Source organism: Uloborus diversus, chromosome 5 (genome assembly GCF_026930045.1).
Source record: "Uloborus diversus isolate 005 chromosome 5, Udiv.v.3.1, whole genome shotgun sequence".
Lineage (NCBI taxonomy): Eukaryota > Metazoa > Arthropoda > Arachnida > Araneae > Uloboridae > Uloborus > Uloborus diversus.
Window position 1 is genome coordinate 167,372,701 of NC_072735.1, and position 72,089 is coordinate 167,444,789.

The 72,089-nt window shown below is 35.1% G+C and overlaps 2 protein-coding genes across 2 annotated transcripts in view; both read left to right on the forward strand.

The window, feature by feature from the left end:
- Positions 1-16,869: 16,869 nt before the first annotated feature.
- Positions 16,870-47,063, forward strand: LOC129223264 (homeobox protein caupolican-like). Its single transcript, XM_054857830.1, has 5 exons — positions 16,870-16,914; positions 21,299-21,466; positions 34,042-34,136; positions 44,401-44,560; positions 46,782-47,063. The coding sequence occupies exons 1-5, from the start codon at positions 16,870-16,872 to the stop codon at positions 47,061-47,063; spliced, it is 750 nt and encodes a 249-aa protein (XP_054713805.1).
- Positions 47,064-66,396: 19,333 nt separating this feature from the next.
- The window catches only part of LOC129223265 (uncharacterized), an 11,193-nt gene continuing 5,500 nt past the window's right edge, over positions 66,397-72,089 (forward strand). Inside the window, exons 1-2 of the mRNA XM_054857831.1 lie at positions 66,397-66,816; positions 69,726-69,975. Of these exons, the coding sequence (XP_054713806.1) occupies positions 66,397-66,816; positions 69,726-69,975 (670 nt within the window). The remainder of the gene's footprint in view (positions 66,817-69,725; positions 69,976-72,089) is intronic.

Below are 72,089 nucleotides of genomic sequence, written 5' to 3' on the forward strand. Positions count from 1 at the left end.
GTGCACGTGAGTAAAGATGTGAATTAAATACTGCGCTCTGCGAATGGCATCACTAGATGACAGTTCATCGATTGTGTTGTCATCGGTAGAAGCGTAAACAATAAAAGCGCACCGATTAAAATAGTAAAAATATTAAACTTAGTCAAATTATTTAAAAAATGGTCAGATCCTACGCTTTTAAGCATGCTCTTTCAGAAAAAAGAAAAAAAAAACAACTTTTAAAATTTCGGAAAAGACCCAATTTTTCTAAGGGTGTCGCGATCCTGCTTTATAATATAGAAACCTGAAAAGAGAAAAAATAACGTTACAAGTTAAAAAAAAAAAAATAAATAAGCTGCAGTCTTTGATTGTAAAAAGTTTTATTTTCCAGAAACGGATTTATTTTTTGATATTTTTAAACTTTTATCGATGAAGGTGCTCCATTATATCGACTTTTCCATGAGCAATCCTGTAAATTCATTTTCTTTGCACTGTTATTCTTACTGCAGTGAAGAGAACTTGAAAACACGTAGGAAACCTAAGTCTAACTAAAGTCAACTAATGAAATATGTTGTTTGAACCTTTAAATATCAACAACCGAGTAAAATATTGCTTCAGTACAATCTAAGTAACGGAAAATGATGTTTACGCGTTAAATTTAGAATTAATAACAGCTAATTAAGCAAAAATATTTTAATTTTTAGTACTTTTTCCGCGTAATCATATTTAGACGCTTACTTCATAGAACAATCCGCTTGTCATTTGTTTAGCGTTTGGGTAGTACGGTCATGATTTTTAACCGACTTCAACAATAAGTTCTGTCTAGAACTAGACGAGCCTACTTTCCCGTATACCCATACTACTTTCTAGTACCTGATCAATATTCTCAAAAATAGCTAAAGTCGCAAATTTTTTCAAACATATTTTCAAAATACTTTAAGCTGATTTCTAGGAATAAAATATTCCTCACTCATCTAAAAAAAATTAGATGCATAAAAAAAAAGAAAAAAAAGAAAAAAAAAACGAACAAATAAAATAGCAGCAACTTTTAAACAAAGTAGCTAATACACTTTTTTCCATTAAAAAAAATCTTTAACAGCTTTCAAAACGAAAAAATAGTAATTAAAATTAATAAGCTCATTAAAATAAATACATCATATCAAAAAAAAAAAAAAAAAAACCGTCTTTTTCCCCTGTTGCCAAAAACATTTTTTTAAATGAATTAATGCATTTACCAAAACAAAACAAAACAAAAAAAAAAAAAAAAAAAAAAAAAAAAAAAAAACGATAAAATGTCAACTTAAAGAAATAATTTTCATTGTCAAAAAAAAAAAAAAAAATCGTCTGCGCATATCTTTATGTAGAAACATAAATGACTTCCAGTTTATTCGCCAAAAACTGAGTACCTAAATTGAAACTTTAGCGTAAAAATAAAAACAAGTCATATCAACAATAATTATTTCACAGTTAAAACCATAGCTGCGGAGTCGGAGTCGAAGTCAATCTCATTTTTAGATAAATGCGTCGGAGTCGAATATTTAAGGATCGGAGTCAGTCATTTGTCCTCCGGGTATAATTTTTTACCAAAGCTACGAAGTCAGAGTCGAAGTCGGGGAGTCGGAGTCCGATTAATTGTCGGGCACAGGAGTCGGAGTAGTCAAGTGCGCCTAAATTCTCGGAGTCAATCTCTGGAGTTTGGCGTCAAGAGTTATTTCCAACAAAATTTGTTTGAAGTAAATCCGCCTTCAAGTACAGAATCTACATTGACTTTCAGTTTCCCCGTAGGCGCTATTGTTAAGGGATTTGAACTGTTCAAAACTGAACGGAAAATTGTTCAAATCAAAAAGATATTTTACATACAAGTTTTTCATCAAAAGCTTTTTCCTACAAAGTTTGTTTGAAGCAAATTCGCCTCACAGTTCGGAATTGCCTTGAATTTCCCCGTAGAAGATAATGTTAAGTTTTTTTGAACTGTTCAAAACTGAACAAAAAATAGTTCAAATCAAAAAGTAAAATATGGGAATGAGGTGTCCTCGCCGAGATCTTTCGAACAAAAAAAAGTTTTTTCGAATCGGACTATTCATTCGAAAGTTATTAGGGGGGGGGGGGCAGACCGACAGAGAGGCCGACAGACATTTTCCCCCATCTCAATACCCTACTTTCCAATTTTTAATTTTTCGATATTTATTTAATTATTTTTGACATTTTTTTGTTTTTCGCGATATTTTTAAGATGCATTGAGCCTTCTCTCATGCTTTTTTCTTCTTTTTCTGACTTTTACTGGGAAAGTAGGCTAAAAAGGAGGCAGTTATCAATTCATACCATAATGTATGTTTTTTCTTTCTTTTTTTTTTTTTTTTTTTTTTTGTCCACTCACAGCGTCTCACCTCTAGTGGAGCGATTGTGATGATTCTTTTTTTAATGGATAGGGGATAGCTCAACTTAGGTCCCATTACTTTGCTTGACCGTATTTATTCTTTAGAAAAAAAGTTATGATCAAAAAACATTAAATTTTATGAATTTCCCCATTAAATGATTAAATATAAAACCATTTATTACAAAAGTTTGGTGCCAAACAACAGTAACATTAATGGTAATTGTAATGATAATTTTGAATGAAGGCTTCTCTGAAGCAAGCATCAAGTTTCTTCAGTGTCATTGCTCTGGGGGTAAACCTAACCTGGAAGCGAGGTAATGGAGTGATTAGGATCTGCTTAGCCTTCACAATGCTACCAGGTTAGGTTTATATCAACTATAGTAGTATTTTTATCGTTATCATCTATGCCAATAACAGATGTTCGAGGCCAAGTAAGGAGATACATCACAAGCAGCTTGGATGCTGCGAAATGTAAATTAGTTAGGGAAAACGCAATATTTAAATGGTTATAATTAAATTAACGTACAAATGAATTCCAAAGAGGAACAAAGATAAATTTTTAGTGCCAATCGCTTAATGTTTAAGGCGTATTCATAGTTTTTTTTTAGTATCGATCATTTTTATGAAAAAAATAAGGTGAAGTTTCGTGATAGTAACTTCTTACTATTTCTGAAATACGTACATTTACACTAAAAAGAATGAAATAAAAAAGTTTGAAAATAAAAATAGAACCGACTTCAAAATTGCTCTAAAAAGTGAAAAATAATTTTATTCTTTAAACACCATCGATACTACTTTTAAACATAATTATTGAAGTTGGCGCAAAAACGATAGATAAGATCATTCACAGCCATGACTCAACTACAACTATAAATTTAAATAGGCCCAGTTTATTCACTATCACATACATTATGCATTGAAAACAGCATATTTGAGTAACAGTGTAAAGGTTTCATTCCTATCTTTTGGATGATTTTGTGAAAAAAATATGAACGAAGCATCGTTACACTGGATTTTACTTTTTGTTTTTGCGCCAACTTCAAAAATTATGTTTAAAAGTATTATCGATGGTGGTTAAAGAATACAACTATTTTTCACTTTTAGAGCAATTTTGAAGTCGGTTCTTTTTTTTTTCAAAACTTTTTTTAGAAGTAATTTAATTCCAAACTTTGCATAACGTAATTGCTAATTTTTTTTTTGTTTTTCTCCCCCAAATAATATCAGCAGTTATTGCTTACATTTGTGTTGGTTGTAATGGATTTTTGCACCGTGGTTGCCTGATCACTAAAACGTTGACCTCGTATCTGGACGGTTCCGGGCTCGATTCCAGCCAACTCGAAGCTCCTCCAAGTTCGCTAATGGTGATAAAGCATGTTAAATATGTCGTGGTCACAAAGTCCACCAATTTCCCTATCCATATCAATACCTCTGAGGGTGCTGGATCAGGGGTTATTTGGGTCCTGGTCCGTATATATACATATATATAAAGTCTTCATGGCCCCATTCAACCGGTTAAACAACGTGTAGTGGTAGGTATCGAGGACCCTGGAGTATAGTTGTAATGTTATGGATCTTTTAAATCATCAGAGCACGTGGTCCCCTAAATGTGAAAATTTCTCATAGTCCTATTCAAGCATGTTTTACGTTCCAACAACGGGACTATAGCCGAAAACAGTTGTGTCAGAGTACTTATTGTCATGTAGAACATACCGTTGTTGAGTGCAGAAATAAGCGCCTGAAAAGAGGGATGAGTGAGCTAAAACATAGAACTGATTTATGGCCATAACCAGACTTGTGTTTTGGGGAGGGTTTTGCCGAACACATTTTTTTTTTTTTTTGACAATTTTTTTTGTTAGTTTAACGCAAGTGTAAAAGACGACATATCTATTTAATGAAGATAAAAATATTTAATGTGCACTATACATAACTTTCTGTACTCCTATTAATCGATGTTTTTCCGATAACTCAAAAGATTAGATGCTTGTAGCCGCATTCCAAGTAATACTAATTAAATTAATATTTTTTCAACAGTAATGAAAACATGTAAAATATAGAATTTAGCCCTTTAAAGTTAAAAGTATTTTGATGTTTTTGAGTCTGAAGAAAAACGCTGTAATATTTTGCAAGAAATGATGTTAGCAATAGCTACGAATAAATGAATAAATAAATGCTTCAGGAAAAACACTGAGTTTGTACAATTTTTCAATAGTAAAAATTTCATTTTTCAATGAAATTGAAAAAAATAAATTGCAAAAAGTATGGCGAAAAGTACTTTTTGGAATGGTTTTGGAACGTTTCGGAGGGGGTTAGAACCATAAAACCCACCCCTTGAATACAGCCCTGAAATGCTTGTGGCTACTAACTTTCAAATACATACAGCATTTCCTATCCTAAATTTTGAGAAGATACAACAAAACAAACTGTAACAAAAAAAAAAAAAAAAGTAAGCAGTGATTTTCATTTTTTTTAAAAAAACTTTTCACTGCTATTGTTTAATGAAAACGTTTGTGGGCCTTCTGCGGTAAATTTGTTTAATTCTCTACATTTCTTTTGATTAAAAAAAAAGTTTGCTATTATAGTTACTATTACCCAAATATTAATATTTTGTTGTAATTTCATTTTTCGTCATACATAATTCAGACTTCATAATTACGAAACATATATTATGACATATTTTGTGTCTGATAATTCTATCTCAAAAAATCTTTACTTGTTGTTTAAAATATTACTTTTAAGTTTATATTTTCTTATACAGATATGATAAAATGAAAAACGATACATGATTACACCATTAATTATTTTTATTTGTATTTATTTTTCGTACTTTAGATTTCGTATTTTTTAAGCTTTGATATTATTTTTGATTTTTTTTTTCAACTGCAATTTATGTTGTTATCTAAGTACAAGTACATTGTTATGTATTGCTGATTTTAAGTGATATCGTGATCCTTTAGTTTTCTTGTAAATTTTAAGCACACAGATTTACCAAAAAGTAACTACCTTTTTGACACTTTTTTAAAAAACTTAGTTGAAATAAATATATGTTCCCGTTATAGATACTATTTTTTGGAAATTTTGAAGCCATGAAAAAAAAAAAAGTTATTTATCTTTTTTTTCCAGGAAAATAGGAAAAAAATGCTTTTTGCGAATTAAAATTAAGTTTAATAGTTACACTTTCTTACAAAATGTACTGCATATTTAAAAAAATATGCCATCTATCTTTCCTTCTTAGAAAATATATATAAAACTTTTATTATTAAGAAAATCTTCATGTTATCTAACTGATAGTACATTTCAAACACCAAAAAAGCATCGAAAATGGTCAAATCAACATTCGGCAATTAACTTTGATAGCGCGTGATTTTTCATAAAGTGTTTAAACTATTTTTTTGGCAGTATTTTTTTTTTAATTTTAATAAAATGTTTGTTATTTGTACATGTTTACTCATATTACACATACATTAAATGAAAAAAAAAAATTTTTTTTCATTTTTGAATTGTGAAATTGTAAACAGGAAGTTGTTTTTCTTTTTGTTTTAAAAGTTCGTTACATGTACATGTTTACGCATAATACACATAAATTAAATGAAAATATATGAAAATTTTAACTTAGGCGTTTACACTACGCGAGAATATTGGTGTAATTCTGTTCCATGTTTACAGTTTTAGCGAGGTAAGAAACACATAATACTTTGTTATCCAGGGAAATTAAATTGTATTACAGCTTGCATAATCAAAGTGTTTTCATGTGGGATATTAAATATTTAAAAAGTATTTAAACCAAAAAAAAAAAAATTGAATGTTAGTATTATAATCTTCAGAACATATTATTTTGTGCAAAAAAAACTTCAAAATTTCAATTCCCGAGAGAAAATAAACTTTTCCGAAAAAAATGTAAAATAATTGTTTTTCCACAAAATTTACGGTTTTCCCCCGACCGTTCCCATCTCCAGTTCCAGTTAAGTGGGAGTAACTTGAGCATCTTTTCATTCTTTTTCCGATATCAGTTCCAAAACGACTCTGAAAGTACCTTTTTTTGTTCCCATGTCTCACAAAATCATTAAGAAATCTGGTCAGAGAAACTTTATATAATATTACTATGAATATTTTTAGAGCGTTGTTGATGACAACGTATAAAACCATATCTGCACCTTGTTACAAGAAAACTGTTTTTGTTCAATGAAATGAGTTATTTTTAAGAATAATTACCATTAAAGAAGTAGGTCTGTCGTATTATATGTTTCCTCATAATCTATGCGTACAAGATATAATAGTAAAATGCAGAGCTATAACTAGAACACAAAATTTCACAAAAGTGAAAACACTTTCAAAATTTGTTCGCCAACAAATAGAAAGTAAAATATTTGAGAACTTCTTTTACCTGACAATATTATCAATATGTTGATCTTCTTTTTTTACCCAGGAAACGAAAGTTTAAAGGCGCAAAACCGTCACTGTTTCAAGATACATAAGAACCCGCTGTGGAAAAAAAAAAAGAAAAAAAGAAAGCGATTTTCACTCAACGTAGACCGTAGATTTAATTCTTCTCACAAACTTAATAAAAACTTCATTTAGGTAATAATGGTAGTCAAATATTTCATTTAATTACAGAAGAAGTGACGCGAAAAACAGCTGTTCGAATGACTTGTTGAATTAACTTTTACCACAGCAGTGGCAGACAAAATGCCTTGATTCCTTTACGAACTTATTTAATGATTTAACTTTATATAGCATTATCTGTCAAAACAGTCCCAAAAGTTTCAACCTACGCTTAAATCAAGGTACTGCAGTACTTCTACTGCATATTATCTTAAAAACAAATGTATGGGTTCCCAGAAGAAGGGCATATGCCACAAATAAAAAATTTTACTTTTAATTTGTAACATATGCCCTTCTTCTAGGACAGGAAGGACGAAACATATATTAATGAAGATCAAGTGTAACATATGAGGCAGTGAGAAGCGAAGGGATGTAATTCGCAAAATTAAAAATTTGTAGATAACCAGTACACATGGTAGGTGAACATCTCCTCCGTCTTGGGGCAAGAGATGTTACTAGTAGCCCTGGTAGATGTTATCTTTAAATGCATTTTACTCAAAACGAAAATTTCCGATTACATCCCTTTGCTTTTCACTGCCTCACATGCCCTTTTTCTAGAGACCCATTCAAATGTTTTTCGTAGATCAAATTTTATTATTATTTTTAGTTAATTATATTTATTTATTATTACTATTGGCTTGGTTAAATTGAATTTCTGTTTACCGAAATCAATCAATGTTCTAATTAATCTCGATAAATCATTTGTGGCTAGCCTCAGCACACTTCCCTTAGAAAGTACCTGATTTGAATCGCAATAACATTTGTAGTTAAGAGAAAAGAAATGATGAACTAGTTGCTGTACTATCTTGTTCATCAACTCATCAAGTTGCTCCTCTTGTAATAACCATCATCAAGTTATCTGAAGAATTTTCCTTGTTTCTTCTTAGTTATTGTTGAACTATCTATGGGGAAGAACTTATATTTTTAGCATCAACTAGCATGCTATGCATAGAAGGTATCTAGTTTGAATAACAATGTAGCCATTCGTAGTTAAAATCAAAAGGGAAGATGAAGTAGATGCTGTACTATCTTGTTCGTCAACTCATCCAGTCGCTCCTCAAGTAATAGCCATCATCAAGTTTCCTGACGAGTTTTCCTTGAATCTTCCTAATTATTGTTAAACTAGCTATGCCGAAGAAGGTATACTTTTAGCACCTATTAACATAAGAAGCAAAAAAAAAAAAAAAAGAGGAAACTCATTTTGTTTTAGTGGAAACACAAATTATAAAATGAAGAATTTGAAATCATGAATATTTTATTCTGTCACACATATCAAACCAACTAATTTGCCTTAAATAGAAAAAAAGCATTATATGCAACTAATTGTACATCATGTAACAAAGTGTGAGTTATTGCGACATTTTTTTTATTTAATGGCGAGGAGAGCTTTAGTTCAAAGAGGTGAAAGCAGTTAAAGAATAAACCAGTCACACGTTACAAGTAAATTTCAGCTGTCATAACACCTAGAGCGGATAAATCGTCGCGTTGTTTTGGAACTCATAAAACAAATTAACCTGTTTTGTGAGCATTAAGATCTGCGCGATTAGTCGCGTACGTGCCACTTGTACTAATTAGTGCACTTTCTACTGACACACTCGCGTATGCAAGGCATGCTTTAAAAGCCTACGCAAATTTGTCTCGAAAGGAAAAGTGAGTAGATTTTGAAAGAAACTGCTGTCAAATCAAACAAAAATTGTGCTCATTTAGGTTTATCATGCATTAAATATCATTTGATTTCTTTTTCTTCTTAAAGCAAAGATTTTTTTTTTTTTTTTTTTGCGTAATTTTTGAATAAAAATGGTAAGTATTCAAAGAAAAAAAAAGTTTCTCCAAGCTGTTTCAATAAATTAGAATAATAAGTATTTAAATTTCTAACGCCGGTTACTCATAGCAATTATAAACTCGGAGCACACGTCTCATTCATTCAACTGTTCTGCCGTGGGCAGGTAAAGAGCAGTAACTGCACATTTTTCTTTCTTTTTTTTTTTTTTTGCATTTTTGCTATCTGTTGTGCGTTAACTTTGCTGTACAAATTTTCTTATTTGGTTTCCGCTGAAAAATAGGCGCGGAAAAAATGTCTAATTCCAACATTTCCCTATTGTTAGAATTGAATCCAACACACATTTCTTCAAATATCTCGGAAACTCATTTCTTTAGATACTGCCATTTACCTGCCCACGGCAGTACTGATGTCGTACATTATCAAGTTTATAGTAATCAATGCAAGACTTCCTTGATTAGGGTCTCAAAAACACATTAGTCGGACGTAATAATCTAATCATGCTTAGCCCTGAAAAATGCTTAAGTTATCTTCAAAATTCATTTTGATATATTGTTATCTTTTAATCTAAAATTACTAAAAAATACAGATATTGATGACTCAAGCTTTGTATTTAGTCAAAATTTTTGTAACTTCGATTGAACAGTAACTTCGTTTCTCGCCAATGACTGCGATTATAAACCACTACTTTATTATATCACTCGATTAACACTTATGCTTCTTTCCTCGTCTCATCAGTCTTTAATACGTGGTTAATAATTGCAGAGTTGAACCTCGTTTATCCGACCCCCGTTTAACCGGATCGCCAGTTTATCCGTATCAAATTTGTGACGTTCAAAAAAAATATTCACTTAAATAAATAACCAAGTGATAGCAAGAACGGCAACCTAAATTTCTACAAATTTTCGCTTTTTATTTTTATTAAACGTAAAACTCCCGTACAGGTCGTACAATAAATTATAGTTATCTAACAAGCAACACGGTGTACTTACAGCATCAGCCCGACACCCCTGCAGCTGAACTATAAATGAAAGTAAAGTCAGACCAAACAACGTAAGTAGAAGCACAAATTTGTAAATTACAGCAGACACGTGTTTCGGCGTTACAGGGAACGCCTTTTTCAATGCAAAAATAATGAGCTTATGGATGAAAAGACATCCGACAAAAGCCAAGAGCAGATAAGCAAGCAGCTTAAAAGATAAAAACAGCGGATTAGCCAAACACCAATGACAAAGTTATAAACCGATCAGGAACCAATAGGAATGCAAGCAAAGGTCAGGAGCTTTCGCTTAGGTACGAACCCAGAAAGAAAGAATTCAATTGGACAAGGATTAAGCCGAAGCTTAAACAAAAAGAAAAGAAATTGTCAGTAACCGTGAACCGCAAGAAAGGAAAAGCAGAATGGAAAACCATGAAATAAGATAAACAGAAACAAAAAATATTCGAAAAAAGGAAAAATAAAGATAAATAGAAGAAAATTGGGGGGGGGGGGGTGTCAATCAAGACAAAAAGGCAAAAATAAACAAAGGAAGATAGATAAAAATGAGTGGGGGAAAAAAAGGGAGGGGGGGGGGAATGGGGAAAGGACAGTATTAAAGATATGGGAGCCAAATGTTAGAAAAATATGGAACTGCACTAAGATCGTTAACTAAGTTAGAACTGTTCCTCAAAATATGAAAGGATTCCCAAAAGTCAAGATCTGATGAATTGGGGCATTTTTGGATAATCTGAAAAGAGTTAAAATCAAAAGAGTGATTCGAATCCCAACAATGTTGAGCAATACTAGACTTATTTAATTGTTGTTTTTTCACATAATTTTGATGCTCTTTCAAGCGAATTTTTAAAGCACGCCGAGTCTGTCCAATATAGGCAAGTTTACAACTACAATTAATTCTATAAATTCCACAACAATTAAGAGGGTGAATAGGATCTTTAAGAGAAGAGAATGAAAGTTTATTAATAGGAGAGAACACCACCTGGAATTGGAAACGTTTTAGAATCTTAGCAACCTGATAGCTTACAGATGGAAAGAATGGCAAAACAACCAAATTCTTTCTGATGAAGGTTCGGTTAAGAACATTAGTTTGGGATTTATTTGAAAGTTTTTTATAAATGGAATCAATCAAAGTTGGCGGATAGTCTCTATCAATTGCCACAGCTTTAAGATAATTAAGTTCCACTTTAAGAAGTTCCGACGAAGAACAAATATCAATTGCGCGATAAACAAAAGAATTGAAAGCAGAATATTTTTGATTTGGAGGATGAGACGATAGTCTATGAGGAGGTAAAGAGACAGCAAAAGGTTTGCGATAAACAGTAGTTTCAAAACCAATTTCTGTACGAGAAACAAGTACATCAAGAAATGAAATGCAATTATTCCGTTCTTTCTCACAAGAAAACTGAATATGAGGATCAATGGAGTTTAAAATAGATAAAACCTCATCACTCTCAAACTGATTCTGGTTCATTAGAACAAAACAATCATCAACATACCGAACATAAAATTGGAACTGCAGTTTTTGGAACAGCTTAACCTCAAAATAATGCATGTAAATATCACTAAGAATGGGGCTAAGTGGGTTACCCATAGCCAGACCATCTAACATAATATAAAAATTCCCATTAAAAACAAAAGAACATTGTTTAAGACAAGTACGGGTAAGGAAAATTAAATCCTCAATTTCCGTATTGGTGAAATGAAATTCAGAAAGTCTTCTACGAAGGCATAACAATGAACCCTCGACGGGAACGTTCGTAAATAAAGAGTTAACATCAAAAGAAGCCATAAAAGAATTATTTGGAACGAAACTATGAATTTTTTTAACAAACTCAACAGAATTTTTAATGGTAAATAAATTGTGACTCCTAAGGGGAGAAAACACAGAGACTAAATATTTTGCAAGTTTGTACGAAGCCGTACCAATATTGGAAACAATCGGCCTGAAAGGAATACCAGCTTTATGCACCTTAGGTAAAGCATAAAATCTAGCACAATTAGCAATAGATGGAACAACAGAGCGTTTAACATTTGAAGGAATAGACTGAACAGACTTAACAGCAGATGCAATAGTTTTTAACTCTTTATCACTAGGATCTTTAGAAATTTCAGCATATGGCCCAGAAGAAATCAAATCATTAGTTTTATCAACATAAGATGATTTGTCAAGAACAACAATTTGGCCACCCTTGTCAGCTTTGGTATCAACCAGATCAGAATTCGAAACTAAGTCTTTAACAGAACGGCTAACAGTATTAGCAAATACAGGTTTAGAAATTTTCGAGTTAAAGTCAATATTAGAAGCTATAAGATGCCAACAAATCATCTTATGTTGATAAAACTAATGATTTGATTTCTTCTGGGCCATATGCTGAAATTTCTAAAGATCCTAGTGATAAAGAGTTAAAAACTATTGCATCTGCTGTTAAGTCTGTTCAGTCTATTCCTTCAAATGTTAAACGCTCTGTTGTTCCATCTATTGCTAATTGTGCTAGATTTTATGCTTTACCTAAGGTGCATAAAGCTGGTATTCCTTTCAGGCCGATTGTTTCCAATATTGGTACGGCTTCGTACAAACTTGCAAAATATTTAGTCTCTGTGTTTTCTCCCCTTAGGAGTCACAATTTATTTACCATTAAAAATTCTGTTGAGTTTGTTAAAAAAATTCATAGTTTCGTTCCAAATAATTCTTTTATGGCTTCTTTTGATGTTAACTCTTTATTTACGAACGTTCCCGTCGAGGGTTCATTGTTATGCCTTCGTAGAAGACTTTCTGAATTTCATTTCACCAATACGGAAATTGAGGATTTAATTTTCCTTACCCGTACTTGTCTTAAACAATGTTCTTTTGTTTTTAATGGGAATTTTTATATTATGTTAGATGGTCTGGCTATGGGTAACCCACTTAGCCCCATTCTTAGTGATATTTACATGCATTATTTTGAGGTTAAGCTGTTCCAAAAACTGCAGTTCCAATTTTATGTTCGGTATGTTGATGATTGTTTTGTTCTAATGAACCAGAATCAGTTTGAGAGTGATGAGGTTTTATCTATTTTAAACTCCATTGATCCTCATATTCAGTTTTCTTGTGAGAAAGAACGGAATAATTGCATTTCATTTCTTGATGTACTTGTTTCTCGTACAGAAATTGGTTTTGAAACTACTGTTTATCGCAAACCTTTTGCTGTCTCTTTACCTCCTCATAGACTATCGTCTCATCCTCCAAATCAAAAATATTCTGCTTTCAATTCTTTTGTTTATCGCGCAATTGATATTTGTTCTTCGTCGGAACTTCTTAAAGTGGAACTTAATTATCTTAAAGCTGTGGCAATTGATAGAGACTATCCGCCAACTTTGATTGATTCCATTTATAAAAAACTTTCAAATAAATCCCAAACTAATGTTCTTAACCGAACCTTCATCAGAAAGAATTTGGTTGTTTTGCCATTCTTTCCATCTGTAAGCTATCAGGTTGCTAAGATTCTAAAACGTTTCCAATTCCAGGTGGTGTTCTCTCCTATTAATAAACTTTCATTCTCTTCTCTTAAAGATCCTATTCACCCTCTTAATTGTTGTGGAATTTATAGAATTAATTGTAGTTGTAAACTTGCCTATATTGGACAGACTCGGCGTGCTTTAAAAATTCGCTTGAAAGAGCATCAAAATTATGTGAAAAAACAACAATTAAATAAGTCTAGTATTGCTCAACATTGTTGGGATTCGAATCACTCTTTTGATTTTAACTCTTTTCAGATTATCCAAAAATGCCCCAATTCATCAGATCTTGACTTTTGGGAATCCTTTCATATTTTGAGGAACAGTTCTAACTTAGTTAACGATCTTAGTGCAGTTCCATATTTTTCTAACATTTGGCTCCCATATCTTTAATACTGTCCTTTCCCCATTCCCCCCCCTCCCTTTTTTTCCCCCACTCATTTTTATCTATCTTCCTTTGTTTATTTTTGCCTTTTTGTCTTGATTGACACCCCCCCCCCCCCCCAATTTTCTTCTATTTATCTTTATTTTTCCTTTTTTCGAATATTTTTTGTTTCTGTTTATCTTATTTCATGGTTTTCCATTCTGCTTTTCCTTTCTTGCGGTTCACGGTTTACTGACAATTTCTTTTCTTTTTGTTTAAGCTTCGGCTTAATCCTTGTCCAATTGAATTCTTTCTTTCTGGGTTCGTACCTAAGCGAAAGCTCCTGACCTTTGCTTGCATTCCTATTGGTTCCTGATCGGTTTATAACTTTGTCATTGGTGTTTGGCTAATCCGCTGTTTTTATCTTTTAAGCTGCTTGCTTATCTGCTCTTGGCTTTTGTCGGATGTCTTTTCATCCATAAGCTCATTATTTTTGCATTGAAAAAGGCGTTCCCTGTAACGCCGAAACACGTGTCTGCTGTAATTTACAAATTTGTGCTTCTACTTACGTTGTTTGGTCTGACTTTACTATTCAGCACAAAGGTATTTATTTATCTTATAAATGAAAGTGTTTGTGAAAAACAATAACATGTAATTCCACCAGGAAGCATCGTTTTTTGCTGTAATAAAAGAGAAGATCATTTATTTAAGAATTTATTTTGCTTATTATCCATATTATCCAGATTTTAATTCATCCGGATTATTTTTGCTCTTAGTTAATCCGGATAAACGAGGTTGTACTGTAGTTTGTTTTACTTTGATCGTTTTTATTTTATTTTATTTTTAAGCTAAAAATGCTTTGTCCATTAGTTTAAAGGTTCGTTTTCCAAGATGTTACGTCGGGTATTGTGGAATACTTATACTTGGGGCAAATCTAGTCTGTGAGAACAGTAATGCTGTGATAAGTATCTGTATAACCAGTTGCTGCCAAGGTAAATTTGCTACGAGTATAGTTATTCCTCAATATCTGACGTAATCCTGTTCTTCCAACAGTCCTGGTGCGGTTGTCCTTCATACGTTTAAGTTAAGTCTACAAATTTTGTTCTACCCATAGACCATCTCTTCATAAAGCAGAGAAGTCAAATCGAAGCAGGAAAGCCGAATTCTCTTTTGTAATAACTTGAGAGTTAGGGTTCAGCTGGAAGAAAGAACTTAAAGAAGGACATCTTATACGAATGATGTCACGCTTTGAGGGAAAGACCTCAATTGAAAGAGAGGACATAAAGAAGGACACCGTATACGAATGATGTCAGGCTTTGAGAGAAAGCGCTCAACAGAAAGGACATCGTATACGAATGATGTCACGCTTTGAAGGAAAGGGCTCAACTGAAAGAGAGGACATAAAGAAGGACATTGTACATACGAATAACATCACGCTTTGAGGGGAAGGGGAATAAATGAAATTATGACAGTTTTGACACAACGGAGGGAGGTTTAACAAAAGGTCTGCCATCAGACATTTTTATTGAAATAAAAACATTTTTATAGCAATATGTTTATGTAATATAGCGTGATATGTGAAAAGGAGAGGGGGTAAAGTGAAATGTGACCCTTTGTGACAGAAGGGGGGGGGGAGGAGTGTCAAACATATTGGAAAAAGTGTTTCATTATTGGCCCGAACCAGAAGTTTGAAACAATAAAAGAAACTGTAGGATCAAAGTGTTTTAATCGTTAAAACCAGCTATTCAATACCTGTGGAGCGCTTGCAATTTTCATGTGGTTCGAGAACAGCAATTGGAAATTAATCTATATCACATTTAGAAGTTTAATTAAATGTATTAAAGAAACCTTTTGGATTCATCATATTTCATTTTATATGATTGTTCTGAAAATATTATTTCTATCGTATGTGGTCCGTTTGGATTCCAAGGATCCCAAGGTGGATCCCAAGTGGTTCTCAGTAGTGACAAAGATGAAACCATCGGTTTAAATCACCTATTCCATTTTACCCTACTATTTCATAATGGTTTCAATTTGTAACGTCTTTTTAAGTATTTTTTACGACAATAACATTAATAATTTTTTTAAATAAATGAGAGTTCATTAGAATTATAGTATGTACTTACTCTTGATGATTTGGAGAATTTTATTCAAAAATCAGTGTAGTTATTTTTAGAAACATAAATGATATATATACCATTTATACCTGTAATACCTTGCTCTCATCTACCATACCTCTCATTTCAAAAAAAAAAATAGCATCAGATATTTTTCTCATACTATTAGATAATGTTAAAACTTATAAAATGGAAGGCTGGTTGTATCTGAAACTATCAAATCTCAAAACTCGTTTTGAATGTTAAAAGTATATTGGTAAAGAGTCTTCGGTGAAACCTCGTTGAATTTCATACTCACTAAAACGATCTAGGATTGCTTTTATTCGTTAGAAATATTAGACTCTTGAAACTTTGTTTATTGCTGCAGTTCTTCGTGTTCATAAGCTGGCTAATTTAGGGAAATTGCTGTTTTGATTCATGCGTTCTACTTCATTATATGTACTAAATAGAGAAAAAGCAGAGCAATATTTAGGGCCATCAACTGATTTCAAACCGCATTTTCGGTCTTTTCAGCTATCATAGATGATGTTAAAGGGATAAAAAATGATTGACGTGCTCTAGTTTCGACAGAGTAACAGAGGATTCCCGTAAGCCATATCATATTTAGTTCAGTCATTTGATCCAACATTTTTCCTTGCAAAAGATTAAGTATAGTTGAACTTCTAATTGTAAGAGCTATGCTCTATTGATTTACTGTGGTAAAACTCGTGCTCTACTTTGAAATTGACGCCTTGTTTTGTTTTACATAGTTTTCACTGCTAACAGGGGCTTGAATGGTTTTTAGAAATTAATACTCCTCATTAAAGCAGACTCCATGTCAGGAATATAAAAACTTGACTAGGAATGTTTCTTTGTTTCTGTTCCAATACTATGTTTCTTTGTTTCTAATGCTGGGAGTTGTAAAATATTTGAGAAGAATAATAGAGAAGATTACGTCTTATTGAAGCAGTCCCGATGCCATAGGGTTTTCTTTTTTTTTTTTTTTTAATATAGAAACAGAATCCTTGGTACCTACGCCTACGTGAAGTTACTAGGTCTTTCTCGGTAAGATGTGGTGACGTAGTTTGCTATCAAGCTGCGACACCGGGTTGTGTGATAGATACAGATCCAGGCAGCTTCCTTAATACACTTACTGCCACTAACAGTAATGTTTTCCCAAAGATGACTGCAGCAGCTCTCTCTTTAGAGATTTCATTGGACATGGCTGTTTGCGAGACCATATCTATAGAATCAGAGAGGCACTAATGGCGTAAAACAAACATTAATGACACCCAATCAGAGTGAGCGATTGGCAATATGAGAGTGCCAATTAACTTATGCAAGCCCTATGACGAGCTACAAATCTTCGATGAATATTTCCTCACTTGAAATTGGCGCGTGTTACGCTACGCTAATACCACTACGGGGTGCGTTAAAAATGACTGACTATGCGAAGGAGAGAAAAGAACCTGGATAAAAATTTTAAAACTGGTTTTCTCATGTTCATTTTCATACTCCTTATTCAAGGAGACTAAAAAAAAAAAAAAAAATTTCCCTCTCCTTCAACCCGGTTGAAAATTGAGGAAGTGGACATGACTGATGACGCTATCTCCCGAATGCCAAACCAGTTAACATCGGTCTATTTTAGACGAATGCCGAAATGATAAAATGAATTCATATTTCAAAAATAACATTAATAATAATCTAAAGTAGTTTTATTTCTCACATATCATCTTTAGCCATTAGCTCTTTAATTATTTTCGAATATGCCTTTGATAAAATTTATGACAATGCTTGCTTCTCAGACAGCTACGAAAAGATAAACGCTTTCCTCCCAACTTTCGGCAGCGCTATTGGAACACACGAACGCAGTCGATCTTTATTCATAACTTTTCCCGAAAGCCAAAAAATATTACCGTTGTACCCCTGTTTCACAGCCAACCTGATAGAGCTATCAAATCTGCAAGCTGAGTTTGCTCCTGAGCTTAAGTGTTGCCATAAATCTCGGGAAGGACTTTAAAAAATATATGTCTTGCCGTCCTGCTAAGTCAATAAATACCCTGGAAAGAATTACGGCGTTACGCCTACTTTCCGCGAAGTTGGCATGAAAAAGCAGGGAGGCAGGGCAAGAATTTACTCCCGGGGGCACACACACAACTTTAGTGGGTTTATAGAGCTTATAAATCTTGCAACCTTGAATTATCGATAAATGCTGCTGAATATTGCCGGTTAATTTCTCATTGGATTTGACCTCTGGCTCACATTAATTTTAGGAGACGGAAAGGGAGAACTCGATGAGCTATTTCTTTAAAAAATATCTATTTCTTTACCTATCTATTCATAAAATCTATGACTTTGTTGATGTCTTGCATTTTGTGCTGTATTTTTTACAACGTTACTTGAGTTTTATGTAATCTTCATACACTAGGGCAGCTAGAAATACCTTCTGGAGGGTTTTTTTAAATCAAAAATACCTTCTGGAGGGTTTTTTTCAAATCAAAAATTCCTTCTGGAGGGTTTTTTTTAAATGAAAAATACCTTCTGGAGGGGTTTTTTGATCAAAAACACCTTCTGGAGAGTTTTTTTAAAGTCAAAAATGCCTTTTGGAGTTTTTTTTAATTATCAAAAATACCTTCTGAAGGGGATTTTTGGATCGAAAGTACCTTTTGAAGGAGGTTTTTTGATCAAAACAGCCCTTTCACACGCATAAACTACTGTAAAACCAATGACTCTGGGGGTGTTTTCACCCCCAAAACCCCCCTTTGCGAGCCCACTGACTTTGTAGTAATGACACTGAATCAAGAGCCTGCTGTCGTTGTCTGTACGCTACGATGCTTTACAAAGTTTGAGGAGCGTTGACATTACATCCCTTGATTAACCTGGACCTGTCACATAATGTTTTTCGAACAGTTTTATCTCTGACCCTTGCCTTCCAAACACAAATTTTCATTATTTTTAAATACATTGAAAGATACTTCAAGAAAAATGCATGGGTAATTTAATTAAAAATATTTTAAATCGCTTCATTTCATGAATAAATTTTCTGCTTCAGCCTTTTATTTATTTCTTTTCTTTCTTTTTTTTTTTTTTTTTTTTTGGTGCATGGTATGTGGGATACGTTTCTCCTTCACACAGAGAAAGAAATAGTTCTGAATACTAAACCATTCCTATGATGCATGTTCTTTATAGTTGGGGCAAACCTAACCTGACAGCGTCGTGATGCCGTGATTACTATCTGTGTATCCTCCACAATGCTGCCAAGTTAGATTTGTCATAATTATAATATTAAAGTTATCTATTCCTGATTTCGCCAAACCTTCCGTTATTTTTCCTTCTTGACCTAAACTTTGGACTTATAATTTAAAAACTTTCATAGCAACATACTTCTTTTAAAAAGTTCTCTATTTAAGACATGTAATGCCATTATTTTATAAAATTGATACTTCTTATCACGATATGTAGATTTATTTTAACCCTGTCTCTTAAAAAATGGTTCTTAAATAACATTTGCCAACATATGAACCGGTGTTGATGAGTATGGCTGGCAAAAAAATGCGGCAGCAATCCGACAAAATTGCCTGCTTTTAAACTGGGTTTTATAAAGCAAAAAACATATTTTACCTGCTTAAGTTTTACATATTTAGACGTTATATATTATTCATACGAGCCTCAATTTATTCCTGTTCATTTGTTTTCGTTGACAGTAGTGTCCAAACACATAGATGGATTGCTTGTCAAGCACTCTATTTCAGAAAAACGTGGTTTATAAATAACAGCAAGTCATGACAGTTTGTAATAAACAAAAACATTCCTAGTTCTTTGGCTGGTTTTCATTTATCATTTCATGAAATTTTTTGATCAATGATGAAAGTTTATATTCAATTAAAAATAATAATGCGCTTTAAGCGTTTAAAAATGTTTGCAAAGATCATTTTCCAAAAATTAAAAGTTGAACCTGGGAACCTTCCAAACCTATCCCCCCCCCCCCCCATCAAAAAGTTTTTAAATTTGATTATTTCTTTATTTAGTTAGTTTTTCTGTGTTTAATGGCGTAAGATTCTGAATAACCCAAACTGTGTCAAAGGGTGATTCTCGAAAAAATGTCCGTGCGAAAAGCTAAGTTTTTTATTTTATTCAAGTAACTATTTATTAAATATGGGATAAGCTGTTATGCTTTGATAGTATATTAAAGCATGTATTACTCTCCCCAACAGCATTATTTTTTGAAGACTTTGGCTAGCTGGAAAAAAAAATAGCCTTACGCACGGGACATTTTTTCGAGAATCGCCTTAAAAATTATTTACTAACTGTTGCTAATATTTGTGACTTTCTTAATAATTAATTTTTATTCTATAAGGGATTCTATTCTGATTCCTAAACTACATATATTTTCAAAATTTTTAATCACTCTCATTAGCACATTGAAACCTTCTTGTATCCAGGGTTTAAAACTAGGACTTGTCGTTGACATCTCTTTTTTTTTTTTTTTTGAGAAATCGCGATTGCTTATTGTTCTCATTTGACTGTTTTGTATTCCTATGATTTTATTTTCCCACCAGCACCCTCTGCCAGCACCACCGTCGATCGGCCTCACGATGCTGCTCCTCTTGCGAAAACCGTCTCCAGGTTGCGTCAATATCCTACACACACACACGGTTACACACTCATACCTGCGCACAGACACAAACACACACTCCTACACACACACACACACTCATGCCTGCGTACAGACACAAACACACACTCCTACACACACAGCACTGCATACACAGCACGCACACACATGCATGCATACACACACACACACGCTCGTGATTGCGAAAAACATAATTTGAATTCAAGATGCCAAAAATTCAAATATATATATATATATATATATATATATATATATATAGTTGTTGAAATGTCCGTTCGGCGTAGTTTTAAAAGAATTCAAATATCTTAAGTAGAGCAGAGTTTGCTACTTCATATTTTTACGAAAATCATGCTATTGTGGAAACGTTTCTTTTTGCAAAGGAAGCAAATATTTACGTGGGTGTGTGATCGAAGCGAGTGGGGACCGGAGCCTCTTAGTTACACTTATTAAAATTCTTTTAAATGTCATGATGTGAATACTACAGTTTTTAACGATATTATGCAGCGAGAAAATCGCCTGTCAAGGTATGACGGGTGAAAATTGCTTCTACATTTGAACGAGGCCATTGCCTGTTTGGTGATATTTTGATACTTGATATTGTAATCCTCACTCCAGTGCGTTAACCCTAAACTTCAGTAGGTAGCGTTCATTGTTGACCATTTTTAGGTTTCCTCATTCCCCTGAAATGACACAATCTTACTAGTAAAACAGCTGAGTTACCGGATCGAGTTCAGTCTTGTCACAGCCTTGTTTCCCTGCATATTAAACATTACCGAAACATATTACCAAATTATCATGCCGTGGAGCCAGTTTCATTGTTGAAACTAGCGGTTACCCGATCATTGGTTATTATATATACGAGGATAATGATATTTCAAAAAAAATAAATTGTGCATTATTTGTGAGAGATTTCGAGACATAGAGTTTGAAATTACGTGGTGAGATTAATCTTCGTTTCCTTATGTCTGTTTGTAGTTGGTGATTGGTGGTTCGTCCGGCCAGAACACCTGTTACGAGCGGACGGGGGTCAGTCCGGAGAGCCAGTACGACGCCAGGTTGTATCCGCGACTACCGTCCTACACCACCTCCTACCAGGCTGACCCCAACCTCGACCCAACGACGACCTTCTACGCCCCCGCTCTAGTAAGTAAACTCTTGTCCTTTATAGTGTGTGGCTGTTATAAGTTGAGCTCCAACATTTAGAATGTTTACCTCTCTTTTGGGCATAAGGGAAGGGTAAAGGGGTCGTTTCCAAAATTTTAAAAGTATTTTTTTCTGAAAGAGCATGCTTAAAAACATAGGACCTGACCATTTTTTATGTAATTTGTTTAAGTTTAATATTTTTAAAAAATTACTTTACTCGGTGCGCTTTCATTGTTTTCGCTTTTGCCGATGTCATCACGAATGATGAAATGATATTCACTGTTGCCATTCGCAGAACATAATATTTAATTTCCTTCTTTACTCACGTGTACTGGCAACGATATGGTTGATAGCAAGCGTAAAGCGCAATATTTAATTCGCTTCTTGATTATCACAACGTGGAAACGCGGTAGAAAGATGTGTAAAAGTGCATCATTTGTGACGCCATAAAGACCACGCCTTGTTTGAAAAATCGGACATTTTAAAAAAATAATTAAAAAATAACTGTAGGAAAAATGAAAGTATTTTCTGGGTCCATGTTTTTTTTTTTTTTTTTTGCTTATTCTATCAATTTCAATGACTAAAAGTAGTACTTTTGACTGACGGAAACAACACCATTGGCACTGAGTTGAGTTGAGTTACTTCCGCAGTAGTTTTGCAAAAATATCCCAACTTAAAACCGAGCTAATAACACGTTTCTTTTTCACTGAACTCTCTAAAACCAGGTAAACATTGTCAAGATCGTTTTCAACTAAGCAGAATCGCACGTACTTTACTAACACTTTTGTTTCGTTTAGATTAAACTCTTTGAGCACTATACGCTTTGGCATAAATTTTTTCTACACAAACTATTAAATCAAGACTTTATATACTAATAGAACCAAGTTTTGTGAAAATTGGCTCAGTAGATTTTGTGTAAAGGTAAGGAAATATGTGTCTATATCACGGTCCATAAGACATCCAGAGGTACAAATATTTTCCAAAATTGTTTTTGTAATCGAGAATCGTATGTGTTCTGTAAAACGTTTCAGAAAAACGTTTTTACTTAACGGAAATGTTTTTGAAAATTTCACTCTTTCTGTTGATGAGAGGTTTCCGATCAGTGACGAATGCGTCGTCTATTTTCAAAGTTAAGGGTTTGAAAATGGGGGCTGTATTTTGTATTTGGCAATTAACAAATTTAGTTTGACTGCTGCCATTTCACATCCAGTCGTAATTTTTCACGGCTATCTGTTTACATAAAAATTAATTCGACGATCGTAATTTTACAACCAGTCGTCATTTTTGCCAACATTATATATAGTACAGACTACTGAGTATTATAGCCCACGCATAAAAAAAATACAGCATAACAATCAAAAACTTCTAAGAGACCTCTATTCGGCTATAAGGCTCGTGTTCATAAGAAAGACAATACCAATGATCTTTTTCGTAGTGCGGAGTGACTCGATTAAATTGATTAAAATTAATTTAACATTTTGGCAACCGAGAAAAGAAATTATGCGGCATTGACGCCAAACTTTTCCATCTTTCTTTGTTTAATAACTCTATAGTAGTTCTTCACAGTACTGTAAATATTTTTCATTTCTCTTGTATGTTCAGTAAACAATGATAATTGAGTATTGCAATTTATTTTTAAACATCTAATTGCATAATGGAACGTTGTGTACTGTATTGTAAATGATACATACATACTGTACAAACACTTCATGTGATTAGATGTCATACTATTTTCCTAAACGTTATTTTATTGGTTATTTTTAAAAATTCAAACAATTTGAAAATCCGAACTACACTTATAATCTCAATTAATTCCGATTTTGACGTTCTACTGTACCAAGAAATTTGCTGCATTTTGAGCTGAGGTAGAAGATGCTTTCTCAAAACTCGCTATTTTGGTCAATTTCTGGTCAAAATGATACTCTGTGCGCCGTACTGCAGTCAGTTAAAGCGCGGGAAGATGCGAGAGAGAAGTCCGTGCTGAACACCTGCCGCGAGAAAAGATGGAGTTCCTAATCATCCGCGAAGATACATCGCCGATAGCCAGGGCAGGAAAAACGAGACGGCCGGGAACAAGTTGGGCGTCCGGTGGTGATGCAGGTGGATCGGTGCATCTCGTCTGCGAAAAACAAAAACGGGGAATACGATTACGACGACAAGGAGGAGGCGGACTGCCCATCAATAACCCACGTTATTGATATCTGCCCGATTGTGTCATTCGAGAAACCACTGAGCTTTCCGATTGCTAAAAGCACCCGCGGGCGACGGGGGACACATTTCGTTTTGATGGACGATGCCTATTAATATTAATCGATCAATTATTGTGGTGGTTATTAATCCGGAATGTCGTCTTCAGAGATTCTATTTATTGTCTGTGGTAAAGGATTTCGTGTAATGACTGGTCGTTCATATTTTAATGGCGTGGAGGTGAAGTCATTCATTCTCGAATCTTTGTCTTCCGACTTGGATGTCTAACAAATGCAGAAACAAATGCAGAAGGTCTTCTCCAGCTACCATCGGCAACGCTTGATCCTCCCTATACTATCATAAATATATTTTCTACTTAGTAGCTAACGTAAAAAAGTTCGCTACCTACCTGCTCCAACTTATACCCTCCACCCCCAACTGATTAGCTTACAACTTCAGGTTTGCCTCCCGGTTCAAGCGTGGAGGCAAAACATTTAGTTTTCTTTATGCTGTGCTAAGGAAACGTTTCGCTGAATGGATCATGAATTACTGATTGTATTGTTGCTATTCACCGGGTCGACTTACCGAATGTTACTTTTTTTTGCCATGTAAAACCGAATTCATCGATGTCTTTTAATAATTTCTGACATAATTAAAATATATGCATGGAAGTTTAGACATTGTGTATATATGTCACTAAAATATACAAATATATATCAAAACGCAGTGCCTCTTGTATCATAAAAAATATATTGATGAACTTATAACAACAGAAGTTCTTATGGATCATAACCTGAACTTTCCTTTGCACAAAACTACCATTCAACATAAACAACGCACGATGGATTTGCACACATTTGAGCCATCTTTGAGCCCAAGCATTAAAACCGTTTTGGAAAGAATCAGCAAATATTCTTTGGGCAGAGGAGTCATACACAGCATCAACAATCTGAACTGTAACGTGTCTGTCTCCTTGGAACTATTTATCAGGTCGTTATCGATTTGAAAATGTGACGGCAGTTGCTATGAATTATAAATTTGAGGCAGATTACTTTCGTAATTTATGCTTTTATTTCATTAATGCCCAATGCGGCGGAGGAAGGATTATTCTAAAAAGCTAAAATTTCTTTTGGCTTTTAATCTGTTGAAAACATTCACATTGAAATAAAAAGTACTTTTTTATCTTCTATACGGATATATATTCAAATGTCGAATCATATATACGTACGTATTAATATGTTACTATTGATTAAAATTTTGAAAGTTTATGAAACGATTTTATTTTCCCATGATTGCAATATAATTGAAAATTTATGATTGTTCCTGTAAATTATTTACAAATACCCCTACGCTCTTCATTTTCGGTACGATTATGTTGCAGTAAATGTCAATAACGTATTAAAATTACTGAGCAATCCAAGTGGAAGTACGAAAATTAGTACACGAACAGACAAATTAAAGTCATGAACACTTCTAAACTATGTTCGAAAGTTGAAATGTGATCAAAAGCCTTCGTATATAAAAATCAAAATAAATAAAATACAATTGTATTCAAAAACGCACAAAACACAGGGGGGGGGGGGGGTGGCAGCAACAGAAAACAGAAAGGGTGCCAGTGTTCTGCCATAGGGTTCCATTTTTCACCTCGGTGCACTCTGGGTTCAGGGTGCCAGTTTTCACCCATGTTAAGGGTGCAATTCGGCACCGTATGGGTTGCCGCTAGTGAACAAGCTTTTTACCCTTGAAAGGTGCCAAATGCACCTGTAGTTTTAACAGTGTATATCTCTTGTCGCAGAAAGTTTAATCTACAGACTGATTTGCAAACTAGCACCTAATTTCAAAATCGTTCTCTTTAGCAAACAAGTCTCTCAGAACTTCCTGATCTTTGAAGACATAATAGCTTGAAAAAACACTTGACGCATCAACTAATATTATGATTTTTACCGTTGAAAAGAGGAAAGTCGTGTTTATAAAACCCAAAGAGAGTATGTCCTTCTAGCCAAGCTGCTTAAAAGCACTGTACTGTCAAACAATAGCATAAAAATATTCAAGGATACATAACTGGTGTGCAGGGGCGCCTCGTTGGGAAGTCACGAGAGGTCTCTGTGACCTCCCAAAAATTTACTTATTGGGCAAATTTTGTCTGACGATTTGGTAAAATTATCATCATTCGGAAAAATTTTTAGTTCCATTTGACAAATTGAGAATTTCTGCCCTCTCAAAAATTCGAGTTCGAGGCGCCTCTGCTGATGTGCACTTTGCATAAGACAATTTATCAAGTGAGCTTCATATTGTACAGAGTTCATGCTGCTGACGATCGCGGTATTAGTTTCAAGCAAATAAAATATTTTTTGTTATTTATAATGGTCCTGGTGGTTTAAGTTCTGATCAAAATTAGGACTTAAAATTAACTCTAAAGGTAAATTGTTAACTCATTAAAAAGAAAAAGAAGTAAAAACAGTTCAAGAAAGCAAATCTCTTAACTCATTTCAACTCAGTGAAAGCAAAAACTCATTTTACAGTTTATAATGTAACATTTAGTGCAACACAGATGAGCATGGTAATGAGCATGGTATTTTGTAATGGTCCAAAAAATCCTTCATTGCTACTCTACATTTTTTTTTTTTTGAAGTTGTATCAATAAAAATATTACTTTGACTTCATTTTCACTTTACGATTTTTTTTTTTTTCATTTTGATAAATATTACAGCATATCAAATTTCATCAGAATGGAACCTTAGGTGTCAAGGTCCAAGAAATGTATGATTCGAAATTTTATAGCTATTTCTTACATATTATTTTCTCATTCTACTCCACACGATCAACTGAAAATGATTCATCACGAAGTCATTCGCTTTTAAGAAGACGCTGTGACAAATGGGCATAGATTCTTCAAAGAAACAAAAAGAAACTTTGAATGAATCATCCCCCTGTATTTTTTTTCACAGAAACATCAATCAATCGAACGATTATTTTTCCTTTAGTTTTATTACTTATGATTCTCTCAGAGTTTTTGCTGGTTTCTCAAACATATTTTTTGGTTTAAAAATTATCTGTGGAATTTTTACTGCAGCTCATAGCGAAATTCTCTTCCCAAGAATTTTTTGTGTTTGTATAAGAAAAAGAGATTTAGTTAGAATTTAAAGAAATATTAAAAAATATCACGTACGTAAAAGAGAAGACTGCATTTTTGTTGCTTTTAAATAATTGTTTTTTTTTTCTTCTGTTTTTTTTTTATCCACTATTAACGACACAGTTAACTTTCGACTTTATAAAGTTGGATTGGATGATGAAAAGAAAATGTTAATGGAAGGTCATGGCTCAAAGAAAACAGCGTGTTTAAGCGTTAAAAGGCATAAAATGGATGCGCTTTATTAAATTTAGAAAATGATTTCTAACTCCTAAAAACTTTATCATGGAAACAATGTTTTAGAAGCATATTTGTTTGTTTATTCAGACGATTTATTTACAAAAGATTCGGCATGATTTAGAGAAATAAAATTTTTACATTTTAGAATTTATTTATTAAAAACATTTTGACGTAATTTTTGAAACACCGTCGAATTTAAACAAGATGAAAGGTCCTGTCTTACCGAACAGTAATTAGTTGACAAATTTTAAAGCAAATACGATTTGTTAATTTTAAGTTGACAGGGTATGGTTTCGATTACTGCATAGGCACAAGGCATTTGTTAGCATGGGATTTGGATTTTAAGCGCAGGAAAAAAAAAGCTGAGCTTAGCAGGTTTTTGAGATACTTACATTCGACTGTATATGTCTTCGAATAAAAAATTTAACGAATGAAAAGTAATACTAATTATAATAAGGAATTTTAAAAATAAATAGAATTGCGCATACGTATTTGTTACTATTATTGATATGATTTGGCTGTGAGGAGCGGACTACCATACACTTCGGGCTAAGGTTGATCCAGCAGTAGGGGGAGACTAGGGAGGTTTGACCCACTTTTTATAAAAATATTCCCCTCCCCTTTTTTTTTTGACTGTTGAAAAATTTCCTAATTAATATTTTTCGTTATCTTGTAATGTCTGGGACATTTTTACATTACCTTTTTGTATTTAAAAAACTTTTATCAATAACTTAGTGATTTTTCAAGAGTGTCTAAACTGAATCAAACCTCTCCATTTGAGGAAGGTTTGACCCATCATAAGAAGGTTTGGTCTGCAGGGATTAAAAGTTATCAAAATTACTTGTCTAATGGGGATACTAACAACAAAAATGACACAATCTCAGAAATACAGAACCGAATAACGTTGGCAAACAAGGCCTTTTTTGGACTACGCCCCATCTTCAGATCGTCTTTGATTTCAAGAAAAACAAAGATCTTGGTTTATAAGACTCTTATTAGGCCAGTTCTAAGTTATGCTTCTGAAACATGGCCTTTGACTAAAACCGGAGAGCATAAGATATCAATTTTTGAGAGAAAGGTTTTAAGAAGCATTTTTGGAGGCATCAATGAGAACGGTGTCTGGAGACGACGATTCAATGTTGAAATTTACAGATTGTTTAGAGAACCTGACATAATAAAAAGCATAAAAATTAGGAGAATGAACTGGGCGGCCCATGTCTCTCGAATGAACGAAGAAAACCCAGTAAAAAAAGTTTTTGATGCAAAACCTGTGACAATTCGAGGAAGGGGACGACCAAAAATGAGATGGTTGGATTCTGTTGAATCTGACTTCGATATTCTCAAAGTTAAAAATTGGAAAACCCAGGCAAAAAGTAGGACGTTTTGGAAGATTCTCCAAAGGAAGGCCTTGGCCCACCTTGGGCTGTCGAGCCAACTATGATGATGATGATGAATGGGGATACTATTATAAAGAACCAGCAATTATTAAAAACTTCATAAAAGAAACTAAAGAAATTTCATAAATTTATTAAATGAACTGAATTTGAACCAATAACGAATATGACAGCAGTGGCACAGTTAAATTTCCTTTCAAAGCAACTTTTTGCATGCCTTTTCTGATCATTATCATAAGAGCTTAATGATATCTGTTCCGAACTCTGTTGCTGAATCTTTTTCAGGAAAAATAAAACTGAAGTTACATGCATCAGATGTTCAACGAGCATTTGAAGGGCTTGAGACAAGAATGGGATATCCCACACGAGTTTTTTTCCGGTAGGCCAATTTCCGACTTTAGAAAAATTCTACAAATATTTTTATTGACAATATACATTCTATATTCTGCAATACTGAAACCAGATGCGTTTTTCTGACCAGTGACATAATCCATTGCCATGTTTATTTCAATCTCCTCAAAAACAACCCTGTTGTAAAAATTTCCCCGCCAAGAAAACCTTTAACTTTTCTGCACAAAAACGAAAACCTGCATCCTAAACCCAAAAACCCTCAGCCATAAAGAGTTATGATATCTAGTTTGCTCGCCAAGTATCTGCCAAACTATCATCCTCCCTCTTCTCCTTTTTCATCACAGCTACTTCCATTAGAACCTCCTCCCACCTTCAACTCCTCAGAAATATGGATAGATCTTTTAAATTGTTTATCTTGTTTGGCGGGAAGCTTTTTGCTCACCAAGCAACCACTTCACTTTGAAAACCTGGGAGTTGAATTTTTGTATATGTACTCAATGGCTCCCCAAGAATATGTATACAAAAAATCATTACCGTAGTCCCCCGGGGGGCTGTGATAGAACCCCAGGAAGGTACAATTTGGGGGGTAAAAACGAGGGGGGAAAGGGAGGGGGTCAAATGGCACAAAAGGCATATCAGTAGGGCACAAGGAATGTGTGTGCGAAACTTCAGCTTGATTCCTTTTTTCGTCTGGGCTGTAGCCCTGTCAAAGAAAGCAAAAACTTTTTTGAACAGCGATTTTATAACTTTAATACCTCCTCCCCCTGATGGTACTGGGGATTGTATTTTGGTTTACGGCGTCAGGGGCCACTAGAGATTGAGTGTACCAAAAATCAACTCCGGGGGTCTTCATGGGACTGAGATACAGAGGGGTGAAAAACCCAAAAAACCCCAATTCGTTCTGTCGTGTAATCTTGTTCTTGGTCGTTTTTATTATCTTTCTTCTTTGGCGGTGAATTTGCTTCTGTTGGCTGCTGACGTTTGGTTTCCTTGGCGGGGCGGGACGCTCCGGCGTCCCGTAATTATCAAAGCAGCATTTAGAACAAAAAAACTCATTTTTTTTTAAAGTGTGGCTGATCACGTTCTTACCCTGAGCCCTTCATTTATAGAAATTTCATGTCCATATTACTTTCATGGAACAACCAATTTATTGTAAGAATTTAATGTATTTGGTTGAAAATTTCGCTTAAAATTTCCAACTTCAATGGCCCGATAGCTGATGGAAAGTCATTAAAAGTATCACCTATATTGCTTGAGACTTCATTCTTTTTTTCTTTCGATTTTGATTCACTATCTGAAGGCCATTCTTCTTTCTTTTGTTTGTTTATTGGTCCTTTTCTAAGTATTTTGAGAGTTTACTTTCATCTTTTCTACAGTGTGTATTTCCTTATTTATTTGAGTAGCGGATGCTATAGTTGAGGCTTAGGCCCCTATATATACGAGCCGACGCATCAATTTAAGTTCAGTCATTTTGGATCGGAGCGCGAGTTGAGTGGTTGTCTTTTCTGGCAAGGTATCGCGTTTGATGATTTTTCCCTGCGAGCAGTTATTAGCGGTACAGTGAAACCTGTGTAAGTTGACCACTCGCGGTGCAGTACTTTGGCGGTCAACTTAGACAGGTGGTCAACTTATAAAGGGCGGTAATACTTTTTTTTTTATTTTTTGTCATTTCTTGCACTGTGTATTCATTTTTTGGGGAATTCACCCTTACTCTTTCTGTTCAACTCATTTTCATTGTTTAATATTATTGAAAGAAACAATAATTAAAAATACTATTCAAATAATTTTGTTAGTTTTTCCTTGTTTTTAACTATATTAGACACTTTAGTTTTAGAAATTCCTTATATGCCAGCTAATATTCTCTGGCTTTTTCCATTTTCAGTTTATTTTAATATTTCATACTTTTTATTAATCTCAAGTTCAGCTAATTTTCTTTTTGAAGCCTTTTTATGTAAAACTTACAGCACAAAGAGCAACAAGCTCGACTATCTCAGTTCATAAAGGCAAAATCAAAATGTCGTATCTCGTAATCCCTTGCACCAGAAACATGTAACTTTACTCATTAGCAAGCCCAGATCTGCGTACCCGCAGTGCGAGAGGCCCGCGTCCTTAAAGGGGCTAACGGCCCTAGAAATTGAAGAAAAAATAGAAAAAAAAAAAAAACTAGTGCTAAGACTTTTTCACTTTACTAAGAGACACTGCTGGCCTGTAAGTATGGGCCCTACATATTTCGTTGCAGGGGAATCAAAATGTATAGATCCAGGCCTTCTCTTTTTAGCACAGTTTCTGTGTTGTCACAACAATTGCAACTGAAAGAAAAGACTTTGAACTTTACTACTGACACCTATTTTCATTGAACAGAGTGCAAAAAGCTATCTCAAATAGAACAACAAATGAAAAACAAGTTTGGAGAATAAAGAGCAGCGTTAAGCTTTATGCTGCTGGTTTAGTTAGTAAAATGCTGTTCCGTCATCAAAGCATCAAAAACATTCTTAGAAAGCTATGAAAAATAATAATAATAATAAAAATAAATAAATAAATAATAAAATAAAATTATTTGCTGAAGAAAGTTAAAAAAAAATAAAAATAAACCAAGTGGTCAACTTACAAAGGGTTTTTTACAATACTCCTAACCAAATTTGGCGAACATTAGTGGCCAAGATAGACAGGTGGTCAAGATAGAGAGGTGGTCAAGTTACAGAGGTTTTCCTTCATTACATAAGATAAGACTAATTCCGTTCCTGACAAAAGCGGTCAACATAGACAGGTGGTCAACTTACAAGGGTGGTCAACTTTACAGGTTTTACTGTACGTGACTTGTTAAGTACATTTTTGGCTAATTTTTCAAAACCTGAAACCTTGCCTTGGTAACCTTAGCTCCACAACAATGTAAAATCTGATCCAAAATGGCTAAACTTAAGCGGATCGAGGCAAACCTAACCGAGCAGCGTCGCAATGCTGTGATTAGGATCAGCGTAGCCTTCACAATGCTGCCAGGTTAGGTTCGCCCCAACTATAGAAAGTTTTCTTTTTTGACGGGATGGAAGGGAGGGGGGGGGGGGGGAGAGAAAAAGGGAATTGTCGCGATGCCAAGAGCGAATATTAGGTTCCGGCATTCGATTCAAGGGAATTTAGTTACTGAAAGTAAAAATCAATAACATAAGAGCAGCTTTAAAAAAGATAATAATTTATGATTTCAATTTGACTCGTGCCAAGTAGAACAAAGTTTTGATTCAAGTTTGATTAGATCTAACGGATACGACGGCGTAATCATTAAAATCTAGCTAAGTTCTATTTAAGAGTTTGGTATCAAATTAGGCACTTCGACAATCTGACTTTCGTAGTAATCAGCGACTTTCATTTGTTACGTGACAGATTTTGAGATTTGTACCGCCACTTCGAGAATTCCAGAGCAATTTGTCAAAAATCCTCTCCTTAAGAACACCAGTTTAATGAGAAAATATTTTTAGATGATGTCTTTTTTTAATGGGTTCGTGCTTGCATGTGTCGGAAAGCAATTACGTAACATCAAGTACTTTTTTAAAGTTTTGAGAAAATGAGACTTTATGCAAAACTTTGACTACCCATTTTCTCATAAGTTAGCTTTAAACAATCTGCTAAATTGTGTTTGGAAATTCGAAGAAAATTTATCACGACATAAGTCACGCCCTATCAGTGCTCGAGAGTCAAGTCAAAACCTCATCATTTGCATGGAACGTGCTCATATGTGCCATAAAGATTGCTAGTTTTCTACATTTGTTGTAAAATAAAAATGGCATAAATCAACTCTAAATTCAAAGATATATTTCATATAATTCGAAGAAATGTATTTAACATATTCATATTAATAAAAACATCTTTAGACATGTTTGATTAAAAATTCCGTAGGAAATTTCCTATGAATTCAATTCTTACTCCTTGAAAAACTAAATAACGTCTAAATAATTCGCATTCGAAATTCAACTTTGACAGTAAATATAAGTTATAATGTCACAAATATAACTTTTAATAAAGAAATTTAACAAAAAATGGGGGGGGGGGGGGAAGAAACACTCAAATGGAGTTAGTTAGGATCATTATCGTAAATATTTTTATTAAATTCTTAAAACTTTCCGGCAAACTTCGACAAGATTTCATACATATCCTATCAACATAGTTGCCCCAAAATTTCCATCGACATTTTACTACTGTTATTAGATGAAAAATAAATCTGAAATATATCAAGCACGACAGCTCATATCGCAAATGCAAATTTAACTGTAAATATTCAATTCCATCATTTGTAATATTTTCTATATCATGAGTAGAGTTTTTCGTAGAAAGTTAAATTTTTGCTACAATGTTGAAGCGTTAGAGTGATGTACTGATTACACGTTGGTCTCTTTCGCCCAAAGGCGCAGGTTCAAACCTGGCTCCAGACGGTGGATTTTCAAGATACAAAAAATTGGCTGCTTCTATATCGCATGACTATACGTCTCGTAAAAGATAAAAAAAGTATTCGTTTGATTTTGAATTATCTTGGCAGTATCATCGAAGAGAGCTCAGTTGCCTGCTCCTGATGTGGAAACTGGGAGTCAAAATTCTCGTGGTGATAGCACCCCCCCCCCCCCTCTCGCCCTCAGATGAAAGAATGAATGCTATATCAAGGGATTGCACTAGATCTGCAAAAGGTAGCCCCATCATAAGTAAGACTACACGATATTGAAAATCTCTAATGATTTTTAGATGCGTTTTAAAAATAACTTTTTTTCGTGAAAAAATGCCCGAAAGTTCGTGTCAGAACTTCAAAAACTACAGAATTCACTCACACTGAAGTTCAATAGGTTATATAAGCGAGGTATAAATTCAAGATTCTCTCGAGAAAATTTTAACTCTTTAAAATATTGGATATAGCACAAACTTTAAAATTAAAATTAATTGCTAAATGCCGTTTAGAATAAGAATAACTGTCATAGAGAAAAATCAAATCTGAATCCAACGATACAAAAACAATCTGGCAAATCTTTCATTCTCCCTTTGCACTGTTCGTTCGTTCTAGAACTGACGATGTCCCCCCTCCCCCCCCCCCCCAGTTTTGCCGACACAAAAGTTCCTTCTCCCTGTTTTTCAGTTTCAATATTACCTTTTGATATATTTAAGGGAGGAACGAAATTTTAAATGTCGACGAAATGAAGATAAACTTAACCGACTATCCGCAACCAGCCATCGTTGATTTTATTGTAATTACGTTGTTTTCAACCATCCGTATCTCTGAAAGTGTGTTTCTGTTTCAGAATTCAAGTTATGGTATGAAAGAGAGTCCCGATCCTTGGAGGAGCATCTCATCTTCAGCATCCTATTACTACGACCCCACACTAGCTGCTTACGGGTGAGTACCTTCCCTCATTTCATATTCGCCATCAGCAGAACAGGCGCTATTACAGATGTCCTGCATTTTCCACATTAACTGCTTTTACACAACGGTAATGACTATATTGAGATATACTGTAAAATTTGGTGGCATATATATATATATATATATATATATATATATATATATATATATATATATATCACTTTTGTATTGCCATTATTAAAGTTCCATCCCTCGTATTTTCTTCTCGGAAAAGAAAATACTGGTACTGAAAAGCTTAAAACCAAATATTTTCTCATAATTACGAGCAACATTTTGTGGATCAGTGGTTCCCAACCTTTTATGACAGGGAACCGCTTTATTACCAAAACAGTGGGTAATACATTAGCTCCTCCCCCCCGGCCCTCCAAAAAAGAAAGTTCAAACTAAAAACAAATTAGCTTTTGCAGTACTTTTTCTGCAAACAACAAAAAATATCTTCAAAACATTTTAACTAATTTTAATCATTCAGACAAAGAAAATACTTGTTTTCCTGTAATTTTTTATTAAATCAAAAAGTAGGCAATGAGATTTTTGATACTGTTAAGTTATCAAAAAGTGTTTATTAATTGTTGTTTCGGTCAATGTACATCGTAAGTTGGAATCGAAGTTTATAGCGTTTTTTCTTTTTAGTATTATAAATCACTAATTTTTACCGATTAGATTGTTAGATTTGATGCACATGCTTTTTGATAATTTTGTTTTCTGACCAAACACTGACTCAATCCTTGCATTTATATTTACCCCTCGGAACTTCCCATTTTACCCCTTTGGGGGTAATTATATCCAGGTTGGGAACCAGTGTTCTATATATATATATACACTGGTGTGCAAAAATTAAGGACGAAGTCGAAAAATTAGCATATCAGCTGAACGAAGAGGCAGAGCGGACAGAAAGACCAATCAGGAGATTAAGTAAGGTGATGTACGGTAGCACATGCGCGGATATGCAGGCAGACGTAATGGGGGAGTGTCTGAGTAGTATAAAGCATGTTGTCGGTGTAAGATCAGTATTTCTGGCAAAGAGATTGCACGCCGTATAGCAGTAAAAATCACACCGAGTTGCTGCCTCAGCGAGAAATGGCGAATAATCAATCCGTTAGACGACATCTGGATGCTTTTACCCAGGTCGAATCATTGGGAAGTTGGAGGAAGGCCGCAGTGTGACAAGTGTGGCTGCAGAGTTCGGAATTGCTCACAGCATCGTTTCACGACTTTGGAGACAATTTCAAACTACAGGAACAGCTATCCAGGGGTTCAGTAGTGGTCGTCCACGAGGAACCACATCCGCAGATGACCGGTATATTGTCAAACAGGCGGCAGACAGCGGGAGAAATCGCTAGACACACGACACAGGCGACTAGACGACCGATATCGCGTTTTACCGTGGCCAGAAGACTGCACGGTGGTGGTCTGTTTGCACGACGCCCTATACGGTGTGTACCTCTAACGCCTGCCCATCGGAGAAGGCGTCTCTGTGGTGCCGGGAACACCGGAATTGGAGACACAATGAATGGGGACGAGTACTCTTTACAGATGAGAGCAGATTCAGTCTGAGTAGCGATTCTCATCGCATACTCATCTGGAGAGAGCGGGGAAGCCGCAATCATCCCTCGAACATCATTGAAAGGGACAGGTATGGAGGTCGCGGTGTTCTCGTTTGGGGAGGCATCATGCTTGGTAGTCGTACATAACTTCACATCTTCGACGCAGGTTCAGTCAACGGGACCCGTTATTGTAACGAGATTCTTCTTCCATATGTGCGTTTTTTTAGAGGCGCTATGGGTCCGCAGTTCCTTTTCATGGACGACAATGCACCATGTCATCGCACAGTAGCTGCCGAACAGCTCTTAGAGAGTGAGGATATTGAACGTATGGATTGGCCGGCACGATCTCCGGATCTCAACCCCATCGAGCATGTATGGGATTTTCTAGGCAGACACTTGGCAGCTCGTACCTTACCACCAGTAACGATTCGGGAGCTTCGATTGGCGCTGCAAGACGAATGGGCAGCAATGCCTCAACAACTCATTGACACCCTCATTCTCAGCATGGACAGACGCTGTGAAACCTGCCTAGCAGTCGGGGAAGATCATATCCCCTACTAAAGACCGGATGTTTCTTGCTGGACACCCATCACAGGGATGTTTCGGCCTTCAGTCGCATTGCGCTCCATGCTACTTTTCCAATAAAGCTTCTTTTTATCCTTCTGATTTCTCTTTTAGTAAGTGTTGCTTACATTACACATGTCCTTACGTATTGGGGATCTTACGGTATTAAATGTGTTGATATGGAAAGCTTTTGTACAAAGTTGTATTGAAAAAACCGTCTCGTCCTTAATTTTTCACACCAGTGTATATATATATATATATATATATATATATATATATATAGATCATGGGTTTCCAACCTTTTTTGCTCAAGGACCACATTATAAATTTTTTGAGGTAAGGCGGGCCAACAATTCAAAAATGTTTCAATTCAGATGATTTTATTAATCCTACCCCCTCCCCCTTCGTCACCGTTACGGTTTTTAACTGCCCCTTCGCTGAGTGTCGTATCTTTGATTTTTCGAGGCCAGGCAAAGACTTGACGCTGCCGCCGCCTGTGCCACCCATCTTGCTCCAATTTTCTAAACTAAAGTTCAATTTTTGAAGAGAAATAAACGAATTTACAAAATGTAAGATATGTCTAACACTGAGAAATTCTTTTTGAGTAATTTATTGCTATGAAGCAAAGATAGATACCAAGATGCCAAAAGTTATAACTCCTTAAACGTTTTATGCTGTCTTCGAGAGATGAGGAAATGCAGCCATATCTCTCTGAAAAATATTCAAAATTGAAGTCTTAAAAACACAGTTTTAGTCAATTTTTGGTGGTATTAGACAAGGTCGGTGGAACAAGTTTCAGCTTCTACCTCGGAAGAAATTTTCAAAATTCACATCAAAATTCGAATTTTCAAGCAATTTCAATAAAATCAAGGGAAAGAGAGGTTGTTATTCTCTCCAGAAAATTCTTTTTCAAAAATGAGGTCAATTTTAGTTTATCTTTAGTGATGTCAAAGGCTTTGTCTCTTTACATGTTACAATTTTAAAACGCAATTTAACATTATCTTTGGTGATTTGTGACATCAAGGCCATGAGAAAGGTTCAGATCCTCTCTTCTAAACCTTTTTGGGAATGAAGTCCCAAGAAACATATTTCAGGATACCTTTGATGGGGTTAAAAGAATGGTCAGAATTCAGGACCTGTTCCAGAAATATTTTGATACTGAAGTTTAAAAAACGCAATTTTAAGCTATATATGTTGAGACGTTTGAAAAGTGCCCCTCGGAATCTCTCCCCGGAAATCGATTGAAATTAACGTCACCAACACACTATTTGAGGATATTTTTGCTCAAATGAGGAGGATGGAACAGGTAGGCGACAATCCTCCAGAAATGTTTTGACCAAAAAATGCAATTTCAAACTATCTTTGAGGACTTTAGAGAGGAAAGTGAAGAAGACTCTTCTAGAGCATGGCTACCTGCGATCGATAGCCATGTCTATGGTGAGGAGAGGGGTAGCCAGACTACGACCTCTGATTACGACCATGCTTAGTAGTGGCTTTTGATATATTCTTTACTTTGCTTTCTTTCAAAATGCTTGAAAAGAAATGTGATATTATCAAAAAAAAAAAAAAAAAAAGGAAAATTGTTTTCAGTTTGTAAGCTTTCCGCGGGTCGAGTAAAATTTGGCCCGTGGGCAGTAGGTTGGAAACCCCTGTTCTAAATCAAGCTGAGGGAAACGGTGCTGTGAATTTTAATGGAAGTGCTATTGTGCTTATAATGCTGTGAATTTTAAAGGAAACATTTTATGCAAAGTGCCGGATGGCTATTGTGAGCTTAGAAAAGAGCACAAGCTGAATGGGTGCTTGAGGTCATGGCACAATATGTTGCTCCGACGCTTCATTTTGATTGAAAAATAAAAGAAACAGGAGAAAAGTGTTTTTGTTTTACAAGAAACGTTTCGTTTCTTCCTTTTCTTTTTCGACTCAACTGAACTAGTCCAGGAGCCAAAGTTGTTAATTACATACTGAAGTATTTTAACGTCTTTTAAAGTCTTTTCATCAAAAGAAACTGAAAATACGAAACTTATTTTTGCTACGAAAATACTGAGAAAATTACTGAGCTTCATGAAGTCATTTTATTTTTTTTCAAGAAGTGGAAAAAAAATCATAACAAAAAGCGAAATGACGATTGATTTAGTAAATTCAAAGCTCTTTATTTTTGATACAAAAGAAATACAAGCAAGGGATTTTATTCTTTATTCGTATGCTTACAAAGAGGAAGTTTTTTTTTCCATTTAAAGTTAGTATTTTTGTCATTATTTTGGCAACAATCAAAAAACGAACATTTTTTATTTTTGAACACAGTATTATACTTCCTGTTTGAAGTTAAGTGTGTAAAGCGTTTTGTGTAATTGTTTACACTTTTTTATTTACTTTCTCACCGATTCATACTCAAAATTTTATATATTTTTTTTCTGTAATTCAGTTCTGCAATAAATTTCTTTACGTTTGTTTCCCTACATATAGGAAAAACAAGTTTTTGAACTTTACATGTCTCTATTTAAGTATCATTTTTAGTTGGAATTTACTAAAACACACTATCTAACTGCTCTAAAAAGAGAATTTGGTATTGTGTTTATAGCAAATAACTGAGCTCTGTGACAGTCAAAAATTGGTTTAATTTGGTGGAAGGTATTGTTACAATATTTTGGATCGTTAGCTAATTGGGACAGATATATTGCTGATAGTAATCGATGTTGGTATGCAGACAGATAGGGTTTGCTTTGTTCTGGACGAACTTCTTGTTTAAATTTATGCGGAGGACATCTTTCGCGAAATAATTTGACGAGCGACAGTGAACAGATATAGCACACACATGGTGTTTCGACGGATCATTTGAAAAGCAATAATTTTTAATGATGAAGTAATGACATCGAATGAGCACGCGATTACGAAAATGAGGGGAATAATACTTAGTGTAAGTGGAAGCATTGATGGGTTTGGCGGTATCGTGCCCACTTAAAAATGAATTGCAGTAACGTTTTCCATAAATGCGGCAATAAAAATGATATGAAAAAAAGTCATTTTGAATTTCCAAGTTCTCTTGTAAAAGAATTCTTTTGAAAAGAAAATGGCTTTTTATTATATCTTAGAAGGGCATGTCATTCTTAGCTCCGTAAAACTTGAATGAAAAAATTGTTTTTTACTTGAAACTATGTATATATATATATATATATATATATATATATATATATATATATATATATGTGTGTGTGTGTGTGTGTGTGTGTGTGTGTGTGTGTGTGTGTGTGTGTGTGTGTGTACTCTTTGTGCTTTTAAATGCAACCTCTATGACGTGCAGTTTCAGTTTTAAAGATAAATTTGAATGTGATGGTTTTTCCAATTTTTTAACAAAAAGAAAAATGCGTTTGAAATAATCAGTATTCAGTAGAGGTGTGACATCGATGGCAAAATATCGATGTTTCAAAACATCGATGCTAGAAATTTAAACATCGGTGGTATTGATACATCGACCAAAAAACATCGATGCTTCCAAACATCAATCTTTTTATCAATGTATAACATACATTTTTGAATATACTACACTAAGGTAAGCAATGCAAAAGAATACGTACCCGAAAAATATGTTGAAAATACTGAACATCAAATCATGAACATAATTTAATAAGAATAATTTCGCAGCATCTTGGTATTATAGTAACACAAAAATTGATAATAAGACAAGCACTGATTAATACAAACTAGTTATAGTAATAACGAAATATTTTCAAACTGAATGAAACTAAAAGTAAATTTACATCCTAAAAGAATCAAGGAAAAAATGTATCATAGCACTTACCGTCAGTTGAATGGTGAGAAAAAGTTGTGGTAATTATTTTAAAAATACAAAATTAATTTTAACAATTATTTTTAAGAGCAAGAAATATGTGTTGTAATGTTAGTTAATAATTAAACACAAATTTTAAGTAATAGAGGGACGACTTGTTGAGGGAAATCGATAAGTAACCCAGAATATTGGTGTTGACAGTTTGGAGAAAAAGAAGTTTGTTTACTTTGTCCTCCAGAAGCGCATTTCTTTTCACAGACTATTCCACCAGTCAGAGAAACATCTCTTTTCGATGGAACAGAAGTTGATATCACTATCAAATACTTTAAAGCAACCTTTACCAGCTCTAAATTTTTAAAGTTATAATTTTCACCGTAGTAACATATAGGATTTTCCTTTAGTTTAAGAACAGGAGCCTTAAAATAGACTGCAAGTTCTGGCACCAGACTACCAGTGTTAGGTTCTTCCAATAGCTTTGACCTCTTCCTCACTCTCTAGTTAATCTTCTACTATCTTGTAGTGATCTTCCCAAAAATCATCCTCTACCCAGAAAAACTGATCTTATAAAATGGGTGCAAAAAAAAAAAAAAAAAAAGATTTTTTTAAAATTAACTCCGTAAGTAAACTTAATTACCTAGTGAGAAAATTGGAGCAAACTTTATAATAATTTTCAATTAAAATGCAAAAACATCGAAAAAACATCGAAACCAAAACATCGATGGTTCAAAAACATCGAAAGTAAAACATCGATGTTTCCAAAACATCGACATCGATATCGCACTCCTAGTATTCAGTGCTATAATATTTTACAAAGTTTCAGTTAGGATAAATAGAAATATGAGGAAAAAGCAAACTGTGTTATCACAATTTGAACTTTTTTGAAACTAAACTATTGGTGAGCGAAGACCTAATGAAACATAAAGAAGACATCTTGTTCAAAATTTGTGCTTTGCTTACGTTGGTTTTTCACTTTAATCAGATATCTGGATAGTTTTGCTGTGAAGGCATCATCGCTGTTTGAAGATAACACTGCGAAAAAAGTTGTTTCCAGCAGAGCTAACACAATATTACTGGTTTTAAGCAACATTATTTAGCACTTGGAAGATTATGAAAAACAGTTACGATTTTCTCCTTCCTTGCCAGTTTAGATATGCAATTTAAGTTTTCCATTTATCCTATACTGACTGTACTCAGGGGCGTTCTTTTTTTTTTTTTTGACAAAAATAGACTTTCTTATAAATAAATGAAGTGGCTTGTGATATTGAGGAGAAATCTTGCAGGAATGATAGAGGACACACCACAATCTCCTATTTATAAAATTATATCCACATTAATTTTATAAAAAGAAGAAATTTAGTACGAGTTTCTCAGAAGTGTATACGGTTAGTAGTTTTGATATTTTCTGGGTTTGGTAATTTTTTATTTATTTATTTTTTCCGAGTTTTTTTTTGAGTTGTGGTTCTTTAACCCCAGATAGATATTGGGCTAACAATACTCTTGCCTTGATCTCTCATTAACCTCTTTATTGGCTCTACTTCAAATTTACAATGTTACAAAATTCTTAATCATCATTAAAAACAAAGCTCACAAGATGATTATCATTGAATGCGCATTTGATGGCTAGTGCCTGTGTTTGATTGTTGATTTGGTAAATAAGAAATAATGTATTTTGGTCCCAAATTGGCAGGTTATTGAATTAGTAAGCTACAGTTCTTCAGATCTTTAGGAAATATTTTACTTTAATTGGGTTTTTAATAACTACGTAGAAAGTCAATATGGCTCTCCGCATTTTGCAATTCATGAGCTTAATTGAATATTTGCCCTTGCAATTTGTAGAAATTATTTATTTCAATTGTTACTTTAATAATATTCATATTTAATACAAACAGTGAGGAGATCATTAAAGAAATTAATTTTTCGTTCTCTAACCTTCGCTGGAAAATCTTAATTCTCAAGGTATCGATAAAATATTTATTATCAAGGATTGCAATGGTTGCCGTTATTAAACGAAAAGTACTCTGAATCTAATTCAATGCCACAAGATTGATCAAAACTTTGACTTAAAGTAGTTTGCAACATTCGGGTTCTTTTAATGGTGAATTTACACCGATTGCGACTGGAACAACATATTCCTGTTGCTATGGTTATCGCGTAGCATAGATGTATCTGTTCCTAGTGACGTCACACTGGAATCAACAAATCATAGTTCTGGGAGTTGAAGTAGTTTAGTGGTGGAATAAATGGTATCAATAAGTAGTCGAGTCCTAAATACAAGGACGTGATCATTAACTTAGGCATAACCAATAATAAGTCTGAGATTAAATAATTGTCACTGTTGCAATCAATAGGTATGAATTACTTTGTAATTAAGCTTTCATCAACTTTTTGGACGTTATTTGAGGGCAAAAAGAGAAGCGGAAACTTTTTTGGACAGCTATAATTCAATATTTTTCTCCAAGGGGACTCGGCACATTTGACTTAAGTAAATTTTCTTATTTTTTTTTTATCTGATGTGTACATTAAGAAGTGTTATTAGTGAATAAAACAACTTTCATGTGGAAAAATCAATTAATAGAAATTTCAAAATTAAAGGGAGAAAAATCATTTTTGAATTTTTTCTAAATATCGCTTCAAATTTCACTCAGTTTTACTGTGAGACACATTTTAAGAGAACCACGTTTTAATCAATTCATTAAAACATTGGAAAAAAACAAAGGATAGTTTCACCGATTTTTCGTCCTTTGAAAAGAGCCCGATCACTTAATTCTGTGACCTCTCTTCTCCAAAATACATTTCGTTGACTTCATAACAAAAATATTGCCGCATAGGAATATGAAACATTTTCGCAAATTCCGCCGAAAAGGACACGGTTTTTTAATCTAACTTCAACTGATAAACAACAGTAATTCTTTGTCACACATTTTATGTGCCAGATTATCAACCTTTATTTATCTGGAAATGAATGAAGGTCTTTTTAGCTTTTCCCAAATGCTTATTTTAAGTGTTAATTTAACTCAAGCAAATTTTTTAAAAGTCGCCTTGCCATCTAACTGTTGATGCTTTCGGGACTACTAAGCAGGTATCAAACAGATATGCTGAACTTCCATGTTCCCCCTTTTCTTTTAGGGGATGTCTTTAATTGATATGACACTTATTTCAATATTTTTGACACCCCTCTCCCCCCTTCTCTCAAAGTGCCACATTTCATCTAACCCTCCCCCACCTTCTTCACTTGTCACTATTTTTCATAACCATATTCTTATTAAAAAAAAAATCGTGTTGTCACACCGTTTGTAACTTCTCCCTCCCAGGGGTTAAGGCTTCCTACACACGAGGTGGTTAGTTGTATCAGCTTTTCTTCCAGTAAACCGAATTGATTGATTGATTCGAGCAGCTGCTCCACAACACTGTTAAAACTGAACCGAGTTGACTCAACTAGTTTTACTCGTGTGTCGGGCGAAAGCTTGGCAACTGTCCCGCTGAGTTGAATCAATTAAAAAGTTAATTCAACTCATCAGGATGAGAATGATAGCGGCACATTAACCTGGTGTGCCTGATGAGCTGACTGTCGTGTGAAGGATCTCGGGAGATTCCTTTTACTTCTTTAACCGTCAGTTCGAAAGTCGATTCAATTAAATTAACCTCGTGTAAAGGAGGCCTAACTTACATAGGAACTCACGGGAGCTGAGCTCCTGCACTTGTTTTTAATTTTAAGCAAATATCAGCATTTTAGGTGAAATTCAGACTATTTAGTGTAAAAAGAAAGTTTTGGGGATTACAGGACTTCTGAACTTTTTTTGGTGGACATTAAGCCCCGCTTCCTCTTCCTTATCACAAACTCTCACAATTTCACGAGCTCCCTACTCCACCAATCGTGACATCATTTGTGGACATCCCCTTAGCACTACGGTCGATTCAGCGCAGAAAATTACTATTTTTGGAAATATATCGAAGCATCTGTTATTTATTTCTTTACTTTGTCAGAAAATCAACTTATAGTGTAAGTGGCAAGTTTTGAAAGGGATTATTTCTAAAAACTCTCCTCTTGCTTCATAGTTTAAAGAGTTTTGCACTTACTTTAAGTATCAGAAAGGGGAGGAGTTCACATGTGCTAAAGTTAAAGGAAGTAAAAAAAGCAGTTGTAGACTGTATTTGGTCATTAAGAAGGGGGGGGGGAGGGATGACTTCCATAAGACCCTCCTATCCGAGGCTGCAACGTATGCTTAATAAAACTTCGCTTTCCATTCCTTCGTAGGAAGGTTTTTTTCCCATCTATAATATGGAAATTTGATTTGATTTGAGCCGTTTGGTTAGCAGATCGTTTTAATGTATCGTTTCCTTATAGGTACGGCGGTCTGGACTTCAATGGAGCTCGGCGAAAGAACGTGACCCGGGACTCCACCAGCACCCTGAAAGCCTGGCTAAATGAGCACAGGAAGAACCCTTATCCCACCAAGGGAGAGAAGATCATGCTGGCCATCATCACCAAGATGACGCTCACGCAGGTAACCCAGTTTTGTTTAAAAAAGCTTGGTTTTCATTTATGAAAACCATCTTACACGCACAATTCTTGGTACTCGGAGAACTACAGAAATAAATACGAGTGCTGTTAGAAAGGTTTTTTTCTTATTTCGAATGGCGGGTAAAAGCACAATTCTGACATCAAAACAGATTAAGATATGAACAAACAAATAACAAAAAGTAACAACAGAAGACAAAAGAAAACCTCTATGATACCCACTCTTTCTCTAGCTTTGCAGTAAAGTTACCAAACTCTTGGAGTACATATATTTTTAGTTGAAATCCTCATGGATATGAGTCAAGAGCATTTGCGTAAGACGACTTTGAACCTTTCTGCACATGCGTGAGTTTTTTTTATCGCCTGTCAATTCATTCAGTTACTGGCAAACAGAGTTAGACTGGTGTAAAGTGTCGTGCCCCCGTCGGATATTTTAATTTTAAGTAAAACGACGAAGCGAATGGAGCAGCACTAACCTTTCAATCACCTCTTAAGTTTAGGGGGCAGCCAGAAGTCGCAAAGGGGTGATTAAAGAGCCTCTTGAAATACAGGAGTTTGTTTTTCGCCTAAAATGTCGAAATCAAGTGTGAGAAATCGTCACTAAAAGCCGTCTGCATCTTTCGAATGGTTTACCCTGAGCTGTTGCCCAGATTTTTGCGAAGTTTGCTGCAGTTACGATGCTTCAGTCGAACCTTAATTTTTCTTGAAATTTCAAAAACGAGAGTCCTACATACTACGTCGGTCAAACTCTGTTTGCAAGGGACTGACGGTATTGATAGACGGGAAAAATAATTCATGCACGCGCAATGTTTCAAGGTCAGCTCATGCAAAGGCTCTTGATTCATATCAATCAGGTTTCAGAACAAAAAAAGTGGGGTACCTTTCTAACAACCCTCGTCTTTTTAAAAACACGCCGCTTTCAAATTACAACTTTTCGTCAAATCGATGAAAATTTAGTAATATTTGAGTATGAATTTCTCCCGTAGTTCAGAGAATCGTCGTAAAAGGCGAAATTTTTCCGACGGTTGCAGAATCCTTCAAAAGGAGCAATGCATTTCTGAGAGAGGATAGGACTTTAGTCGTGAGGGGCATTTTGCTTTTAGAATTTTTCATTGAATTGTGTTTAAAACATACGGAAAGTAAACTTTTTAAATACATTTATAAATAAAAATACATTTTTGCCTCCCCCTCTTTCAGCTTCGCACAACCAGCGCTCAATACGTCACTCATTCATCTGACCCTAGAAAGAAAATGAGGTTTTATTTATTGGGTTTATTTACTTATTTAACTGGGGCAGAGAGCAAGGAGAATTGAAAAGGGGTGTGTGATTTATAGAGCTTTAGAAGGGAGCCAAGGAGCGGGGATCCGCGAAAGATTCTCATTGAAAACTCGAGGATGATGAGAAGGAAAGTGAAGCTTTTATAACGAGCTCTTAAAACGTTCTTTTCGCGTAAAGACTATCAATTCTCTAAAAATGTGTCCAAAATAGTTTCCTTAAAAGAATTTATGACGATTGCCCCGCAAAAAGAAAAAAAATTCCTTAATTATCGTTGTTCTACTACTTTTTTATTGATTTCTCCCCCGATATATATATATATATATATATATATATATATATATATATATATATATATATATATATATATATATATATATATTTGCTTTCTTTGTTTTCTTTTTAAATTTTAATTGTCTTAAAAAAGAACTAGTTCTCCTAGATCTTAACGAGTCTACTTTCCGGCATTTCAACATCGATTTTCCAAAAGCAGCCGTACTTTTTTCCAGATTTTCTCTAGCTCCGATTATTTCAAATGACCATTTTCCAAGTTTAAAACCATTTCGAGATTGAAAAGAAAAAAAAAAAAACGCCAGTTCTACTAAAAATGATTGGCCTTTTTTTTTTTTTTTTTTAAATTTTGAGTTATAACAATGTTTATACATAAAACTCCTGTTCTTTATGGTAATTGAGTTAATTAGTTGTTATCAATAATTTATTTTAATAATTAATGCTATTTTTTTCAACAATTTATTTTAAAATATTTTTTTTCCCTTATAATCAATAAAAACAAATAAATATGTTTGACGAAGCATCGGAATGGTTTGATACGAGAATGGTCGACTTTCGACCCTGGATCCCTGCTTGAAAAACACTGTAGAAATATGATCCACTTCCGACTGTGATGCGTGATTTTTCTCTCCATCCTCAGGTCTCAACTTGGTTCGCGAACGCCCGTCGCCGCCTGAAAAAGGAGAACAAGATGACGTGGGAGCCGCGCAACAAAGCCGAATCCCACGACGACGACTCGGGCAAGGAGAGGGACACTGACAAAGAGCCCGACGCCGAACAGCCCGCCGCGGGATTCCGGGAGGAGAGTTGCGGCGAGAAGGCGGACCCTCTCCGGGGGATGCAGGGGTCCGCTTCTTCCTTGGCCGACGGATCAGGCAAGTACACCACTTCATCCTATGTACTCCAATTCATCCCTTTGTAGTTCTGGAAGGGAAGAAAATTGCGAGTTAAAATCTCAGGGCCAGACTTTTGTTTCAGGTAGGGTTTTAGAAATGTGTATAAGATACGATTTATTAACAAAACACACACACATATATAACAAATTAGTAAACTAAATAGAGTTAGTTACTCATACAACGCAAATTGCAAAACACAGCCCCAAACATTAAGAAATTCTAAATTATAGTTCAATATGATATGGTAGTAAGAAGTCAATACTAAAGAGCGCTGAAGGCATTGTCCGCAGTGTCATTAAATGAGTATAATTTGGAGTAAAAACACATAAATATATATTAAACAACATATTATTTATATTTAAAAAATAGCACAATATGCACAAGTAGTATAATATTTCACATAAAACAGTAATTTGTTTCTTTGACTCAAAATAAATAAATAAATAAATAAATACAAATAATTATAATAGTAATAACATTATAACTCGCATAACATTTTATATTATGAAATCACAACACAAAAAGAAAAATATACAAATAAAAAATAAATAAAATAAAAATAATAAAGTAAATATGATCAATCACATTTGATTAAAATCTTTTTTTCCTATTGATTTGAATAACACTAGGTTATTTAAACGAGGGATACTACTTCAAGGGCCTTAACATGAGTAAATGTAAAAGATGACGTATCTATTAAATGAAGAAAAATAATTCCATGTGTACACTACAGAACTTCACCCCCGTTAAATATTGGTTGGTTTTTAAATAATCCTAAATAATAGATGCGTGTACTCATCTATACGTGCAATCAAAGTTATACTTGTCAAATTCATAATTTTTTGGCACTTACATAATCTGTTAAGTATCGAGTTTGGCAGTTTCTAGTTTAAAGAAATTTTACGGTTTTTTAGTGTCAGATATTCAAAATCTGAAAGAAAACGCTGTATTGTTTTGTTAGAAACGATCTTCGCCAATACGGGGCCTCCACGATCACCGCGAGAAACATCGCGGATGCCCCGGCCAAAAAGTGAAATAATAATAATAATGCAGATTAAGGTACCGAGTTAGTACAATTCTTCAATAAAAATAACTTCCTTTTTAAAATAAGATTTAAAAATAGTATTTATAATATTTGAGTGAAAAAAGTATAATGAAAAGCATTTTTTGCGATAGTTTAGAAAAATTTCCTAGGGAATTTAAACGCTAAAAACCCAAAAACCCACTCCTTGAATATGGCCCTGTGAAATCTAAATGTAGAGATGCTTCAATGTTCAATGAAAAATGGCTTTTAAGAAATTAGCTTTGGCTTGAGTGATTCGAAAGTATCCTTGCCCCACTTTATTTTCAACATAATGACAGTTGTGGTTGAATGTTTGTTATATACAATTACCTTGAAGTCTTAAGAGTGATAAACATCGGTAGAACACCATCCAAGTCATAACACAGCTGAACTCTGCGTCGTGTTCTCGTAGATGATTTGCGGCAAAACATCTCCATGTCCCCCGAAACTCGCAAAATAACTGCGAGAACATGGCGCAGGGTTCTGTTGTATTACGACATGGATGGAGTTCTATTGATGTTTATGACTCTTAAGACTTCAGAGTCATTGGGTATAACAAACATTCAACCATAATTGTCCTAATTTTGAAAACAAAAGGAGGTGAGGGCACGCCCAATTTCTGACCACTTTGTATTGAAATACTAATAGTTGAAGGGTAACTGTAAAGTCTGACTACGGAGAGTGGCGGACTGCGCTTGCGCGCGAACTTTGCAGATTTCAAAAATCTTGCTAAAATTAATTACAAACATTTTAAATTTGTTAATAAATATGAGATGGCAACAGATAAAAATTAGAAATCACAAAGCTTTCTCTGATTTAGTTTTTAGGCCTCGGTAAAGATTGAATTTTGCGTCTTAATTATTAATGGATTCGGAGTATGATTTTTCTATTAAACAAAGACCCTATTCATGGCCAAATTTTTAACCTCAGAAGAGTACTAAAACTGCAGCATTACTTCTAATACAAAGCCGAACCATGAATCTAAATAAAAATGTATAATACTAAGCTGTTTACGCCTAACGTAAAATATCCGCAAAAGACTGATATCTGTCCATCATAACGTTTTTAAACCACGTTTTTTAGGAATGAATTATAGCTTAAGTTGCTCCCTGATAATGTAGCTATCTATGGTGAAAAATTGATTGAAATCGGTCCGGTAGTTTTGAAGATTACCCCGGAGTTACATACACGCAGAAGTAGCCATTTATGTATAAAGATAAATATTTCCAAATCAATAAATATTGAAGGGTCATTTTTCTCTTTACATTATAAAGATTATCAGTTATTCATATAATACATCGCGAAATCACTGTGAAAATATTGTAATCGCAATTATTAATTTGCTGTATAATAAGACTAAAACAAGCAACACGAAATCTTAAAACAGAAAGCCCAAAAAGGCTAAGTCCGCACGCAAGCACAGTTGAAATGGCAAATTTGTGATAACCGGGATTTAACGTCTAGTGTGAACGGGTGAAAACGAACCACTTTATTTTGCAATAGGTAGAATAAGCGACAACGTGCGAGCTGAAAAATCACGTGTTCTCATTGGTTCTACCAATTACAAAACAAAATAATCCGTTTCCGCTTCGAGTTCAACCGCCATCTCTCCGCGGCCAAGCTATTCCGCAAAATCGGTTGTAACGTTGTTGACTTGATTGAAGCAGCTCTTAGGTCCACCGTGAACTAAACTGTTCAGAGCTGCATCAGAAATGTAGGAAGATAAAAATGTAAAACAAAACGAAGAAAAAAAAGAGATGGAGGGGGACTAAAGGAAAATAATTGAAGTGCTCACAGAAAAATATTGTAATTTTGTGGTCATGCACTCGCAAAAGATTAAAAAGTAATTTGAACGTGAAATTTGTTTGTTATTTTGAAACATTCATTAGGTCAAAATTTGTTAAACTGAACTTTCTTGATATTAAAATCATGCGAATTTTTAAAACCTTTTGCAGGAAACCGTTATTTTGTATAATTCTTTATAACTGGCACTCAAATGAAATTTTTCTGTTGTGTTTATAAAGAGCTAAATTTCAAAAAGTAAATTCTGTTCCCTCTGAGTCAACTTACCTGAATATTTGTCTATTGCTTAAAGTATAAAATATGATTATTATAAATATTGTCTAAATCTGAATTTACAAACCCTAACTTCTATCATGTAAGAGGTTTTTTTTTTTTTTTTTTTTTTTGCAAAATAACTTTACATGCATTGAATAATTACGCGAATTCCATCACAAATATTTGCATAATGGTTTACTTTAAGAAAAAACAATATTTAATCTAAACAACTTTCTGAATGTTGTTACATAATTACTCTTTAATCAACCAGAAACTGCGTAGTGAAGAAAATAAAATAAATTTAAAGGGAGAATAAAAATTAATTCAAAACAGCAGAAAAAGCACATTTTTGAAAATTGGTTTTCACGCCGCAATTAATCTATATTTTTTCCTATAAATACTTCATAGTCACGTAACCTTTGAAGACTTATCTGTGAAATTTCCTTTAATATTTGTGATGAAATGAACTATTGACAGCTAGCCTCCATGAACGTGTCAAGACACACACACACACACACACACACACACACAAAAAAAAAAAAGTTTCGTTCCAGTGCCATTCAAAAACTAATCACTAGATCATTTAAAATGAAAAAGCTCAAATGACCGAAGATCTTATTAGTTATTAAGTTTTTCAGATAACATGATTGTTATTATTTTAAAAATTGTAACGTATTTTAAAATATCAAAATTTTTTGATGAGAAACCGGTATTTTGACTTTTAAGAGCTGTAAAACGTTGAAAAATAAATTAAATAAGTGAAACTCGACGTTGTTACAGGAAAAAACTTATTAACTAACAAAATCATTCTGTTTTTTTTTTCTTTTTTTTTTTATTTTATTTCAATTGGTCCAGTGATGAGTTATAATGGGCACCGTAGTGAAACTTTTTCTAGTCATGAGACATCCGAAGAGAGTCGCTGCCAACAGCTCATTTCTTCATAAAAGAATAATGTAAATTTCACAGGTTTATCATCAAATGTTATCTACTATAGTGGTATTTTATCAGGTTTGAAATAAAAGTAAAAATTGGAGTTTTATGATGAATTGCTTAAAACTTGCTTGAAACAGTAGTCTATTGAAAATGGATATCTTACAATTGAAGAAAATGATCGTCGAAAGAGATCACTTGGATGAGCTAATGAAGGATCGGAAAGATGCAGTTTGGAACGTGTTTTGAGAAGTAATGCTTGGTATATTTTCCATTCTTTCTTACTTGTTGAATGATATCAGCGGGAATAATTGCATAGCAGTTAATTCGCTATGTGACTTAACACAGGGTTGCCAAACTTAGAGAAAAAATTTGAGGAGCAATTTAAAATTTTGAGGAGCAGCTAGGTATTTTGTATAATAATCAATAAAAATAACTAAAACCACCTATCTAAAATTGTTTTATAGCTTAAAAATAATTTTAGGCGCGAGTATAAAATAATTATTTTGAAATTAATAAAACAGCCTTTAACATTTTTCCATTCTTTGAGTATAAGCATCTTTAACTTCCTATATTTACATGTTTGTTATGATAAAATACAAAAAAAATTCAGCTTGAAAACTTTCGGTCGAGAAATACGGAGCAAAAGAACTTCTTCACGGAGCCGCGGAGTTTCACCAGTTTCGGAGCAACTCCGAACCCTGCATGCCTTCCTTAAAATCATTAAAATACTAGTAAATGGCAAAGGAAGGAACATGGCAAAATAAAAACTTTCTGAGTGTTTCAAAAATATCTTTAGAAGAGAAAATATATGAACTCAGAAAATTCATGAAAATTAAATACCAACCTTCTGACAAATTGTAATTATTTTAACATACAAATTTAATTTTAGTTTAAAGTTAGCAAGAGTTTGTCATTCCTTTTGCTCATTTGCTGCTAAACGATGCTACTCTGCACTCGAACCAGATCAGAAATCTGAAATAATCTCTCGTGGGCAGGTCAAATTGCGTATTTTTTGCAAATTTTTTTATTTCATACAGCCGTAAAACTCATAGAAAACTGCTGCTCTGCACCAGAACCAGATCAGAAATATGTACGAAATGATTTTACGTAGGCAGCTCAAATTATGCATTTTTTGCAAATACACTTTATACAACCTTTTACTTTATACAACCATTTTCACACATTTAGAAGAACCAATGCTCTGCACTAGAATCAGATCAAAATTTGTACGAAACAATCTTTCTTTTGTTGCTCAAATTATACATTTATGCAAAATCTTTCACTTCATACAATCGCGAAATATTTAAAGGAACTTCGTAATATGGCTAACCATGTTAGACGACATTCCAAACTTCGAGATCCACGATAAAATTTTGAACAGTGTTTCAGAAATTCCCGCAATCTGTTGATGTGAAACTAAGTCCCGAATTTACTATACGAATCAGTAGCTAAAAAATGGGAAAGGTCACGTTGCAAGAGAAGTGACAAAACAGGGTTAATCCAATCATCAGGATTTGATTTCTTGGAAAAATTGACAACGTTTGGAAATACTGGTGCTAATGACATGTTTGGCAACAAATCAACTGAAGCATTTAAACAATATTTTTCCTTTTAAAACTTTTACTTTTCATGCCAATTTCCTTGTAAATCTTTCAAACTTTTCTCGTAAGTCAGTGATATTGATTTAGACACTCATTTGTACTTAAGAAAATATGTATGAGTTCTGTTCAGCTTGCTTTTAACACTCCGCGAGTCCGTCGAGTGTGTTAACTTGTCTTGTGCTTCCTAATCGGCACTGTTTATAGAAGTAGTGTTTTATAAACGTTTCTGATCTCAGCAGAACAACTTTTGTGACTACTAAGACGTTGCTTTTTTTTTTCTCGCTTTTAATTTTGAAATGTTTCGGTATTTATAAAGGCTTACCCTAGCATAGAGAAAAGTATTAATTTTTAGTATAATAAAAAATATTAATTCTTTATAAACCAGTAATTATCTTTGCCGTAGGAAAATAAACATTAGAATTATGTGACAAATAACTTTCTGCTTAAAAAAATATCTATTGAAGAAAAAATAGATTAGTTTTTTTTAAATACTCTACGGTTTAGCGCGTTGAACTTTAAACCAAGAATTCAGTATAAAACCAGCTCAATCGATTATTTTTTAAAGGTTCTTTTATTTTATAATTTGATACTCCTTGGAAGACGCTGTCATGATGCAGTGATTTGGAATGCATCTTGCTGAATCAGGTCGAAAACTGCTATCATTTTCTTAAATAACTTAATCACTGATTGTTTTTGTCTCTCTTACGAAATTTTTATCAAGTGGTTTGAGCTGGTTTTATGTTCAACAGTTCAAATGATTGTCGCATTATTGCGTGATGTATCGTAGACCGGCAGGAAAAGTGACACAACTCAAAATTTGGGGGAAAACGTACTTAGCTATTGATTTAAAATCGAAATTTAATGCGCTTTTATGCCTCAAAACTCGCACAAAGTTAGCTTTCATAACTGGTGAGTGGGGGCGTAAAAACTGTATAATTAGCAATAACATATCATTGAACGTTCTTAATATGGAAGAAAAATGTTCGAACTCTAAGTGTGGATTATTAATGCAGACTGCAAAACCTAACCGGGAAACATCACATTGTAATTTTTTTGCACGTTTTGAGACGAAATCGCTAAAAACTACTGTTGTATGTGTAGCACATTGATTCTCCAATGCTGTTTATTTGAGTTGCGTCACTTTTTTTGCTAGGGTGCGACATATCAAGTGCAACTATCCTATATACGTATGAGCTACTATGATAAACCGCATAAAAATACTAACTCAAATGATAAACTTGCGGTTATCTTTATTATTATTACTAATAATAAAGCTGAAAGTCTCTCTGTCTGACAGGATCTCTCTCTGTCCGGATCTTTGTCTGTCTGTCAGGATCTCTGTGACGCGTTTAGCGCCTAGTCCGTTCGGCCGATTTTCATGGAATTTGTCACAAAGTTAGTTTGTAGCATGAGGGTGTGCACCTCTTAGCGATTTTTTGAAAATTCGATGCGGTACTTTTTCTATTCCAATTTTAAGAACAAAACTATCATAAGATGGACGAGTAAATTACGAAATTATCATAACGTGGAACCGTAACATGGGCACAAGCCAATTGGCGAGAGACGAAATTATCATAACGTGGAACCGTAACATGGGTACAAGCAAATTGGCGAGAAAATTTACCATATATTATTTGTAAATATACAGGCGAACCAAAAGATCTTTTAATTTTTCTATTACGGGCAAAGCCGTGCGGGTACCACTAATAACTGATAAAATCGTTCGTAATTTGAGCATTCCTTTTTCTATTTGTACATATTGCATGTTATCGCTTAAAACATTGATTAATCAATTTTTCTAAACACGGTGTTGGACAGATACTTAACAGTACATGCTGTTAATCATAATATCAGAGACGGTTGCCTGTAGACGAATCTCAATGACTCAGCGGGGAGCATTATTTGTCGTAGGAACAATCTTATTAGAGTCAGCAGCACGTTTGGAGGCGGATACATTTTTCCCACAAGATTGCCAGCTTCTTGTCCCAATCTACAAAACATCGCGCCTAGCTTACAAAGTCAGTTCAATGCAGTTGTTGATGATTTTAATTTACGGAAAAATTATAGCTTTTTTATTTAAAGTTTGCTTTTTTCTGAAAAAGGCACTAACCCGGAAAGATCCTTTTACATTGGAAACGCGTTTGAGGTTTTTTTAATGCTTAAGCGTTTATTTTATTTCCAAATTCGCATTTTGGAGATAAGCACCAATATGGAGATAATCAAATTTCAATTTTACAGTTGAGTTGCCTAATTTATCTAGTCAGCGCAGTACATTAATTTATGACAATCTAATTTACGGCGAAAATAAAGCATTTTACTTAAAGTTTGCTTTTTTCCTATAGGGTCTTTAAACCGGAAAGAACCTTTTACAGGGAGATACACTGGACAGGACTTTGCATTTTTGAAACGCTTAGGTGTTTATTTCATTTTCCAAACTCACATTTTTGGAGATGAACATCGACATAGTGAAATTCAAATTCCAATTTTACAGTTGAGTTGCCTAGTTTATATAGTCAGTGCAATGCAATTGTTAACTTAAGGTATTTTTAAGAGGAAAATACAGCATTTTTGCTTAAAGTTTGCTTTTTTTCTGAAAAAGACCCAAGACCGGAAAGAACCTTTAACAGGGAGATAACTGGAAAAGAGCAGGCATTTTGAAAATGCTTAAACGTTCATTTCATTTTCCAAATTCACAGTTGTAATGAAATAAGCACTGATATGGAGGTAACCAAATTCGATTGGTTACAATGGGGTCGTTTCCAAAATTTTAAAAGTATTTTTTTCTGAAAGAGCATGCATAAAAACATAGAATCTGACCATTTTTTAAATAATTTCTTTAAGTTGAATATTTAAAAAAAATGACTTAAATCGGTGTTCTTTCATCGTTTAAAAAGTTAAGTAAAATGTAGCATTTTACTTAAAGTTTGCTTTTTTCTGAAAAAGGCATTAAACCGGAAAGAACGTTTTACAGGATGATACCGGTAGGGGAAACAATTACAGTAGATCCTCGTTTTACACGGGTTTATTTTACGCGGTTTCGATTATGCGCGGTTTAAGAGTTGGCACCTTTATTTTATTTTAAGCGGATGAGTTTCAGTTTTACGCGGATGCGGCAATGCAAACAAATAAAATGTTCCCCTCTTTCAAAATCCAAACTCTTAAAGATTTCAAATTACACGTAGTAAACTGTATTTTGGCTTGCTAATAATCGAGCTTGGGCCACTGCAGATATTTTATGCGATTGGTTCCAGAGCTCTCCCTAGAAGTAAAGTTATTCAACTCTCACAGTCCAGAACTCACTGGAAGAAGAGCTTTTAGGAGTGACGAAGGAGGACAAAAGCAACGAGGATACCAACATCCCATGACACAATACCAAAAACGTTCACACTGAAAATTTTGAGCCATACTTTGACAACTGCAGACGATTTCTGATTTTTTAGTGAAGGAAGATTCTATCATGGAAATGGCGCAAGTGATAATAGATGCGTTAATGCTCTGCAAAGAACTACAGAGAAAAATTCTTAATGGCTGCCAAAATACTATCATAATCAGCTTATTTTTACATACACAAAATTAATTTATGTATTCTTTATGCATATTGTGCATATATATCGATGTAAGTACACATTAAACTTATTATAAAATTAGTCATTAATAGAATGAAATATTTTTTTCCATCTATGGAACCTAGCCCCTATTTTAACACTATTATTAGGTCTCAATTTACGCGGTTTTGATTTACGCGGCATTTCCATGGAACGTAACCCCCCGCGTAAAACGAGAGTCTACTGTATAAGAGTTGGCGTTTTTTAATTGCTAAAACGTTTATTTCATTTAAAAATTCACATTTTGAAGATAAGCACCGACACGGAGATAATCACCGATCAATGTTAGAATGGAGATAAAATATTAGTTTTCTTTTCTGCTCCATTATGAAAATTGTTATATGTTTCCTTTATGAAAATCCTTCACGAGCAACGCAAAGCACTGCCTTGATGGGCTCAATTCCTTTCCGAAGGGTTAAATTACTTCGGCTAAGTGTGTTTCAATCCTATTCCTATTCCTATTCAGAGTCACAACTGACTTCAACTGTATTTATGTCGAGGACTGCATACTAAGTGCCTTGCCTCCATTATTTTATATACCGATAGATGGCAGCACCATCACCGGATCGAACAGTTAATGAGAATTTAGAACTAGTCCAAGAGCTAATAGCTACCTGGTGCTAGCACCCCCAGAGGTATCGTTTCACTTGGAGGACATTGAGACCACGAGCATATTTAACGTCGCCCAGTCCCCTTTAATGACGACGGTGGGTCTTCGACCAGCGAGGATCGAACCCGAGACCCTCCGGCCCCGAGTCCAATGCCTTACCGATCAGGCTACCACGGCCCCGTGTGTTTCAATCAACCTCAGTAGATTTGCAAAACTCTTGAGCGTTTTTCTTCTTGTTCTGAACTTGAGTTCGACTTTTCGTTTCATCATCACCAGGGATTAGTAGAACGCAGTGAGAAAATTTCATAACTGTTGGAACCATTCCTGACTTCCTTTTACCCCCAATTTAATGTCATTTGCCCATTACTGGCAATTTTAATGTGATTTAATAGTTTACTCTCTAAATATCACCTACAGTGGCTAAATTGAAATCAGATTTTAAAAAAATCGCCAAATTGGCGACAAACCTTGGCGATCAAAAGACTGGCGATATGTCGCCAAGTGTCCGCCAAATTATAGCACCACTTGAGTTTACGTCGAAATTAACTATTATTTCCCCCAAAAAAGGGGCAAAAGACCCCTTCAAAAACACCCGAATGCAACCAAAAGGGGAAGTGCACAGCTAGACCTCACTAGGAGTCTACATACCAATTTTCAACTTCCTAGGACATACCGTTCTTGAGTTATGCGACATACATACGCACATACATACGTCACGAGAAAACTCGTTGTAATTAACTCGGGAATCGTCAAAACGGATATTTCGGGTGTCTGTACGTTCCTAGGCATATATCCACGTGTGGTCCAGTCGAAAAAAAAACTTATTAATTATTGGGGGTTGAGTAAAATGGAAATTAAGGTCGATTTTTGAGTGAAAATTTTTTCGCGAATACAATACTTCCTTTTTTGTAAAAGGAAGTAAAAAGTTTCAGGTTCTCTATTTGATCCGATATCAAAACTAAGTTAGCTTAAGAGTCATTCACTGTCACCCACTCTTCTTTTAATTTAAACTTCAAGAAGCATTCGCCCCATACATAATACCCCCAATAACACCCAAGTTAGTTTGTTCAGTTTTTCATGCTCAAACAACTAGCAATAAATTCTGTATTTACAATCCTAATCTCTCTTGGATTGCTAAAGACATGTTTTAGAAGTACTAAAGTAGAAAAGATGAAAAATCCGGATAAATTAACGGATTAGTGTCTGAAAATACACTACTTGACTGGTGGTCAGACAGATCAGGAAAGTCCCCTCTTGCATCACACGAACGGGGTTAAGGCAAAAATATTCAGTGGTTTTAACTGAATGATAAATTTTCCAATTGTTTAACCCATTCTACGTTAGCAATTTACTTTGTTAAATTTTCAGTTTTTCAATGTTAAAAACACCTAATGGAGATTTTTGTTCATTACGTCTTCCTTTACAACGTCTCTGGTATAGTCAATGTGACAAATTTGTTGGTCATCCGATTCCCTGTTGTTCGCGTAGATATGTATGGAACCATTTGCTACAACTTCTATGAATAAGCAGTGTTGTCCTACGACGAAATAGTTTCATCGGCTGTGATCTGATGTTGGACAAATTACTGAAATAACATTTCGGTGATGGATTTGTTTTCAGTTGGGAATGTTCAAAGGCTTCCTAAAAAAATTTTTTTAAATTCTTTTAGACATTCCTCTTAGTCCTATTATTAAATTTTGTTCGAAAATCCCGTAGTTTAAACACATATTTTTGATAAATATTTGAAATCTAACAAGATCCAGAATGCCAAGGTTCCATAGGTCTGGAACGCTCAAAACTGCTTTGACGCAATAGCTGTCATTAGCCATGGTTGCCAACCTAGTGGTGGACAAATCACTGAAATAACATAGACCCGTTTTGAGTTGACTTTCATTTCGACTGTGCAGTGGAAATCAATGACACAAAAAGCGAATGGGGAGGGACAAAGAGACCAATAGTTTGTAATGGTCTCCAATTGTCGCCTCTTGATTCATCAACCTCGGCTCTAATTAAAACTTTTGCACACGAGCCGGTGTGCGGTAACGAAATTCGATCGTGTTCCTCCCCACCATTAGGGTCCGGGAGGGGTAGAGGGCGGGAAGGAGTTCCGATATCTCGTGCGCTCCCAGATTGGCAGGGACATGTACCGGAGGTTTTTTCGATTGACTCGTTTGCATACTAAATGCGATTCAATCATGTGCAGCTCGTTTGAGAGCGATATTTCTTCTTCCACCTGTGCGTGACTCGATAGAATTTCATAATTGGGGGAGGCGAAAGGGGGTGAGCGAACATCTCTCTCCACAAACAAACAAAGGGTAATTATCCTTCGGAATCGAGCGCGGGCTTTTTCCGGCTTCCCCCTTTGTTCCGTTCCCGCGAGGCCATTATTATTGTTCATTATGATTGCGGCCATTATTAGTGGAGTGTGACGACATTTATTCTCGTGGTCGGGCCACTCCCGGACGCTTCCCATTGGCCGGACGAGTGCCGGACACGCATGGCCGGGTTCTCGCCACGCAAATAGAATGGCGCTGGGAAATCGCCGACCGTTGCGTGGCATCACGCGAAAAGCGGATGCCCATTAAGTCATGCGAAATGTTAATGCCATTCAAATCCTGCACCCATTACAAAAGGAAAGAAATGGCATTATCATAGGGAGCTTCCGTGACGCCATTGGCCGCCACGCACACGGGCTTTCCTCTATTATTTATTATTTTCATTCCTTGTCACGAAAATATGAAAGGTGGGATTTGGAAACCGGGCGTCAGCCCTTGTCCAATAAAAAAGCGACATCGACATTTCGTCACGAAAGACAGTTCAGAAGCGCCATTTCTTCTTTTTTTTCCAGCATTCCACAGTTCAGCGGCGCGTGGCATTTAGAATGACTAGGTATAAGCTTATTTTCCAATTAAATGGAAAATAAATCCCGAGATAGCTTTAAAAGAAGTTCGGAGTGAAGACGATAGTCACGAGGAAAACTGGATTCCCAGAACAAATTACGTCGATTCGCCTATTACCAAAATGGCAGCTTTCAGCAGTCGATTCGGCTTTTTGAGCGTTATGCTCTATTTCAGTGGAAAACTACACATTCAGTGAAATTTAAGAATTGTCAGTGCAAGCTGATCTGTTCAAACTTTTCTTCTTTTTGGAAGGACCTTTCGCGTACGGCATAGTACAACACATCTGTATCGGTATCATTTTGTTCTTCAAGCTCCCTCTTTGGAGCTATATCGACAGTAAAGTTCTAAAGAGGGACCCTTGGAAGACTTCCTTGATCCTCTTGATTCTTCACCCTTGGAGCCAAACAGTTCTCTGTAATATACACCTTTTTTAATTTCTGTCAACTTTAAAGGCTAAAATTGCCACGTATTGATCCTTAAACAGACTTTTGAATACAAAATATTTCAGGTACAGCGGATCGATATATTTTTATTAAGGGGGGGGGGGCAAGTTTCAATGGTCGGCGTTATATTTCCCACTTTAAAAAGTATCAGGTAAGCAACACTGCCCATTCCCCAAGAGTGATAGCGCACTCCTTCATTTTGGAGCATCATCTACCCAAAGAAGATCAAAACGCATTCAAATCCCCCCCCCCCTTAAGTTTTTCACTGCCAAAGCCTGTGCCATGGATCATATTCACTCACATTTTCTTCAAATATTATATTTTTTCAATCAGACAGGCTGGTCACATTACCGTAAGCTTTGAGAATATGATATTACAGGAATAAAATAGTTAGAAATAGCGGACACACACATGTAGTTTGAGGTGGAAGAGTGCTCTGAAAAAAATTTAAGCTCCTCAGAGATTATTGTTCTTTTGAAAATAAACAAAAACTCAAGAACAAAAAACTCATTACTCAGTCAATCCTTTGAATTACGACGAGATAAGAAATACCTTACAGAACCAAGCCGAAAAAGGGTTAGCATTGATTCCATTGATATTTTTTCGGACCTAAAAAATTTAAGCATAATAAATAAAAATCGTGATAAAATTCTTGTCACAGGGTGGTCAGCTGACCCTTCGACCCTCCCCTGAATCCGCCCCTCGGTACAATGATGTGTCCTCCCGGGATCAAAAGTTCCTTGCATGTAGAACATATAAGCAGTGAGTGAAATACACCGCCAGCTCAGTCATTTCCAGCCGAGGACTGCAGTTTCGTGCTTATTAGCACTCATCAGCTCGGCATAGGAAAGTGACTGAGCTGGAGATGGAAAACCTCTTAAGGAAGCCAAGACTGCCAAACAAACTAGTATATAATATAGAACTAGAACAGACCAGACGAGTGACCGAAACAATGGTTCGGTTCAATTCGAAGATTGAAGGAGAGGCATGGTATATTCTGTAAATTACCGTCCATTAGCCGGGGCTAAAGCAGAAATACATGAAATACACCGCCAGATTGAACGCGAACCATTGCTTCGGTCACTCGTCTGGTCTGCTAATTCTATATTAGCTACCAGTTTGTTTCGCACTCTTGGCTTCCTTAAGAGGTTTTCCATCTCCAGCTCAGTCACTTTCCTATGCCGGGCTGATGAGTGCTAATAAGCACGAAACTGCAGTCCTCGGCTGGAAATGACTGAGCTGGCGGTGTATTTCACGTATTTCTGCTTTAGCCCTGGCTAATGGGCGGTAATTTACTGAATATATAAGCAATGATTCAAGTCTGAAATAACGTTGAAAATGTGGAGTGAGACATAGGGTCGAACCTACCTATCTCGAAAACTTCTCTATGTCGTTTTTCATTTTCCCTGCATTTATAGCATAAATTTTCATAAATTCAATGTTTTCCACCATGTTTACCACCAATAAATTTTCCCGAAAACCTCTGCATCTTGAATTTCGGCTACACTGTACTTTACAAATTTGATACCTAGAGATCAACAAACTGCTGAACTTGGAGACAAAAATCCCTTATTTCTAATATTAGCCATCATTGAATCCGCCAAGTTTTGAGACATCAAGCCCAGGGAAAGCAATGTAGCAGGAGCAAGCTTCTAGTAATTCCATCCACTTGAAAACTGGGAGCAAGGTGTATTGTTGAACAGTGAAAAATTCATGAGTTTTTCTTTCGAATCATGGAAAACGATCGTTTTGTTGTGTTTCTGGGTTTAATGTACAATCATGAACATTTTCGTTCTTGTGTAGATATGCATAAACATGATACCAATTTATTCATTAAAATTAGCAAAATGATCACAACAAGTCATACAGTAAAGTTTTCAGTAAAAGAAAAATCTGTAAACTCTTTAGCTTTGATTAAATGAATGAATTACCGACGTTTTGATGCACAAAAATTGCAAATTACTACATACACGTGTTTCGGTGTTACAAGGAACAACTTCTTCAGTGCAAAGGAGTGTGAGCTTTTGACTGAAAAGCCTTCCGAAGAAAGGTAACTGTTGTCTTTCCTCGGATAACTTTTCATTCAAAAGCTCACTCTTCTTTGCATTGAAAAAGGTGTTCCTTGTAACACCGAAACACGTGTCTGTAGTAATTTGCGATTTTTGTGCATCAAAACGTTGGTAATTCATTTATTTAATTTTCAAGCACAAACGTATTTATTTGTTATTTATCTTTGACTTTGTTCCTACTGCTGCTTTTTATAACTTTATAAAAACCTCTGTAACTAGAAACCTCCTTATCTCGAATTTTTCTTTTGTTCCGTTAAATTCGGTGTACAGGTTTGACTGTAGTAACAAACCATAAGATTTCGTTCACATTTTCTTCTTTTTAGCGATATTTTAAGATGTGTTAAACCTTCTTTCATTATGTCTTCTTTTTCTTCCTTTTACGAGAAAGTGGACTTCAAAAGGAAAGAAGGAAAGAAAAAACATCGACAGCTTCTGCAATTGACATTCAAAAAATTCAGGTTTAAATTTGAAAAAAAAAAAAGGTACAATACCAAGTTGTAAAGACCCGAAGATAGTCTAATTTTCAGTTCAATAGAAAAATCATTGTTTTAGGATAAAAATCAAGACTTTGCTGCAAATATTTTCGTTTCGAAACGACATATTTTTAGATGCAACACTTTCTTCCACTTAATCTTCTTCAAAACGCAGCCGATGCCCCCAAAAAAAGGACTTACATAACAAAGCACTTGCATCAATCGAAGTGGAGACATACTTAAAGGAAACTCTGCATAACAGAAAAACATTTTTAAAACACAATGGACCAACAAGTGAGGAATTTTTTCTGGAGCTTTCGTTGGGAAGAATTGTGTAAGCTCGTTTAAGTAGGTTTCTTAAGTATTTTTTTCTTTTTTTATAAATATAAAGGAACCATGGGAATTTTTTACCAGGAGCATCTTGAAATTTAATGAATACTTTCGCTGATATGTGTTGGGAGTAGAAAAAATATCTCCAATTTACAATTTTTTATTCAATAAAATGATTTAAGGCTCGCAGAGGACAAATTAAAGGAGCTTTTAGACTTTTAGTACACAGCTCTTCATGGTTAATTTGATGCTGTTTTTGCAGTTGTCATTTTTCAAGTCACTTTACCAAAAATTACTTTAACTGAGATGGGGGGGGGGGGGGGGGTCTGGTTCATGGTAAAATGTTGTTTATGTTTCACGAGTCGCATACGGGACCTACGTGCATGCCCCAAACGTGACACGTGTCAACATTTAAAAACATATGCTAAAAAGAATATACGTAAAATAACAGTTGTTAATGAACTTTTTACAAAAAAATAACAGGCATAAATTTTCTGTAAATGCATGTTAGTATTAAAAGTTTTTAAATTCTTTCTTACTGTGATGTTGGACTCTAATCCTTTATTTAGTTTTTCAAAAAGCTTTTAGCTGCAATCTTCATGAAAATAGGTCACTTTATGCATTGTTATAAATTAATATATGCATATTAATGTAAAAAGCTCAAAGGTCGGAATAGTGCTCTAAAACTGATTGATTTTGATTTGGGCACAATTAGCAACTATTTCGAAAAATGACAGAAATAAAAAAAAAATCTTTACAAAAAGTAATCATTTAAATTTTTTTCGCGGAACTTCTTTTTTAGTTCTTGATATCGCGCTTTCAGAAACTCATGTATCGACGAATTTATTGTTTCATTGAGCTTATAAAGACATAAAAAATTTTTTTTTATTTGATCGGTATTGAGAATTATTTCGAATACTGAAAGAAAATGTCTTTTTAAATACCTTACTTATTTTAATGTTTGTTCGTGGAGCTCTGTTTTTAGTTATTCAAGTTTAGCTTTCAGCAAATAGTGCAATGCATCGACTTTATTATGTTTATAATGATATTACTTTTTTTTTTTTGAAGTGCTAAGATTTTGAAATTGCCATTAAATTTAGTTTCTGATAATTGAAAATGGGTGACATCTCGAAAATGGATGAAAAAATACCATTGAACTCGTTTATAGCGAGCGCTCGTATTTAACGGGGTTACTTAGTTGGAACAATGTTAAAATCTATGGTTGAAAAACTCGCGTTTAAAGAGTAACACTAAAAAATCAAGTATGCATGAAATTTTACGACTTTTTTTCATGAATTGGTTTTTACGAGCACTCGGTCATAAAAAGCAGTTCTTTTGCACTCTTTATAAACGAGTCGAACTGTAATAGTGCACTGATATGCAGGAGTACATCAAACTGGGTAGGAAAATGCAGCTTTACGAAGTACCATCCGGTAGATTATAATTCATATTCTGCAATCGTTCGATGGAAAGTGCGAACACAACAGGTAACTACATTGTACAAACACGCGCCTACATAGCAGATGCACCTTACCGCCAGAACCTCAACTGAATGCTAATGCAGTTCCCGGAAGACCCCAGCTCAATTTATATCGGCTGGAAGCAACTTGTTCCGAGATCGAATCGTAAGTCAATTGTTTCCGAGGATTAATTTGCTGTAAAGAAGCCTCCTCTTGCTCAAAAACAGATGATTAACGGCACTTTCTGTAATGGGATTAACGGTGGAGTAATCGCCAGTGGTGTCAAATTTGAGAGATTATGAGTAAGACGCTGATATGGTACCTCCTGAGATTCAGTTCCAGGTGTGGAGGAAAGAATGGAAATCTGTCTCAAGAATATGGGATAGAATTGGCGACCTGGCGTTGCTATTTTTAAAATTAAATTTTGCGACCCCGGGGTATTACCAATAATTTCTCAGTGTCGAACAGTGGTGCCCCAACCGTTTTCTTATAGAGGGGCATGTTTAAAATGATTTTTGCGGGCCTGAATCAATATCGTTGCCTCAAAGCGACAATAGGATTCCTGGGAATAGACGTCTTAGTGTTGCTCTTAGGTGGCGATATAAAATAACGAAATATTTAAATTTTTTTCTAAATGACATGAAGAAGAACGGAAAAGAAAAAAAATAAACCAATAATTATTGTACATAAAATGCACCGCAAGCTCAGTTATTCCATCCGAAAACTGCAGTTTTGTGCTTTATAGCACTCATCAGCCCCGGAATAGGAAGTAACTGAGCTGGAGGTGGAAAACCTCTTAAAGGAGCCAAGAGAGCCCCAAACAAACTAGTAACTAACTGGTAACATTAGCTAATTAATAACTGGGTTAGGCTAGTAACTGGTAACATTAGCTACCAAGTTTGTTTAGGCTCTCTTGGCTCCTTAAGAGGTTTTCCGCCTCCAGCTCATTCACTTCTTATTCCGGGGCTGATTAGTTCTAAAAAGCACAAAACCTGCAGCCCTCAGATGGAATGACTGGGCTAGCGGTGTATTTTATGAATTTCCTGCCTTTGTGGCCCTGCCTTAGGTCGGTAACTTACTGCATCAATAATCGTTTTTACCATTCCTATGCTGAGGTAATTTACCAGCTCATCTCAAAATGGATTCTAATCTTTCAGACATGGAGCTGGGTGTGTGTGTGAGTGCACCATCAGCAAATTTTTCATTTTCATTTTTTTTTTTTTCGCTTAAAGGAATGCAAAGGACGTCATCTTCTTTGGAAAATAATGACAGATATTTTGTTCTAATATTAACCACTCGAGAGCACAGCAAATTTTCTTTTCTTAATGCAAATCGCCTGAAGAATTCAACTTCAAATGCTTCTCCTGCAAAATTTCATTTCTTCGTATTGGGGCATTCTTCTTCCAAATGGAGTGATATCGTCGCCTCAGAGCAACATTAGGATTCCTGGGATTAGATGTCTTAGTGCTGCTCTGAGGTGGCGATATAAAATTAAAAACATATTTAAAAACTTTCTAAATAACATGGGGAAAATATGGAAAAGGAAATAAAATTAAATACCTGTGAAGTTGACCACCCTCGTAGTTGACCATCTGTCTAAGTTGACCGCATTTTTCAGGCACGGAATTAGCCCTTATCATATAAATCAACCTCTGTAAGTTGACCATCTGTTTAAATTAACACGAAAGTAGTGCACGGCGAGCATTCAACTTACACAGGTTTCACTATACCAATAATTGTTATTTTTATTCCTATACTGAGGTAATTTACAGCTCATCTCACAATGGATTCTAATCTTTCAGACATGGAGCTGAATGCACACCATCATCGCTCCGACCCTTTCTGCTCGTCCGTGGGTAGCAGCACCCCACAACAGCAGGCTGCACCCTCAGCAGCACTTCGAGGACTCTTCACACCCAGAGCTGCTGTCCGCCACGTCCTCCACCACCAACAGTGGCTACACTCCGTCCGTCTCTTCGCAGAGCTCCTCGCCGGACATCGAGGCGTACCACATGCCGCACCACCACCACCGTCCGGGCAAGGAGTCCGGCAACGCGTCCTGCTTCGGGGAACCCCATCACCACCACCTCTACAAGCCCAAGATCTGGTCGCTGGCGGACACGGCCACCAACAAGGCAGTGGAAACTGCACTCATGCCCTATGTCCACCAAGACCTGTGCTCTCCGGCCGGCGGGACGTGGCTGGGCGGAGGTGGCACCTCCAAGGGATACGAGGTAGGCACATACTTGGTGTCTTTCTTTCTTTTTTCTCTAAGCAACAGTACTTAATTTCTCAAAGTGCACCCAGACCCCAAACATATAGACACAAGCATAAAATAAAATTTTGAGCAAAAATATGAATGAGGGGAATTTTATATGCAGCAGTCGGGTCGCAATTTAACGAATTCATCGGGACCGATCCTTTTATACGTTAAATCGGGGTTATTCGTAATATCGGGGTGTAATTTTTTTTTAAATTGCACTCACCTTATCTAAAAGTTCTAGCAACTGCGCTAAAATATCCAAAATTAGAAATTGTTCACTTTTTATTCAGCATTCCGCTACTTATTACGCACTCATTAATTTGAAATTTCAAAGTACAGTGTAATGGATGTTTGAAAATTTCTTTGATAATAGACTCGAAACAATTAACATTCGACTTTATGGAGAGAAGAAAAATTCTGTGTCGCTTACAGCCTGTTGCATGAGATATGTTATTATTTATTTTCCAGGCTATGTGAAGCATTTGAAAAAGTAAGTTTTAATGGGAGTTTCATTATCGCTTTCTGCAACAGAATCTCTATTCATTGGTTTCCCCCCTCGCCCGTCAAAAATTGCATATACCAAGAAAAGCCTTTTTCTGCTTCGGATAATATGGATATATCATTTGGAAAACAAACCAATATTTCCTAACTCAAATTAACAAAAAAAAATAATTTGAATTTTGACATTTTGAATTAAAATTATGTTTTTCGCAATCACGAGTGTAGGCGTGCGTGTTTGTGTGTGGGGGACATGTGTGTTTGTGTGTAGGGGGTGTTTGGGTTTGTGTGTAGGCATGTGTGTTTGTGTCTGTGTGCAGGTATGAGTGTGTGGGTAGTTGTGTATATGAGTGTGTGTATTTGGGGGGGATATGTGTATGTGTGTGTAGGCATATGTGTTTGTGTCTGTGTGCAGGCATGAATGTGTAGGTAGTTGTTTGTATGTGTGTACGTGTTTGTGTGTGTGTGCATGTTTAGGTGTCTGTATGTAATTGTAGGTGTATGTGTTTGTGTGTATATGTGTGTGCGTGCGTGTGTGTGTGTAGTTGTGTATGTATGCGCGTGTGTGTAGGACATGGATGCAACCCGGAGACGGTTTTCGCTATAGGAGCAGCATCGTGAGGACCCGGTCGACGGTGATGGTGCGGAGGGTGGCGGTGGGAAAATAAAATGATAGGACATCAAAACAGTCAAGTGAGAACAATAAGCAATCGTAATTGCTCAAAAAAAAATTTCGGCTGTTAAAATAATTTGTTAATTCGGGGTTTATTATTCGGTAAATAGGGGTTTTTGCCTTTATTTTAGTCGGGGAAAAAGAAAAATTCGCTGAATCACGAAATTTGTTAAATAGAGGTTCGTTGAATTGGAGTCCGACCGTAATTTTCGTGCTAGATGTTCAAATACGTTTTCCTCTGAATTTAAGTCTGAACTAAGCGAGTGCCAGTTCATGATATTGATATTATTTATGTTAAACCGCATATTAGTTGAGTTAACACATAAGTACGCGCTTTGTCTTGCTGAAACACGCAGTCTGGTTCTCCCAGAAAATCCAGTATTTGAATAAAAGAATCCTCTAATATACTCTTGCTAACAGTCGAGAAATTCGTTTTCTTGCTACAAAATGCCAAAAATGTTGGTCGATTAATTTCAAAACCACCACAAAACTTTACGTTTAAACTGAGCTTGATGAAACTTAGTTACTTGAAAATGAAACTTGGATGTGTGGAACGATGAATACAGATTTTACTGTCATGGATGAAGAAACAGCTAGATGGGGAATTTAATGAATTCGGGTGCTTGTGGTTTACATCTCCATCATGTTTTCTCTACATTTTGTTTTATGGGGTTAATCAATTGGCAACTGAAGCATTGAATTATCATTTTCATGTTTCCAATGCTTACTTACGAGAAAGTAGAATCCGGAAAAGTTATCAAATTGAATTTAAAAGAAAGAAAAAAAAAGGAAAAGTATTTTTACGTGACAGACGATTAAACGCCCAAATTCAATCTTATCAAACATAAGACCCACAACTACAATTTTTCCAAATTTTCCACCAACTAGTCAGTATCAAACCATAGACTAATAATAAGAGTAGACCGAGCTTTCTCATTCTTGCTGATGAAGAAAATTGGTTCATAGATGTATCATGTGACTAGTGGAGGGGCTTGGCGAAGACTTTGGCAGCATGGTTGCTAGATGGCAGCATTATCTATAGTTTGGCACTCGACATGTATTTTAAGACAATGTGTTTTCATTAAAAAAAACTTCCAGGTGCAGAGATTGAACTGTTTTTCTTTTAGTTATGCATTATTTTGACATTAGTAATAGTTTTTGTTCAGTTTTCGGTAACTTTTATTTCATTTGGAGCTGTCAGCGTTGGCGTGAACGAAATGGCGTAAACGTTTTGCATTAACGCAAAATGTACTAATCGGTATCTTAAATTGAAACTGTAGGTAAAAATCTTACCGTTTGCTGATTCTTCTTGGTCGCTTGCATCTTTTATTGCTTAGAGAGTTATTGAAATTGACTAAAGAAAATGCACAATACTATCTAAACGAAAAACTCACTATATTAACAAAATATTTACAACTTAGAATAACAAATTTACAAATCGGACTCCATAAAAGATCATTCTTCCGTGTTCCATCAATTCTATTTATTTTTTTTCGCGTTGGCATTGATCGTCTGCTACGATTAACGCCCGCTGTTGCGAGGATATCCACCAGTCACATGGTTTGGTTTATGAGCAGCAAAAGGGTTGCCATAGCTCGGTCTACTCTTATTATTAGTCTATGGTATCAACTTTCACGATATCATAGTTGAATCAAATTTAGTCCAACTTCATGTACATGGTGCTAACTGTGCTTTTGCTTCCTTTCCAGAATTGCAACAGCAGCAGTCTCTCGTTCCAGAGGTTTGGTGGCTACAACTGCAGCTTACACAGCTTCAACCCGATCTCTCTGCAGACGGACACGCCGCCCCAGACGCCCCCCAACATGAAGGTGGGCGCCACTGCCGCAGCAGCCCCTGTGCCTTCTTCAGCCTACATGGAGAGCGCGGCCTACGCCATGGGGCACGCTTCCGCCCTCTGCGCCCCCACCACAGACGGAATGCCCGACGTGCAAATGCAAGGTAATTATTTTTGACTAGCAGTACCAGCATGACTTTGCCCGTAGTATAAAATTAAAAGGTCATTTGGTTCGCCTGTATATTTACAGATAATGGATAATGAATTTCTCGCCAATTTGCTATGTTCATTTGCTTGCCCTTGTTACGGTTACACGTTAAAATAATTCCGTAATTTACTCTTCCACGTTATGCTAATTTGCAGGGTAAAATGTTTTTAAAATTGGAATAGTAAAAGAACAAAATTGAATTTTCGAAAAATCGCTTCGAGGTGCACACCCCGTGCTAAAAACTAATTCTATGCAAAATTTCGTGAAAATCGGCAGAACGGTTTAGGCGCTATGCGAGTCACAGACATCCGGACAGAGCAGGGGCGGATCTAGAGGGGGGCCATGGCCCCTCCCAAAGCCTTGTGATTGTAGGAATTTTTTTAAGGGAAAAAAAAAAGAAAAAATATTATGAGAAGATAACAAAATTTAACACATGTGTTTTACTGAAAAAGAAGTATAGGCCTTGATTGGGAGATAAATTATATCCCTATTCTCAAAACAAAACTTTTACTTCCAATATGTTTCTCCATCTTTTACATAATTTCTTGATTCCAACTATAGACATTTGGACGATATCTAAATGCTGCGCTTCTTAGAGTGTACGTATTGCTCACAAGACCAAAGAGAGCCTAAATTTTCGTTTTTATGGCTTTAATTTCGAAACTAGGGGGGAGAACCCCCTTTTCACATGACCTTTCACAAATGCATTGAAATGTAGCAAAAAATTGCATTTTAAGTCTTTTATTTGGAAAAAATGTCAACGGAAACTAGCTTATCCAGCCCTTATCACTTAACTTGCTTAAAAGCAACTTAAATGAATTTTTTTGGAACTTCAATTACAAACGAGTTTTGATAGAACCCCCTCCCTCCCTAGTTTATATTGTGATGATAGCTTTAAAAGGGGGTTTTTTGAAGGAGCTCACGAATCGTCCATCCCTTTCTAAAATATATATAAATATAGTTAAAAATCGAATTTTTAGAGCCTCAAAGGCAAAATATTTCCAGGAAGGAAGAATTCTAAGCACCTTCACACTTCCTTAAATGTAAGCAAACATTACTTAAAAGTGCATTTTTAGGCTGGACAGCTGAAGAGCTAGAAGAGCACCCCTCCTCTTCTAACTTCTCAATGTATAATGACAAAATATTTTGTTTTCTAAGCTTTATTTTCAAAAAGTATTTTGGGGTCAGTGCCCGAAACCTGACCTTTCTCCGTACATCATTAAAAAATAGACAAAATGCGTTTTTAGTTTCCTAATTTTCAAAAATTACTCGGAAATTTAAATTTTGAGACATTTTCGAGGGAGATTTCTAAATCCACCCCCTCACCTAATGTCTCAATATCCCGAAAATTGAGTTTTTAAAACTTCCTTTTAATAAAATTTCTGGGGAATTATCAGGGCCCAATTTCCCAATAGGCAGAGTAGGCAGCTGCCTAGGGCGGCAAGCTTTTCAGGAGGGCAAATTTGCTATTACAATACACATTTTTTGAATTAAATTGTTATTCTTGAAAGTAAAATATTAGCATTCTTTCATTTTCCACAGAGGCAATTTTTTCTTGAAATTTAATAATGATTACTTTCACACATCTTATGAAAATCAAATGTTTTTCAATCACGGTGTTTGCCGAATAAATTTTTTGGAAGATCCCTGTGATCATTTCATCGGGGCGCCTCATAATGTGAAACGCCATCATTTCTTCATAAGTTGGACAGTTTGAATCTGGACAACACTTTTTTACGTTTTTTGAGTTAAGGATATTTTGCATCTTTTAGGGGGGGGGGGGAGGGGGCGGCAGATTTCAAATTTACCTTAGGGCGGCATGGAGCTAAATTCGGCCCTGGGGAGCTTGTTCAAAAATTTCGGATGGCCCCTCCCAAAACATTCGGCTGGATCCGCCACTGGGACAGAGATCCAGACAGATTTTCAGCTTTATTATTAGTAGAGATCGCCCGATAGTGGAACAAGAACGGTGGATTGTATTAAATTTTAAAAATGGCTGTCGTGGGGCTGGTCAACAGAAGCTATGCTTTTATTGAATAACATAAGCTTATAATGTTGAATTGATAAATT

Excerpts from the sequence above, each read along its gene's own strand:
- LOC129223264 (XM_054857830.1), top strand. The coding sequence starts at position 16,870 with ATGACTGCAGCAGCTCTCTCTTTAGAGATTTCATTGGACATGGCT. Across the intron at positions 16,915-21,298 it reads AGATTTCATTGGACATGGCT|TTGGTGATTGGTGGTTCGTC; the intron begins GTTTGCGAGACC and ends GTCTGTTTGTAG. Across the intron at positions 44,561-46,781 it reads CCAAGATGACGCTCACGCAG|GTCTCAACTTGGTTCGCGAA; the intron begins GTAACCCAGTTT and ends CTCCATCCTCAG.